This window comes from Ammodytes marinus, assembly GCF_949987685.1.
Source record: "Ammodytes marinus genome assembly, chromosome: 13".
In the NCBI taxonomy this organism is placed as follows: Eukaryota; Metazoa; Chordata; class Actinopteri; order Uranoscopiformes; family Ammodytidae; genus Ammodytes; species Ammodytes marinus.
The window spans coordinates 13,571,322-13,643,410 of record NC_137217.1 but is presented as its reverse complement, the minus strand read 5'-3'; the positions used below and the strand labels follow the sequence as shown (position 1 = coordinate 13,643,410).

General features: G+C 40.3%; 2 protein-coding genes across 2 annotated transcripts; one reads left to right on the top strand and one right to left on the bottom strand.

The window, feature by feature from the left end:
* Positions 1-43,713: 43,713 nt before the first annotated feature.
* On the top strand, positions 43,714-45,779 carry nrsn1 (neurensin 1; the record flags this gene model as incomplete). The annotated part of the gene is made up of 5 exons (XM_080040049.1): positions 43,714-43,812; positions 44,246-44,338; positions 44,486-44,604; positions 45,043-45,230; positions 45,676-45,779. 5 exons carry the CDS (start codon positions 43,714-43,716, stop codon positions 45,777-45,779), a joined length of 603 nt encoding a protein of 200 aa, XP_079896175.1.
* Positions 45,780-50,599: 4,820 nt separating this feature from the next.
* Positions 50,600-71,741, bottom strand: LOC307259596 (uncharacterized protein; the record flags this gene model as incomplete). Its single annotated transcript, XM_080039538.1, has 10 exons — positions 50,600-51,277; positions 51,311-51,538; positions 52,108-52,178; positions 63,293-63,476; positions 64,195-64,249; positions 65,491-65,640; positions 66,054-66,188; positions 66,465-66,541; positions 70,467-70,521; positions 71,455-71,741. 10 exons carry the CDS (start codon positions 71,739-71,741, stop codon positions 50,600-50,602), a joined length of 1,920 nt encoding a protein of 639 aa, XP_079895664.1.
* Positions 71,742-72,089: the final 348 nt, after the last annotated feature.

Below are 72,089 nucleotides of genomic sequence, written 5' to 3'. Positions count from 1 at the left end.
TACAAAAGTAGCAAGAGTTATCCCTGGTCGCCTGCTTTCACAATTTAATTCGCTCCGGTTACCGCAATCTTTCTGAATAGGTCCGTGACAGCAATGCTGTTGTATGCTAACCATTAGCTCTAAACAAAACACAGACATGCTTGCGCGGTGACGTCGCATGACGTAGGCACGTCCTTTTGCGCATGCGCAGGAATTGATTTAAAATAAAAGAAATAAAAAAAGAAATCGAAATTTTCATTCCTTAACGATGGAGAAACAATGCAGTTACGTACTTAGACTTACGTGAACAAACTCTTCAAAATAGATAGAATTAACGAAAACATTGTATCTAGTAAAACGTATAAATGATACATTTAATAAAAAATATAATAATTGATTAAAAATATATAATTTCGTTTGTCTGAAAATCTTTAGGCCAGCAGGGAAGGCTTCGCTTTGACGGTCAGCCACTGTCCCCAACACATCAGTGTTGCCAACTTAGCGATTTTGTCGCTAGATTTAGCGACTTTTCAGACCCCTTTGGCGACTTTTTTTCAAAAAAGCGACAAGCGACAAATCTAGCTTCTTTTCTGGAGTTATTGGTGACTTTTTCGCCGAAGCAAATATCACTTTTAACGCTTCTCAACGAGCAGCGGGAGCCTCCCGGCCCGTCCCCCGTCACAGAGCATTGACAGACGGCCCGGTCCTTGCGCAGCAGCCCCTCCCAGACTGCGGTCAGAGCAGGAGATACACCTCTCCGCTCGTGTTCCGTTAGCATCACTATTAGCAGTTAGCAGCTTTTCCCACCTCTTCTACAGTCTACGAGTAGTGCAATTCAAAATGTTATGCAGTGCTTTTTTAAACCATGAGCATGTATGATTACTGCTAGACTTAACATTACCACGTTGGTTGTTTATGCGATTGTCACGTTCATAACACTAGAACCTCATCTATTCAAATATTACTGTATAAAACCCCTGTCTACAAATATGCAAATTAGGCGATGACGTCATCTACAAATATGCAAATTGGGTGATGACGTCATCTGGCGACTTCTAGCGACTTTTTGGACAGCCAATAGCTACTTTCCTTACTGAAGAGTTGGCAACACTGCAACACATTTGCATACAGAAATAAAAGCTAACATAAGGATTTAGATCTTTACTCAATTTTTTTTTTTTTTTTTTTTACACACACTACTTACTATTTTGAACACGACTGTAAATCAGAAACTGTGATTTAGGAGGTTCAAAATCGGAGAATCAGTCACTCCATGTGAACATTTCAAATGTCACTCAACGTGAACTTCTGAGTGAGAGCCTATTAGCTAGCAAATTAAGCAAGCTAGTTACAAAAGCATAACATACCTCAACACAGCAGAACCATGAGAACGTCTCATCCACGGTGTTTTCTGTAATGAAATAACATCAAGTAAATAGCTGCAAAGAAGTGCCATGCACACCATGGAATTGCAATAGTGAAGTAAGCTAACAAGCTAATTTTAGCTTTTCTCCCGCACTCACGTGTCCCGTCTCGCACAATACTTAACCCTAATGGCTCGATTCAAATCATGTCCGGAATAGTTTCTTATAAAATGCAAGAGCACTGCAGACTCACCAAATGTGTGACGACTTTAGAAATTAAATTCTTGTTTTTTGTGTCCGTGTTCTTCTCCTTATCACCATGCTTGTGACTCGGTATCAATATCCAAAATGTCTGCTCAACCGTAAACCCTCATTACTAATTTAAGTCATCACGTCAAAAAAAGTCTCCGTCAAATTAACCTGGGTTTTTTTCAAAATTAAGTCTAAAACGTAAATTTCTGAATTATTAAAAAAAAAAAATACTGACCAAAAGTTCAATCCAAAAACAAGACCAACCAGAATGTGTAATGGCGACCAGTTGTAGGTTATGGATATGGTCCGATAGCGATAGCTCCAGTTTGCATTAAGACTCGAGAAAATTCTGAGTGAGAGCCTATTAGCTAGCAAATTAAGCAAGCTAGTTACAAAAGCATAACATACCTCAACACAGCAGAACCATAAGAACGTCTCATCCACGGTGTTTTCTGTAATGAAATAACATCAAGTAAATAGCTGCAAAGAAGTGCCATGCACACCATGGAATTGCAATAGTGAAGTAAGCTAACAAGCTAATTTTAGCTTTTCTCCCGCACTCACGTGTCCCGTCTCGCACACTACTTAACCCTAATGGCTCGATTCAAATCATGTCCGGAATAGTTTCTTATAAAATGCAAGAGCATTGCAGACTCACCAAATGTGTGACGACTTTAGAAATTAAATTCTTGTTTTTTGTGTCCGTGTTCTTCTCCTTATCACCATGCTTGTGACTCGGTATCAATATCCAAAATGTCTGCTCAACCGTAAACCCTCATTACTAATTTACGTCATCACGTCAAAAAAAGTCACCGTCAAATTAACCTGGGTTTTTTTCAAAATTAAGTCTAAAACGTACATTTCTGAATTATAAAAAAAAAAAAATACTGACCAAAAGTTCAATCCAAAAACAAGACCAACCAGAATGTGTAATGGCGACCAGTTGTAGGTTATGGATATGGTCCGATAGCGATAGCTCCAGTTTGCATTAAGACTCGGTAGGCAATTTGTGGGATTCTCCCCATGGTACTTCATTACACATTGACCATATCAAACCAGGTCTCTACGGCACTATATCTATTAAGCATACATGCGTTCAGGAACATAGTCCGAGATTCCTGCCAGCACCAACTCCTTACAAAATTAAGAATATAAAACGGAGACTTCACTCGTTGGCAGCATAGCTACTCAAGCAGAGCGGAGAAGCACATGCGTTCTTCTTCATGTTCAACATTAGATTCCACAACAAACAAAGGGAGGCGCCACCTAGTGGCGCCTCCCTTTATTACAAAACTGACTGTTACAAATGTTTGTTTACTCTTTGTCAATGTGTCTCACATTGATACAATTTTCATTTATACCATTTGCTTTTATTAAATAGGCTTTATACCACGCATTTACGCTCTTTGATGTAAGGGGGGACTTACCTCAATTTCCAGCTGCTTTTGTAATGAATCGGAAGAGGACCCAAATGCAGTAGGAACAGGCAGATAGTTGGTAATGACTTTATTGTCACAAATTGAAGAAGACAGGTCAGGGACATACAGGGTCGAAAAACAGGTGATCAGTCCAGGGAAAATGCTTGAGAGCCTTGCATGGTATAGGCCTACTGCATGTGCCACAGCGACCACTGACATGCCATGGCATGTGCCCTCAGTATATAGTAGATGAATGAACATACTTATCAAAAGTGCAACATTTCTGTATTATAAATATTTGTTCTGATTGGCCTTATGGAATATTCAAATATTTTTAGATGCTGGATTTTGGATTTTCATGAGCTGTAAGCCAGAATCCTGAAAAGTTAAACAAAAAAATGTGTTAAATATATATCACTTTATGTCTAGTACCTTTCACTTTTTCAATTAAATTAGATTTAACAAAAGAGCTTTTCCATGATATTCTAATTTATTGAGTGTGGCGCCATCTACTGGTGATGATAATTTATATCGTTTTGGTAGCGGGTGTTCACGTGATGAATAAAAAGGCTGTCAGTTATTGCCCTGAATTGATTTAAATATTTGGTCTCATGGTTATTTTATTGTCCATTATATCGACTTCTAGATTTATTTAAAAAAAATGTATAAAAGGGACAGTGCACATTAATAAACATGAGCAGACAAGGAGCATACACATAGATCAGGATTATAAACACAACTAGTAAACACAAAGAACACCCTTTACCAATAGGCTAAATATAGCGGAAAAAGTTGCCAGTTGGCAATATGTTAAAGACTTGAGGACAGCGGGACACAGAGATGAGAGTATGTCACGTGATCTGCACAGTTGATTGTGTCACTTACTGATCACTCGTGGACAGTGTTGGGAGTAACGCGTTACAGGAAGTAATGCATTACTGTAATGCATTACGTTTTGCTGTAACGCGGTAATGTAAGGCATTACAGCAAACAAAATGGTAATATGTAACGCGGTACATAGCTCAGAAACGCTCGTTACAATGCATTGTAAACCCGAAATTGACTGGTTTGTTGTTTTTATACAAATTGGCCAACACCGCAAGTTTCGCAGAGGAGAAAAAAACCCACGCTAATGTTACTGCTAGAGGGGAAGAAAACTCGATTTGCTGCTACAATTGATTCCCTCGGAGGCGGTCAGTCTCGGAGCCGCCCCTCGGAGCGAGTCCCTGCCTGCTGTCAGAGCAGGTGACACACCTCCGCGTCCAGGCTGCAAATGAATCGCGCTGTTGTTAGGTGCGAAATCGGAGATAGTGTGCCACGAAGCTATTTATGCTGAAGATGAATATGTATTGCTGGATTTAGGAGTTATTTAGAGATATGGCAATCAAAAAGTTGACGAGTAGGGAGTTGGTGTTCACTCTTTCTACGGCCCCGGTCACGGTGCGTCCATGCGCAGCAGTGGCGCAGCCATGCGACGCAGCATTATATATATATTAATATTTTCATAATATAATGATAATAATGATGATAATAATAATAATGAAGAATAGAAGAAAAAAGGAAATAAAAATGGTGGTGGGTAAAAAAAAAATCATAAACGCCTACTGTTTATATGAGTTTTGTGGTGTAGTTCTAGTTCTAGTTTACAACTGTTGGCTTACAACAAAGTGGACATTATTACAAATGGATGGAGGGGTGAATCTGATTAAATAAGTTCAACTCTCTTTCAAAATATCAGGTATTTCATGGAAATTACATAATAGCCTACAACACGGCCGCCACCATATGACGTCACAATATGCTAATTAGATGGGAACATTTACTCCCCAGATAAACTTTAGGTCATTCTCAATTTGTCTCATTTACACTTTGTCTCTATCTCAATCCACTTTCAATCCAGAGCCTTCTGAAATTTAAGTGTCAAAATCTAGTATTTTTAAAAATAAAACCCGGCGCCTAAAGAGTTTGCTTTGATGCAAATTATGAAATCTTAACATAACGGCGGCAATGATGGTGCGTAAAGGACAGCGCAGTTGGCAAGCTCTCCTCAGCACTAAAAGTGCAGCAGCAAAAAAGTCACAATAAGAGTTGATCGCTTTGTCGATTCATGCCTCTGACACACACGTCGACTCCCAACATAATGAGTGGATGCTTTGAATTAGCAAAGGAGATATATATTTAGGCTACTATTGTTATTATAAAATGTCACGCAAGAGAGACGATAAACAAACATAATGGGCTGTTATCATTTAGATTAGATGGCAAGATGATAAGGCAGATTCTTTGGAACAACTAAAAAAGGCAAAAGTTGATGATGATGTGAACAACTTGTTTGTGCTTTTAAGTCGCCAGAACGCAAGAAACAAATCTTTGAGGCTCAATTTACTTTTTCAATCTACAATAGTAGGCTCTAGCTTTAATGATTTTAATATAGGCTAAATAAATACCTAAAGATACAGTATTTCTATTATAAAATGTATTGCACCATGAGCCATAACTGTGACCATTATATTATATAGCAAAGGCCTACTTGTGTTAGCCTTAAGCCTAGCTCAGTCATTATGCCATACCATGTCACCTCCTGCTGTGTAATGAGCTGCATTGAACACAAGAAGATCTATTGAGAACACCAAATCCATATTTCATGTTATTTTGGTGAAAGTAATGCAAAAGTAATGTAAAAGTAGTGTAATGCCTTACAATTCAAAGACAGTAATATTGTAATGTAACTAACTACTTTGAAATGCCAGTAATAAGTAATAAATACCGCATTACGCTTTTGAAGTAACTTGCCCAACACTGCTCGTGGACTGCTATATATTTAATCAATTACATGTGCGTACCTATTGTTGCGAATATAGGCTACTGTTGTCTATGGCATGCAGTAATGATGTAGGTTGATTTACTTATCAAGTAGGTCTATACATGTTTTGGTTATATTTTTACATGTAATCTTATAGTTCTACTCTATAATAATATCATATACAGTGTCGTGCGAAAGTTTGTGAACCCCTTGAGCCTTTTGGAATTGTATTTATTTTAACCATTATTAATTCATTTTTTTCAATACCAGTATTTTTTATATGAAATAACAGATTCAATTCAATTCATTTGAATCTCAGTTTATCTATTCAACATTTTTCTTTTCCAGAAATCAATTGTTAAAACAGATAAAACAAATTATTTGACAAATGTTGTATGTGCAAAAGTTTGTGAACCCTAAGCTGCATTGCTTAAATCGAGCAAGGTAAACAGGGTCAATCAGGTGGGCCAAATTGATTGAGGAAATAGACCAATGTAATGAGAGATCTTTAGGGAAGAAATTGGGCGCCACTAGATAAAACAAAGATAAAACCTGGTCATTTTAGGCCCACCAAACTGAACCCATACAGGTCAGAGATGCTAAAAGGGAAAGAAATCTCAGAAGATCTCAGGAATAGACTTGTGATGCTGCACATTTGTCTGGGGACAGCTATAAATTAATTAAAAAAAAGTTTGAGCTCCATCGGTCCACCGTGAGGCAAATCATCTACAAATGGAGAGCTTTACGAGTGACTAAACATCTGCCTAGAAGTGGACTTCCTTCAAAAATATCTTCTACGCTTATACGTGATATTTCATACAGTACAAAGTTGGGCAAAACAGTTTACCAAAGAAGACTATAACGACTGTACCAATCATGATATGTGATCAGCGCGCGTGTGTGTTTGTGTTTTAGTGGCAGTTACAGCGACGCATGACACGGGCTTTCTTCCTTCCCAGTCGCTTTCTTTGCGGCTGGTTGCCTCCCTTTTTTCCCCATGTCAGTCAAAATATCGTGCTTATTAAGAGCGTCATCATATTCAGGAGCTATTTAGCATTTGCCATGTATGGTAGAATGTGGGATGAAACTGGGAGGTGAAGTGGGATGACACGGGCGGAGATCGTCTGCGCACAATTCACCGCAGGTGGATAATTATAAACGGAAGATTGCTTGCAACAGTGCGCCGCACAGTTTTATAAATCAACTTTTTTTTTGTGCAGCACATTCTTGGCCTTGTGCGAACGCAATGTTTTGGGAAGGTTTCTACGCACACCTTTATAAATGAGGCCTCAGGACTGCTACACACATCCTTTCGAAGAACTATCATAGGACCTGTTACACTCATGTTGTAAGGGAACCACCAACAGTCAGTGCGGTTACATGGCACAACTAGATTGGATTATCACATATATCGAACAAGACACTCGAACGGACCGTGTCACTTGTCTGAGTATACATGGCCTTTCAGAAATCGGATAAATGTCCGATGCATGGCTGTCTCCACTATGCTAGGTGGCGCTGTAGCCCTTTCAACCATGCTTTCAACAAGTGGTTTTAGAGCCACGTCCGGTTCTCTTCCATCAATAACCCATGGTGTAGCCTATCACGCGCAGGCACACAAGCACAGAACGAGAAGTCCGATATGCGATATCCGATCCCTGTATACATGCAGAGAGAAAGCCGACAATGAACGAATTATCTAGGTGTTTTTATCCGACTTCGCTTGTCCGTTATTGTGCAGATTTGTGTCCGAAGTAGATCGGATAAAGGTGTTTACATGCAGTTTAAAAGTCCTGTTGAGGTCTTATTCGTTTAGTTATCCGATTATGAGTCTGCATGTAAACGGACTGAGTGACTAACACTGAAATCTATCACAAAACATACAACCTTTTAGCACTATTCGCAACAACAAAAACCTCAAGACAAATGTATTATATAGGGCTATTTTTTTTATAAATGTATTATAGCATATCTTTTATACCACCAGATTGTTAGCAAAAGTAATCATTACATGTTTGATTGCCCAATGAGACAGAATACTAAATGTTGCATATATCCATTACAGAAGCTTTTTCTACTCCATCTCTGTCAAAAAGGAGTACTATCCCTTGTCCTCAAACATGAAGGGCAAGAGGTGCTCTACAGATGTTTAGTTTTAAATTGTATTTGTCTAATATCTACATATATGTTACCGATCTCTTATCCTAGCAGAAGGCGTTCTATTCCTGTTGCTGTGGTAATAAGAAGTAGAGCCCTCCATCTCCCTGGAAGCTGCCTTCTAATCGGGTCCTGCTCCTCACGTGCACAGCCAAGCATTACCCATGATGCAGATGTTTTTTTCTATCAGTTATTCCTGAATAAAGTTTCTCTGACGCTTTACACCAATGTTGCTATACTGTGTGTGCTAGATGTTGGAAACTTTACTATATGGTCATTATGTTTACCATTTAGAAGAAAGTAATTCAGCCTAAATCAATTCTAATGTGTCTCATAATAAATGTACATTTGATTGCTGTGAGTTGTGAAGGCAGAATACTACCTTGTCCTACTGGATAACCATCGGCTGTTGCCATTGGGTAAAATGGAGGCGTAGCCGTACTTGCAATAAGTTGCAGTTTCAAGGGTTGTGAGAGGGGAAATGAGATATGGTGAAGTTAAGATTTGATACTGTAATGATCAAATATCTATCTTTCCTCTCAGACCATTAGAATATTAGTTACCTGTGAAAAGAGTAATTTGTCTTGGTGCTTGTGGTGAACAATACAGGACATTTTAAAAGCAAGCGAGTTAAAAAGGAAATAGTCCAAGGCAAATGTTTAACCCTCAGTCAAAAACTGGGACGGACAGATTATTATTCTATTCATCTATATTCTATTCAATATTATTAACTCTTGACATACCACTCTTAATATACCCCTCAAAAAAATCCAATTAAGACTTTTTGCTTTTAATTCATTGTTTGTTTGTTTTTCATATAAAAAAAAGTGACTTTATGTAAAGCAACTGGAGTTTAAAGGGTTAAACATCCTTAAAGTAAAGATGAATATGGTTTGTATGGTGAGGACGTAAGTTGAAAAAGAACCTGGTCTTCTCTGATTGGGCAGGTTCTAGGAAGAGGACAGTATGGGACAGAGGGCAGACGGGGGGGTAGGAGGGGGGGTCTTAAAGAAGTTATGAAAACATTGTGAAATTTGATTCTTTAACTGCTTTCTCGTAAACCAATGTTTAGAATTATGTAAAACTGAGGTGACATACTCTATTTTACTGTATGACCTTGTGAACTTCACTCTGTCCTTATAAACCATGGCTGGGACACACACACGCACACACAAACACACACACAAGTCTTTGTACTGAGTAATTGCTTCTCACTGTCTTACTGTTGTCCCTGTATGCCAAACACCGGTCTTACAAACCATGATCATGCAAACACAAAAAACACAAAAGCCAAACTGAATCTAAGTCTTATACAAAAGCAGTAAGTTAGCATTGTTTCCAGTCTGTTTAAAGCATTTTGTGTTTGAATCTACACTGCCACTTTGCACTGCCAAACCTATTTGAGCAAGACTGTCGGCTGCTGAACCTAACCACAATTGAGTGTGTACGCTGTTACATACACACAGCTGGACTGATCCTTTCTGTTAAAGACCTACTTTACCAGTGGAAATATGAAGGTGTATTGAACTCTGAGATCCTATGTAGTATAAATGTGCAAACATTTTAGAAATCGGTTCATCCTAGCCTGAAAAGGGCAAAAACAGTGTTTTATGGTCTCACTGTCTAATCCTATATTTTACCAAGTGTGACATCACACTTGGTAAACTGTAGTGTTAGGATTAACAGGAAAGCTGGGCCAAGGGAAGAAAAACCTCATTCAATAGAATAGCGATTTTATAATGATACAATTTATAATGATAGAACGACGGTTCTGTATGGGTGAATTATTCCTCTAAAGATTTTAGTGGAGGGTTTTTGCTACTATTTGATAGTGAGTTCGCAGAGCTTATGATTTTCACAGTCTTTCATCGTAATTAATAACTTCACCTTTTATTTTATTACGCTTGTTTTCATTAACTGTTATTTATTTTTCTATAGGAAGAGGTGTGTTTGCACTGGAGCCAATTAAAAAAGGGTCCTTCATTTTGCAATACCAAGGACAATTTAAAAATTCAACATCAAATGAGTACACATACTTCTTCCAAAATAAAGGAACTCATTATTGGTGAGTAACCTGAATTGCAGAATGTTATTCTTGATCAAAAGCCAAACCACACATGACCAGTGTTTCCACTATGGGGTCGACCAGTGCCACAGCGATGACGCAGACATCAAAACTACCACCGATGGACCCATCTCTGGCCCCATACTGCAGTGGAGATACTCTAGTAAAGAGGACCTAGTGAGAGGAAATTCTTTAGGAGTTCCTGTCCCCCTCCCCGCCTTGCGTTCTACGTTTGTTACAAAACACATTTTTTTTTAGACAAATAAGGTGTTTAGTCACCAGACGCGCATCTTCTAGAAGCAAAATATGAAAATATTGTACTCCATTCATCATACCTGCATGATGGATGTGAAAAAAACTTGATTTTTGAAATAAATACAATTGTGCCTTGTCAGCCTATATGGCTCATGCCTTTACTCGCAACACAAGGTTTCATCTTCGCTTCAGGTCATGTGCACGATGGTGAAACAGAGGCACTGACTATATGGACTTATTATTGGGTTATAAATCTGGCGCACCAAAAAAGAGACTCATGAGGGGATGTATGTCTTCACACTCGCAGATATCTGCTCTCCCTCGCGCAAAAAGCAGCTTCCGCTCACGCAAAAAGCAGCTTCCACTCACTCGTGGAGTGCTTTCTGTGCGAGCGGGAAGTAATTCACACTTTGGGGGCGGAGGCACTGGACTTTGATTGAGAGCTCTTGGGGAGCCTGGGGTTGCGAGATTGGAGTTTTCATGTACTGTAGGGAAGACGAGACGCATGGACAGGCACATGATCAGCAAGCGGTTTGGGGAGTGATTGATTCGCAGCGGAGCACATGCTCAAAATATTGCACATTCATGTAACTGTCATCAAGGGAAGCCAATATCGTCATCATGATAAAAAAAAATTCGATAAATTGTGAAGCCCTAACTCCTAGGCCCGGTCGACCCTGTAGTGGAAACAGTCCTATGCAGACATTTTTGGGTGATAGAAATGCTTGGCAATCATGTTCTTCCTTCTGAACCACAATATTGTAAACCATTTTAATAATTGATTATTGTAACCCTCATAGCATTGATGCTTCAAGGGAAGATGGGACACTTGGCAGACTTGTCAATGATGCTGAAAAGCCGAATGGGAGGATGAAAATAATAGAGGTGGATGGTGTACCGAGTCTGTGTTTGTTCGCAATTGTGGACATTGAGGAAGGGCAAGAAATAACATATGACTACGGAGGAGAAAACCTGCCATGGCGTTGCCAAAGTCATCAAATATTAAAGGTAGAGTACATTTAACCAATTTAATTGTATTTAAAAAAAGTATTTAAGTAGAAGACTGTACTGTAGTCTTGCACAAGATATTTCTCTTTGTCTCCTCTCTGTCTTCTCTCTGTGTTCTCTCTGTCTCCGCTCTCTGATAGGGATATAATATCTTCTTGCGGGCCGGATATAATTGAAACGCTCGCCAGAAGTTTGATATGTCAGCCCAATGTCAAATTATGTAGTTCAGCAGCATATGTTCTACATTGTAATAACTCCTATGTCTCCCACTTTCATTCTCCTCTTGTTCTCCCTTTTGCCTCTCCATCAGCCATTGCCTCCAACTACAGTGGAGAAACCAGTGCTCCACTCACCAGTCCTCTCTCCTAAAGAGCACACACAAGACGTCTCCACAGTGCTCCCTGAAGAGGTTCGTCAGTACATGTGTTGGTGTAGCTTTAAATGCAGGAAGTGTTTTAACATGACCTGAAACCATGCCCACTTTCTGCTTTTGTATATGACTTGTATGGTTTCACAACCCTTGTTGTGTGTTTTGTATGCTTATTCATTGTGTTTGGGCTAATTTGCCACAGTAGCATTAGACCTAAAATGACTGTAGATGTCATAGGTACTGGAGATGTTATTGTTCGAGACCTGATGGGTTTTGCTTTCCTCTTCTCTATGGCTACCTTTAATCTACTCTTATGACTGATGTTTAGGTTTTTACTGTGTGATCTTTGGGTGTTTAATTGTGCTTTATTTTTCCACATGGAAATATGGTTGGATCACAGCAGCAAACCAAGGGGCCAGGCAGTTGCAAAAATGGTAAGACATCTTTATTTAAAACATAATAGAGGAAGGATATAACAGGCAAAACCTTATCATAAGTAGGGATGTAGGGATATAATTCAAGTTGATGTGTGTGTATCCTTCATTTACTAAATCCAGTTGTTTTCATGTTCATTAAAATCTATTTAAGCTTTAGAAGAAAAGAGAGGAAGGAAGAGAAGAAAGAAAGAAAATTCAGGAGGAATGAGGAGAGATAGGGGTAAGAAAGCCATTGTTGCTCACTGTTAATTTGGCGTTAGATGTGGAATGTACAATGAATGTAGGAGTTATAAAGGATTTTGTGGTTTATGGCGCGACATCGAAATTTGCTGAATTGTCACAACAACCAGGAATAAAGGAGGAAAAAGCTTTTGATAACTTTTCATCACCAATGTCTTAAGATGATTGTAGGCAAATTATAAATTGATTTGATAAAATCTCTAGGGCTAGTTAGTTCAATCATGTGTGAAAATGGCACAAAATCAGCAATTTTAATCGAAATGGCTGACTTCCTGTTGGTTTTAGGGTATCTGTCCTTGAGACTTTTTGTTTGTGTGTTGACACGATACTTATGTGCATCAAATTTTTATTTCTCCTTTAATGTGGGGCGAGGGGCTCAATTGTTTTAATTGGAGGGGCGCTATTGAGCCATTTTGTGACTGCCAATGACTAACACCATAAAATATAAAAAACTTTTGCCAGACATGGCTTGCGTTAGCCTGGAAATCCAGACCTGCCGCTAGGCGCTGGCAAATTAAATTTGCTGCGCCTGTTGGTCTGGGCACTCTCCATTGACATGTCAAGAAATCCTTAGCTACCAATCAAATTGTTCTTTCTGATATGGGCGGGCCATAGCCCAATGTATGGTGCTCTGGGGCGGACGTAACCGGATGACGACAATGCTGTGCATGTGGCGTCGAAGCCGTGATAGTAAAGGCCTTTGCACACCGGGCGCGACGCGAATAAACGCAATGTAAAAGCGAATGTTTTGAAATGTGAATTTTGTCGCGTCTCACTTTAGAAGCGGCGTCCCAGAAAAATCTAACTAAAATTAAAAACGCAAATTCGCGATGCGAAATGACGGCGCTGGTGTGGAAGCTTGTATTGACTCTGTATACGTTCGTTAATTAACGGATTAATCGCACGAATAAAACACGCCCGGTGTGCAAAGGCCTTAAACATCAAAGATGGCTGCGGATATGTTGTTTGAGTTTGAGACGGATTTGGCCTCGACCCTTAACTATTTGAAAGACGGCACTCACATCATTCATTAGCAAGTAAGAGGAATGTTCCGTTTTGCCGACCAACCACGGCAAAAGTTTACTTTAACAGTTAATGCCGCTGTTCGCTAAACGAACGGGCTTAATACGTCACCTTGTTCATTGCTCTGATTGGTTGTAGTGCTATCGAATTGCGTGCAGTGGCATTTGAAATGCACGAGTAGGAGCCGCCCCTTGAGTTGGGAATTACTATTGATCGTGGCCAGACCCTCTATCATTCTTGATATGGGTCTGGATTTCCAGGCTAGGCTTGCGTGCAAAATTTAGTGACTTTTTGGGCACGTTTAGGGGGTCAAAAAGGCCAAAGAACATGTAGAGCGAGAATAATATCAAAAAAAGAATCCTCACAGATAAAATAGGGATATCTTAAGGTAAAACCAGATGTGAGTTTGCAGGATTTGCGCTGGCATTGGAACGCTAGGTTTCAGCCCCCTAGAGGAAGTTGTCCAAGTAATAAATTCAAATCTATATTCCCATGATACATTCCAATATGTGTGTTTTTCCTTAGATTGCAAAACACACCGTGTTGTGAAAAAGGTGTTTGGCTCATTTGATAAATGCTCCGTTTGCCGTGGGCCATTTTCGTCATTGAAGTGGTGGGGGTTAAGATGTCAAGGTTTGTATAAAATTCTAAGAGCGACATTAAGCATTACACAATCATTTTTGGAATATTCTGCAAAGCACCTTTTAAGTAAAATTAAAACATCATTTTGTAAAGCATTACAACATTAATGCTAACATTAGTATTATGTTGTTTTAACAGTTTGCACCACTGTATGGCATACATACTGCTTCCACAAAGGAAAAACACAGAAGACTTTGGTAAGTAATTATTCTGGTAACCCTTTACTGGAGGCAGTATCCATAAGGTTCATACCACCTACCTATACCCACATAAGCACTAAGAACTGAAGCATATTTAGCACACAGACTTGCATGTGTTTGTTTGTGTTACGACTGTTTGATAAATCGATTTCACATAGAAATTACATATTTTATTTAGGATGATGTTGAATAAACAAACATAGCTAAATCAGGATTTCCTCTTCCACTACTTTAGATACCGCTTACATACTTCAGCGACTGACCCCCGTTAACGCATCTACCGGCTTGTTTGCACTTGACTTCAATTCATTGTTATTAAATTGAACATCAGCGTACTTTTACTTGTGTACCGCTGTTAAACACGAGGTGAACAACAAGCCCCCATCTGCTCCTCTAACATCTCCCCCTTTCTACTCATAGTTGTAATATGTACAAAGCTCCGTCCACACACAACTATACTATACAATTAAAATGATGTAAACCTCTCCACCGATGCAGCATAATGTTCTGTAGCTGTGTCGCCTGGGTTCATCTGAGTTTATAATATCTAAAATAACAGGAGAGGTGTGGAGTTTGACACTCTCTGACATGTTACAACAGGTTTGTACAACCATAAAACAGTGTCTTCCTGTCTGGAAACAAAATTCCAAAATAAAAGTCAGCGAACAAATAGAACAGAAATTAAAGTAAACCAGCAGAGTCTGACCATAAGTTGTAAGCCATGTACTACTAACCAGTTACAATTGCTGCTTTTGTCCACACTGGCATTTCTACAAGATAATTTGTTGCCAGACTGCTGCCACTTCCACTCCTAATATGTTGTCCACTTTAAACAACTTATTTGAAATAATTCCTTTGTTTTTGTTGATAAAATGAACAGCCGTAGTTTGTGTGTGTGGGCGCTCAGTAGTGGTCTATAAAAGCACAATGAGAAGAATATGAGGTTCAGTTACTGGTTGATTGTCATGTATTGCTTATTCAGGCGTTATATATGCCTCATGTTTTCTTTTCCTTGTATTTTAAATCAGAATGAAACTGACTTCAGCGAGGAGGAGGCGAATGGAGTTTACGATCCGGAATACGTTCCAGACAGCACGGACGAGGACTCGGATGAGGAAACATTTCAGGCCACTGACGATACCAGCCTCAAGCTCCCTGAAGAGGTTTGTCAATACATTAGTCCTTGTAGCTTCAAACACAGGAAGTGTTTTAAAATGGCCTGAAACTATGCCTATTTTTTGCTTCTGTATATGACTTAAGATTTAGTATGGTTCCGTAAGCCTTGTTGTGTGTTTTTATGTATGCCTGCTCATAGTGTTTTTGGCCATTGTTTGATATGAGGACAGCAGTGAGAAGCAGATTTTAGCACACATACTTGCATGTGTGTTTGTTTGGTTCAAGGCCCAATAGTTTCCCAAGAGGGCAAATTGGTTCACAGCGAGGAGAGGCTAAAAGCACACAACAGTACAATACAACAGCTGACACAAAACGTCGCAACATGTACACAGGCCTAGGCACAGAGTGCAACAAGCAGGGAAAAAACCAACACAACAAAGTCAATGTGCCAATGCAGTCACAGGTCTTAACAGTCATACAATCATAACGTAAAATCAAAGAATCATAAAATGCCAAGATATAAAGTGCTATGTGCCGTTAGCAGCAATGCCAACAACAACAACATCAAGATCAACAACACAGCACCAGAATCACTATCAGCAGCATCAAAATTCAAAATCAACAATAGCAACATTTACCTGCTGCTGGCAGCATTGGTTGCTTGAATTGAGGCAGCGGCAAAGGAACACTTATATCTATTTTTGGTGGTCTTAGGGACACACAAGCGAAGGCCAGATGGCAACACTGTGTATTCTGAATTAAGAGGGTGGGCACTGTCTTGTCTCTTGCCGTGTGGACCTAGATTTTTTGAGCAACTGTTTACTATATACCACCTACCTATACCCACATAAGCACTAAGAACTGGCATAAACAGACATTTATTTAGATGTTTTTCCAATAGGTATAAAAATGTTTGTACAAATAGTATATTGTGTGTCATGGGTAATAGTTTCGGTGTTAACAGTGTAGGTAACAAAATTCATTCTTAAATTGATGTCACCAAAATAATTCTTGGACTACGGTCATGGTCAAAGTTAATATCTGTTGCCTATACGTTAATTAAGGACTCTAACAGATGCTCATAGCGATACCTCTATTTTGATTCTAAAACAAAACACAAATTAAAATTTGAAATCAAACAAACTTTAACAGATCAGAAAAGAGAAAAATCCGAGCAGTCCACTTCATCAAAGATGTAATGGCAGCATCAGCACTGACTTGTCATTATGTGTTAAGCACAATGAAATAACTGCTATGTCTCCCTCTTTCATTCTCCCTTTTGCCTCTCCATCAGCCTATGCCTCCAACAACAGTGGAGATACCTGTTCTCCACTCACCAGTCCTCTCCCTTTCAAGAGACCACACACTGGTCGGCTCCACAGTGCTCCCTGAAGAGGTTTGTCAATACATTAGTCCTTGTAGCTTCAAACACAGGAAGTGTTTTAAAATGGCCTGAAACTATTCCTATTTTTTGCTTCTGTATATGACTTAAGATTTAGTATGGTTCCGTAAACCTTGTTGTGTGTTTTTATGTATGCCTGCTCATAACGTAAATTCATAGAATCATAAAATGCCAAGATATTAAGTGCTATGTGCCATTAGCAGCAATGCCAACAACAACAACATCAAGATCAACAACACAGCACCAGAATCACTATCAGCAGCATCAAAAATCAAAATCAAGATCAACAATAGCAAAATTTACCTGCTGCTGGCAATTAGTTGTAATATGTACAAAGCTCCGTCCACACACAACTATAACTATACAATTAAAATTATGTAAACCTCTCCACCGATGCAGCATAATGTTCTGTAGCTGGTTCATCTGAGTTTATAATATCTAAAATAACAGGAGAGGAGAGGTGTGGAGTTTGACACTCTCTGACCAGTGAGTGAGGGAGCCGCCGCGCGCGGAAGAACTCTGTGGTTTGAGGCTCAAATAATAACCGGGGGTATATTCTCCCCGTTAGCGATATCGATGGGAAAGGCTTCCCTGTTTGTATGCGATCTGATTGTATGTCTCGAGCCTTAAAACACAAAGCCATGTCGGCAAACTGACTGCGCGACTCAAGGGACTGTACAGTGAGGATTCCCTCTGTTAGTTTCTGTTTTCAGCCGACACAATTAAAATCACCTCTAAGCACGGACAGCGTTTAAATAAAGCATCTCATTTGTATTACCATTGGGGCTTTGATGCAAATACTGTAACATTACGGCGGCAGCTCTGCTGCTTAAAGGAAAAGCGCAGTTTTCACTTTATTTTCAGCACCTCAACCTCTGCTGTGGGAAGAAGAAAAGGCCTATTTCCTCGCGGAGCGGATCGCGCCGTAGTTCAGTTCGACTAGAAAGGCAAAAAGAAACTGTGGGACAGTGCAGCGCTCTGGCATCATGTTTAAGACGAATGTAGCCTATTAAATATGCAAATTCGATCGGCCCTGACTGGAAAGTATTACCCGACACAGTGGCGGGTGAAGTGACATAATTTACACGCCAGCACGCAAATCTACCCGCATTTGGCGTGTGGCGGGTGTTAATTTCCATCCCTGCCACACTGGCATTTCTACAAGATTCTTTGTTGCCAGACTGCTGCCACTTTCGCTCCTAATATGTTGTCCACTTTAAAACAACTTATGTGAAATAATTCCTTTGTTTTTTGTTGATAAAATGAACTGCCCTAGTTTGTATGTGTGGGCGCTCAGTAGTGGTCTATAAAAGCAGAATGAGAAGAATATGAGGTTCAGTTACTGGTTGATTGTCATGTATTGCTTATTCAGGCGTTATATATGCCTCATGTTTTCTTTTCCTTGTATTTTAATCAGAATGAAAGTCACTTCAGCGAGGAGGAGGCGAATGGAGTTTACGATCCGGAATACGTTCCAGACAGCACGGACGAGGACTCGGATGAGGAAACATTTCAGGCCACTGACGATACCAGCCTCAAGCTCCCTGAAGAGGTTTGTCAATACATTAGTCCTTGTAGCTTCAAACACAGGAAGTGTTTTAAAATGGCCTGAAACTATGCCTATTTTTTGCTTCTGTATATGACTTAAGATTTAGTATGGTTCCGTAAGCCTTGTTGTGTGTTTTTATGTATGCCTGCTCATAGTGTTTTTGGCCATTGTTTGATATGAGGACAGCAGTGAGAAGCAGATTTTAGCACACATACTTGCATGTGTGTTTGTTTGGTTCAAGGCCCAATAGTTTCCCAAGAGGGCAAATTGGTTCACAGCGAGGAGAGGCTAAAAGCACACAACAGTACAATACAACAGCTGACACAAAACGTCGCAACATGTACACAGGCCTAGGCACAGAGTGCAACAAGCAGGGAAAAAACCAACACAACAAAGTCAATGTGCCAATGCAGTCACAGGTCTTAACAGTCATACAATCATAACGTAAAATCAAAGAATCATAAAATGCCAAGATATAAAGTGCTATGTGCCGTTAGCAGCAATGCCAACAACAACAACATCAAGATCAACAACACAGCACCAGAATCACTATCAGCAGCATCAAAATTCAAAATCAACAATAGCAACATTTACCTGCTGCTGGCAGCATTGGTTGCTTGAATTGAGGCAGCGGCAAAGGAACACTTATATCTATTTTTGGTGGTCTTAGGGACACACAAGCGAAGGCCAGATGGCAACACTGTGTATTCTGAATTAAGAGGGTGGGCACTGTCTTGTCTCTTGCCGTGTGGACCTAGATTTTTTGAGCAACTGTTTACTATATACCACCTACCTATACCCACATAAGCACTAAGAACTGGCATAAACAGACATTTATTTAGATGTTTTTCCAATAGGTATAAAAATGTTTGTACAAATAGTATATTGTGTGTCATGGGTAATAGTTTCGGTGTTAACAGTGTAGGTAACAAAATTCATTCTTAAATTGATGTCACCAAAATAATTCTTGGACTACGGTCATGGTCAAAGTTAATATCTGTTGCCTATACGTTAATTAAGGACTCTAACAGATGCTCATAGCGATACCTCTATTTTGATTCTAAAACAAAACACAAATTAAAATTTGAAATCAAACAAACTTTAACAGATCAGAAAAGAGAAAAATCCGAGCAGTCCACTTCATCAAAGATGTAATGGCAGCATCAGCACTGACTTGTCATTATGTGTTAAGCACAATGAAATAACTGCTATGTCTCCCTCTTTCATTCTCCCTTTTGCCTCTCCATCAGCCTATGCCTCCAACAACAGTGGAGATACCTGTTCTCCACTCACCAGTCCTCTCCCTTTCAAGAGACCACACACTGGTCGGCTCCACAGTGCTCCCTGAAGAGGTTTGTCAATACATTAGTCCTTGTAGCTTCAAACACAGGAAGTGTTTTAAAATGGCCTGAAACTATTCCTATTTTTTGCTTCTGTATATGACTTAAGATTTAGTATGGTTCCGTAAACCTTGTTGTGTGTTTTTATGTATGCCTGCTCATAACGTAAATTCATAGAATCATAAAATGCCAAGATATTAAGTGCTATGTGCCATTAGCAGCAATGCCAACAACAACAACATCAAGATCAACAACACAGCACCAGAATCACTATCAGCAGCATCAAAAATCAAAATCAAGATCAACAATAGCAAAATTTACCTGCTGCTGGCAATTAGTTGTAATATGTACAAAGCTCCGTCCACACACAACTATAACTATACAATTAAAATTATGTAAACCTCTCCACCGATGCAGCATAATGTTCTGTAGCTGGTTCATCTGAGTTTATAATATCTAAAATAACAGGAGAGGAGAGGTGTGGAGTTTGACACTCTCTGACCAGTGAGTGAGGGAGCCGCCGCGCGCGGAAGAACTCTGTGGTTTGAGGCTCAAATAATAACCGGGGGTATATTCTCCCCGTTAGCGATATCGATGGGAAAGGCTTCCCTGTTTGTATGCGATCTGATTGTATGTCTCGAGCCTTAAAACACAAAGCCATGTCGGCAAACTGACTGCGCGACTCAAGGGACTGTACAGTGAGGATTCCCTCTGTTAGTTTCTGTTTTCAGCCGACACAATTAAAATCACCTCTAAGCACGGACAGCGTTTAAATAAAGCATCTCATTTGTATTACCATTGGGGCTTTGATGCAAATACTGTAACATTACGGCGGCAGCTCTGCTGCTTAAAGGAAAAGCGCAGTTTTCACTTTATTTTCAGCACCTCAACCTCTGCTGTGGGAAGAAGAAAAGGCCTATTTCCTCGCGGAGCGGATCGCGCCGTAGTTCAGTTCGACTAGAAAGGCAAAAAGAAACTGTGGGACAGTGCAGCGCTCTGGCATCATGTTTAAGACGAATGTAGCCTATTAAATATGCAAATTCGATCGGCCCTGACTGGAAAGTATTACCCGACACAGTGGCGGGTGAAGTGACATAATTTACACGCCAGCACGCAAATCTACCCGCATTTGGCGTGTGGCGGGTGTTAATTTCCATCCCTGCCACACTGGCATTTCTACAAGATTCTTTGTTGCCAGACTGCTGCCACTTTCGCTCCTAATATGTTGTCCACTTTAAAACAACTTATGTGAAATAATTCCTTTGTTTTTTGTTGATAAAATGAACTGCCCTAGTTTGTATGTGTGGGCGCTCAGTAGTGGTCTATAAAAGCAGAATGAGAAGAATATGAGGTTCAGTTACTGGTTGATTGTCATGTATTGCTTATTCAGGCGTTATATATGCCTCATGTTTTCTTTTCCTTGTATTTTAATCAGAATGAAAGTCACTTCAGCGAGGAGGAGGCGAATGGAGTTTACGATCCGGAATACGTTCCAGACAGCACGGACGAGGACTCGGATGAGGAAACATTTCAGGCCACTGACGATACCAGCCTATCATCCTCAGAAGCACCCGCACATTTAACATTTCAAGCCACTGAAGAAGCACCTTCATGCAGTGTGAAAGCAGGCCAAAATTACTGCTTCTTTTGTAAGAGCTTCCATTACAAAATAGCGAGACACTTTCAAATACATGCAAAACAAGATTCTGATATTGCCTTTGCGCTCAGCCTCCCAGCAGGCTCTCTAAAAAGAAAACAACTCCTTGAAGGTCTGCGAAACAGGGGAAACTTCCTTTATAATAAAGATGCCATCGCAAAAGGAAGTGGAAACCTAAAAGTGAGGCGCAGTTCGAAGAAGGCCACAAAAAAATACGAATGCTGCTTGCATTGCAAGGGCATGTTTATTCGAACTGAACTCTGGAGACACATGCGGAGGTGCTCTGCAAGACAACAAGAAGAAGATGTAGAAAAAAAAACAAAGGTGCTTGACATAGCAAATGCTATTGCGTGCACAAGCAGTGTCAACGCTGAGGGGGTGCACAAAATGTTAAGCAGGATGCACGAAGATGAGGTTGCCAGAGTTATCCGGAACGACTTCTGTCTCCTCCGCTTTGCTGACACATTATTTAGGAAACATGGACACGACCAAACAAAACATGATTATATTAGACAAAACATACGCCAGCTGGCAAGATTTTTACAATCAATCCAAAAAATGTCAGCAATTAAAACTCTGGAGGATGCAATGCTACCTGTGAACTTCCTCAAAGTCATAGAAGCAGTCAAGGAAACGGCAGGTTATAACAACAAAACAAACTCCTACAAAACACCGAGTCTCGCACTCAAAATTGGCCACTCACTTTTGAAAGTGAGCGATATCATACACTGCCATGGCCTCATGACTGGGGACGAGAGCGCAATAAAAAAAGCTAAAGCGTTCCAAAAATTGTACCACGCAAAGTGGGCCGAGTACGTCTCACACTGTGCCTTAAGCACAATTGGTCAATCTAAATACAATCAGAAATCAAAACAACCACTCACAGAAGACATTACCAAATTAAATACCCACCTCGATAATACAATTGAATCTGCCACTGCAGCACTTACAAAAACCAAAACTGCCCAAAACTATTCGACCCTGGCAAAGGCCACATTGACAAAAATTGTGCTGTTTAATAGGAGACGTGTTGGGGAGGTCTCCAAGATGCATATTAGAAATTTTGAGGACAGGAATAAGAAAAGTGACAGCCTTGAGGGTTTAGGGTTGTCCGACAACGAAAGGAAACTCTGCGGCTACTTCCAAAGGGTGGAATTAAAAGGAAAGAGGGGGAGAAAGGTGGCCGTGCTCCTCACCCCCAAAATGACCATCGCACTGCAAACAATTATCAACAGCAGGCAGGAATGCGGCGTGCCAGTTGATAATTGTTATTTATTCGCCGTCCCAAGATGTTCCACTTTTTACAGAGGACATCAGTGTCTGAAAACCCACGCAGATGAATGCGGTGCCAAGAGGCCGGAACACCTAAGGTCGACTCAACTCCGAAAACATATCGCAACGACATCGCAGATATTAGCCCTAAAAAATAATGAATTGGACCAGCTGGCCGACTTCATGGGGCACGACCTCTCCATCCACCGGGAGTTCTACCGCTTATCCGAGCCAACCATCCAGTGTGGAAAAATCTCCAAGTTACTTTTGGCCCTTGAAAAGGGGAAGATAGGGGACTTAAGAGGAAAATCGCTGGATGAGATTGGAGGTATTTAAATGATTATGTTATTTAAGTAAAAGGTAGACAGAAAGGGGTTATACACTACTGGTCAAAAGTTTTTGAATTTTCCGATTTTACATAGTATCATATCACCTTTGACCAGGTGTATTGAGATTGATCAATACAGAAGTACAACATGAAATTCTTGTCTAAAAAGAAAAAGAAAGTATGTTATACAAATTACTTTGAACAACAGTCTATAACAGGGGTCTTCAACTAAAATTGAAACGGGTCCAGTAACCAAAATTTTCTTGCAGCAAAGGTCCGAACCTCATAATGTCTGAATCCAATTGCGACCCCTTATCTATCAAACATGATCAAAACAGACACTTAATGCCCATTAAGCATGTAAAATAAAACAGGCTAATGATCTGTGATATGGCAAAAATATTATATCACCTTTATTTTAGGCCAGGATCACAATCTTGTTTTTTCATACTGGTTAAGACTATTCAACAAGTTTTAGTCAATTCAGGGGCAACAGTTTTGTTGATAATCATATGGTAGTATTATGTTTAGTTCGAGGTTCCTCAAAATTATTTTGTACAGATTTATGAATGATTAAATTCTAAGAATGACATGTAGCCTCGGCCTGTAATAGGCCAAACTTAGTTAAATAAACACCTCAAAAACAGACCATTCAGGAAAAAGAAGGCCTACCTTTTTAAACCAGATTTAATCTGTTTGCACAATTTAACCAACTGGACATTAAACAGTGTTGACATGGTTTATTGTCAGACTCTTTCAAACTAACTTTTTGTCAAACTTAAAATACATATCATTTGCCAGGTAAAACATTACTGCATTTACCTCTCTCCAGAGCTTGCTTGTCTTTTCATATGGAGTGGCTAGCCTTTCTCAAACGTCTTAGTTGGTTTATTTTTGTCTGGTGTTGGTACGTGCTCCACTGCTGCTGGCTGTAACCTACTGTGTGGATCCTCATCCTTAAGGCCGTATCTTACTGGGCTGCGATTGTTTGCGACAAGTTGGAGACACAAAATTGCGAGAAAATATGCGAATTAGCGACAATTTTCATTTGCAGTCTAATTGAGTTGGTACTTACGACACGTTTGCGAATGTCCTGGCCAAAACTTGTCGGGAGGTCGCATTTATGTCTTGCGAAAGTCGGGCGAGCATCGCACGAACGGAATGTCAGTCTAATTTTTGTCTCAAATCAGTTGCAATTTAGTTTCATATGTCGCCAAACCCTCGCAAAGTTGTCTCACACTTCTTGCACTTTCTGACCTCTGACTCGCGGAGACTAAATTGAGAAAGGTTTGCGACATGTAGACCATGTTTTCGTGGTCAACTAATTTTCGAGCAAGCCATTAGCCTCGTTCGAGCTGTCGCTGCGCAATTATGACGCTCGTCTTGCTGAGCTGATAAGCGGAAGAATTTCGAGGCATGGGACCTCTCGGCCGAAAAAAAAATGAATGGGTCGATGGAAAGTAATCTATTATTTTCTAGTCCCAGCCATTAAATGCCTTGGATTACACATATGTTTTGTATGGGTCTAAATGATCGTTTTTCATGTGAAGAGTTTGACGGTATGTTGTATGATTATTCGGCTAACGGCTTTTGAAAAAATGTAACGAGAACAACTACAAGTCGTGTCGCCTCTGTGACGTCAACTCAACACATTCCCTACTGACAGTGCTAATGCTAATGCTAATGGGTAGCGTGAACAACGCCGACAATGAATCTCCCCACTCGAGAAATTGAAACTCTCCACATGTCCATTGTTGTACTTTTGCAGTGGTTTTCGCCACGCTGAAGACTTTTGTCTTGTCCTTGAAAGAAGGCGGTAAAGTGCATGTTTCTGAGCTAAGCGGGTGCGAGTGGTGGTGATGTATATCATAAGTGTCAAGAGCTGTAGTCCACAAAAGCGCTCTGCACAAAACCTGACCGTATCCAGCTTCTACTCGCTAAATTGTTCCATTCTTTGCACGAAAAAAATTTAAATTTAACTCCCAATTAGCGCTCAGCTCTGCCTGTCAGCAAAACGTTTCCCATCAAACCTTTCGCTCCCGCATCCCGTGGGGAGCAACTGCGGCGACTTGCTCCAGCGTCCGTGTCCGTCTTGGTCCCGCGGGACTTCAAAGTCTCAAGCAGCCCAGCCGCGGGTGCAACTCGGACAAAAAGGTTGCGTTCCGAATCGCATACTTTCTACTATATAGTAGGCAATGTAGAAAAAAGATTTAGGATGTCCCGATTCTTGTGGCCAGATTTAGGATGGTTAGAAGCATAGACATTATACAGGTCCTTCTCATATAATTAGCATATTGTGATAAAGTTCAATATTTTCTGTAATGTACTGATAAACATTAGACTTTCATATATTTTAGATTCATTACACACAACTGAAGTAGTTCAAGCCTTTTATTGTTTTAATATTGATGATTTTGGCAAAAAAGTAAAGAAAAACCAAAAATCCCTATCTCAAAAAATTAGCATATTTCATCCGACCAATAAAAGAAAAGTGTTTTTAATACAAAAAAGTCAACCTTCAAATAATTATGTTCAGTTATGCACTCAATACTTGGTCGGGAATCCTTTCGCAGAAATGACTGCTTCAATGCGGCGTGGCATGGAGGCAATCAGCCTGTGGCACTGCTGAGGTGTTATGGAGGCCCAGGATGCTTCGATAGCGGCCTTAAACTCATCCACAGTGTTGGGTCTGGCGTCTCTCAACTTCCTCTTCGCAATATCCCACAGATTCTCTATGGGGTTCAGGTCAGGAGAGTTGGCAGGCCAATTGAGCACAGTAATACCATGGTCGAAACTTGTGCCCTGTATCTTAGCTACATGTATGATCTTTGCAGCAAAGAAAACCGCGTGAAAATCAGTTTGGTATTTAATGAGATATGATTAATTACATGCGCTGACAGTTCATTCCACCTGCCAAACAGACTACACTGAGTGGAACGTGTGACCGGTCCAAGATGGCGCCCGCATTTCTCGTGCTCAACGGCCAATGGGGCGTCTACCCTTTATAATGTCTATGGTTAGAAGTACCCGGATGGTCTACTTCATGCGGCCAAGATTGTTAGTGTTGAAAAATGCATCATATTTGGGCGATTCTGACCCACAATCCAGTGCGCGTGAAGAGACGTTCCATCGACGAAGCCTCCATATGAAAACAAACGGGGATGCGACGGATATAAAAGCAAGAGGCAAGATCGAGGCGCAATGTTATGATGAAATAAGATAGTAAAGTATGTCCCAATTGTACGCCTACTGCATCCTAAATAGATTATTTTTATCGTCGGATGTAGTATGTAGAATAGAAAAAAGAAAGAGTATGCGATTCGGAACGCAACCCAAATCTTACGCTCTTCCGGTAAACAAAAAAAAAAACATAAGCTCGTTCGACCTAAATTGTGACTCGTCTGGAAAGTAGACGAGAGTAGCCGAGTGCAGTCGGGGGAGTGACGAAAAAGCCTAACTGAAGCCGGACAGCTCCGAGTCGGCTCGACCGTCGGAAGTAGCGTCCTTGTTGCGGATGCAGTTCGTTTTCTAGTTAGGGGGCCAAGCCCGAGCAGGAGCTGGGACCGCGTATGCAGAGCAACGCGGTTCCCAAGCCCTGCTGGGCAGGGAACCCTATTGTAATTGTAAGGATTATTTTTATATTTTTTATTTTTATTAGCGGTCATGTAAAACTGTGTCCACAGCCCAAATCGTAAAGGGTGCAGACATGCCAATTGCATGACTAGATCCAGGTCCGTGCCGGGTACGCAGACAAAAAAATTAGACATGCTGGCCACTAGGTGGCGCTACAGCGAAGGAAAACGCGTTTTGGGCCATAACTCCCACACCGAAAGTCCGACAGTCAAAAACTGTATATCCACAGATACACTGGAGTCAGCTGCATCTTTTGGCATAGGCCCCGCCCATTTGCGTATATATAGATTTTTCGCAAAATATATATATATATATACACTCACCGGCCACTTTATTAGGTACACCTGTTCAATGGCTTATAAAAAACAAAAAGCTTATCAGCCAATCATATGACAGAAATTTCATGCATTTAGGCATTTAGACGTCGTCAAGACAATGTACTGAAGTCAAACCGAGCATCAGAATGGGGAAGAAAGGGTGTTTAGGTGACTTTGAACACCGCATGGTTGATGGTGCATGGCAGGATGGAGCCATACTTTCATGTTATTTACGCTATCTATCTATCTATCTATCTATCTATCTATCTATCTATCTATCTATCTATCTATCTATCTAGATAGATAGATAGATAGATAGATAGATAGATAGATAGATAGATAGATAGATAGATAGATAGATAGATAGATAGATAGATAGATAGATAGATAGATAGATAGATAGATATGATTAAAAATAATCAGAGAGAAATAAAAACATCTGTTAAGCCCTGAATATGCTTTTAGATTGACTCCACTCCAAAATACACAAAGTTATTCAGAGAGGAATGGCACCAAGAGTCCATATTTGACCTTTTCTTCTTCTAATACATCTTTTTGGGAGTTTGTGGATAATGATATCGCGAGAATTTCATGTTACAGTCCTGTATTGATCAATCTTATTGCACCTGGTCAAAGGATTACTGAAATGTATGAATAGAAAATAAAAAGAGTATTAGAAACTGGAAAAAAAATTGGGTGTTGTAAAACTTTTGACTGGTACTGTATAGAATTCTTGGTTTTACAGTATCTTAATTGATAATATTTTAGAGGGCTCCATCAATGGAGTTTTATAGACCGTGTCTTTTGTGAATCTTTTAGTTTCATAGTCAATTATTAACCTATTGACTGCCTTTGACTTGAGTAAATACTTAATGCCGGTATCATTAGTAAATTGGATGCAAACCACCTAACATCTGGAAAAAAAAAATCAATGTTCATTTTCAATCTACACCCAGTTCCTCACAAGGGCTTCCAAACCCAGAAATGTAGGATTTTTTTGCAAATGAATTTAAATAGGGAAACTGAAATATCACATAAGCATATCTATTCAGACCCTTTACTGTCACACTTGTGTAAGTTATTCAGGTATCGTCCATTTTAATTGTTCAGCTTTGAGATGGTTATACAGCAGTCCAGCTGTGTCGAATCAATTGGTTTGGACATGATTTTGAAGTGATGAAATGGTGATGTATTTCTAAAAAGCGTGTAGCCTACAATGAAAACTGACTCGATCCAGAAACGGATATCCCTTTAATTCTGAGTCAGTTATCAAAGTAATACTGACATAACGCTCTGACATTCCGATATTACACGTGGAGCTCAAATCAAAATCTAGTCGTCGTCTGTTGATATAACACTGGGACACTGATGTATAATATTATGTTTATTATTTGTTTTATAAACAAATTGAATTACTTTCCAATTATTTGTCCAGAGTGCACAGATGACGATGATGATGATGATGATGATGATGATGATGAAGAAGATAAAGATGATGATGAAGATGAGAGTGAGGAGAAACAAACCGTTCATGATATCATAGCAGCGGTAGATTGTCCTCGTGAACTGAACGGTATGTATTTTGAATGAGATCTAGCATGTTGGTACACATAGTCTATACTAGGGCTGCACAGTACGACGGTATCATACTGTTGACGGTAGAAATGCGTCTACCGGGAGAGATTTGTATCACCCACCTCTTAAATCTTACTGTAACCAACTGTTACTGTAACTTTAACATTACAACCTGCTATCACACAAACCTCTTTCACCATCTTCCTCTTTACATCTGGCCTGCAAGGCATGGCGCAGTGGGCGATGCGTGGCAGAGCTTGCGGCCAATAGTATCCAGAAAAATGTGTACAGCAAGAAAAACATAATTTTCATCTGAGTGGGTCTTTAATCATCGTATAAATCACACATAGACTAACAAGCGCAGCCTCACAGACAAGGGGTACATACAGTTAAAGTGGAATCGCATTTGCCAGACCCCTGTTTAGCATGGGTCTGGTGTACATGTGGGCCTGATTATACCTATAGAGTAGCTACCTGGGGTAGTGCTCTAACCACCCTATGAGACCATCAGCCGAGCCAGAGCACAATGAATTTACTTAAAAAAAAACATCTGGGATGATGACAGTTCTCATAGCTCACCTGGTAAATCGCATATCTGAGTTTTAACTAGGGATGCACCAAAATAGAAGATTCTTGGACGAAACCGAAAGAGGCTTTTGCAGCTTTTTAATTTAATTTGCCAATTATTTCAACATTGCATAAATTAAACTCCCAAATGTGCTCCTCAAACATAGCCTACAATTCAATAGCAACCCTAAATAAATAAACAGTAAAACCTTCGAATCTAAGGGTAAAATTAAGATTTTACTAGAATTGTGATAGTAAACCCCTCATTGACTTGTACATTGACGTTTAAGAGGTATGAATCTACAAAAAGATTGACTTATTGCCTTTTTATTAAATTAAAAAAAAACAATTGCACTGCTGTTTGCTGGAAAAGAATTTGCACCACAGCTGCCACGGTAATGTTCAGACTTCAGAATTTGCATCAAAGCCCTAATGATCATAGAAAATAGAGGCTTTATTTAAACGATGTCCATGCGGTGGTGGTCATTGTAACTTTTTCGGCTGTAGACTGAAACTAACGGAGGAGGGTAGCTCACTGGACATATTCTCTAGTCACGCAGTCAGTTTGCCAACATGGTACTCGAGAAATGCAATCAGATTGTGGAAGCCTTTCCCCTCAGCAATGCTAATGGACAGGATATCCCCAGTTATAATTTTAGCCGTCAAACCAGTCACTGTGACTGTTACCCACCGTCAGAGTTTCAACCTAGGTTTCACCAGATGAATCGCTGCTTCGCTTCGTTTGAAAAAAAACTCCCTCACTGGACTGAAATTGTCATGCACCTTACAGAACTGCACCTGCAGCACGCTCACGAACAGACGTGAACTCACATACACAGTTACGTCTCTTTACTGCCATTTACTTGTTTACAAGCACGCAACTCTTTTAATTGTCATTTCATATTACATTTTTCAGTAACTTATTTTCGGCCAAAACCGAAAATTATTTATTAAGCCATTTTCGGTGGCTGAAATTCTGGTGCATCCCTAGTTTTAACTGTTGGCAATGTAGTATTAATTTCCCTGACGGTGCTGAATCTCTGAGCGTTTGGTTAAAGGGTTTCAAGGTTCAGGTCAATCTTACATTTCCTTCTTTGTGAAAGATCTTTTTAAACTAAAACCCAACACGGCCAACACCTAGAAGTTTCGAGGCAGAATCATATACAACCTATATGTTAATGGCTCGATATAAGTGTGATCTGATCAGAGAATCAGATTGATTCAGACAGAGAATGATTAGAGTTCAATGTAAAATGTACAGTTTAATCAAAAAAATTGTTTTGCAAGGTTTCTTGTTGTCAATAATGTATTAACATATGTACAGTGAAAAAAAAATAACAAACGGTAAATAATGTTCTCAATATATTGCATCTACCATTACAACAGATACTTTTTAATAATATGCATCTTTGCTGTTCCATATTTTTCAGACGTAAACATGGAAGCAGACGGACTCCTTCCTGTTCATAATGGTATGATCAATTTAGATTTTAAAACGTATCAAGTTTATAATATTCAGTGTATAACCTTTGGGAGTTTCAAGGCCGATAGAGAAGTTCTTCATCAGATCAACATGTAAGGACAAACAAAGAGAGATTTTGGGTTTGCAGGTTCAATTTGCACATGAAAAAAATTAATCGTAAACGCTCGAAATATCGCTAAAAGGTTCAAGCGTGGGAGTAGGTTGAAAAGTCAAAATATTGACAAACGAAACATACAACCTTTTGCAGTGGAAACAGTTTTACGGAATAACAGCTAACTCGTACAGGAAGTACGTCATAATTTTGACTCTTACTCTGTGAGTGACAAACAAAACTCCCATTAACTCTCATGTTTAGTCTTTGATTTGATTTGTCAGCCATACTAAAAATTATGTAATTATTTTTTGTTTTTCAGGACACAAAAGCACGAACAAGCAAAGGACACCATGGACGAAGTTCGAAAATAAGGCTGTCCTTAGACATTTCAAAGGCCATATAAGTAAAGGACATTTGGCTTCCAAGAGAGAGTGTTTACTCTGTAAAGAATCCGAGCCAGCACTTAAAAACCGATCCTACCAGAATATCAGGGACTACGTAAGGAACAAGGGGCTTACTTTTAAGAGGCAAACTTTCTCTGATCTTTAATGTGTCTACTTATAGGGACTGGATGTCACCGTGGGTCCTTATGGGTTTTAAATTAGATCAGATTAGTTATGGTTTGACCGGGAGCCCCGAGTGAAAATAAGTTTCCCAGTGTGAAACCCTATGTATAGTTATAAAAGTTTGTTATGTTTGAGTGTAGTTTGGGTTTGCAACCCATTAGGGTTGCAAAATTCCGGGAATTTTCAAAGTTGGAAACTTTCCATGGGAATTAACAGGAATTCATGGGAATTAACGGGAATAAATAGGAATTTACTAAATTTAAAGCAACCCAATACACCCAATGTTTTCTGCTTTTGCGTCCAATGTCCAGCTGGGTGAAAATAGTAGTCAGCCGAGATCCTGACCCTCCTAGAGGGGTCCGGAGATATGCCCCCCCGGGAGATTTTTTTTAAGTTTTTAAAATGAAATGCATGAATCTGGTGCACTTGGAGAGGGAAATGAAGAGGCTTAATCTGAAGAATTTTGTAAGAAAAAAAATGGTGACACTGTCAGATGAATTAGAAGCTATTGGAGAAGGACACATGGATTTTCCATGATAATATTAATTTAAAATAAAATATTATGCAGGGTCCTCTGGGATGGGCTTGGTGCTCTTTTTCTTTTATGGGACATATTTCTCTGTAATAGAATGAGTGCATTTAAATTATTTAAAAATTAAAAGGGCCATATTACATTATATTTTTTAAATGTGCCACGGGCCAATCAATCAGTTTGACACCTCTGCACTTGTGGATTAACTAAGAAATGCAAAAAAAATATATATATATATATATATATATAATATATATAACTAAGTTTTAAAATATTCATGAACATTTCATTTTTAATCAGATTTTTTTAAAGTTTATTGAGACACCCAATTTGATATCATATATTGATTTTTACTAGACCAGGTTTACAGAGGCTTAAACTGTGATTTTAAATATATTTGGGGACAATATATATATATATATTTTTTAAGGGCCATATTACATTATATTTTTAAAATCGGCTGCGGGCCAATAAAAAGCTTGGACAAATAAATCTGTTCAAATGTAATGTTTTTTAATTGTATTATTTTGCATGGATGTCTGCCTATGACAACATAGTGTTTAAATGTTTAGATTTATGTTTGGATATGAAATTACCACCATTTAGTTAATTCCTATAATTTCCAATTTTGAATATCCCGAGCGAAAGTTTCAACTTTCCACCCCTTTGCAATCCTAGTTAAGTATTAGAGTTTTATCACAACGTTCTTAAAATGTTTGATTAACCTGTTTGTTGTTTTAGTAAACAGGCCTTGTAAGGTCTCAGTCCTCCTATAACATGACCTGGTTTGTGTTTGTGTGTTATTTGTAAACAGGCCTTGTAAGGTCTATCAGTCCTCCTATACCATGTCCTGGGGCCTATTGCATAAAAGTGGAATTAAGATATCCAGGATGATTGATAAAGCCAGCCTTGACAAAGTCTAGTCTGGGCACTTTGGATTAGTCAGTTGAATAAACACCAATCCAGGATGAAAAGGAGCCACTTTGTCAAGCCAGGTGTAAGTAATTCTGTTAAGTGCCAGCCCACAGCTTTCAGAAGTAGACCCAGAGATCGAACACAAATTTACTGATGTAAAAATGGAAAAGACGGTCGATTTTCCCACAATGCCTTGCTAGTTTAAACCGTAAGTCAAGGGGCAGTTCATTTCATACAGCAGATGTATTTTCTGCCAACTGACCTTGATATAGTTATAAGTACAACGTTAATTTATTTGACACACATTTGCAACGTCATCTGCCATCATCATAATCAATTGTATAAATATAGCCTGCAATATGAACAGATTATCACATAAATTATTATAATTTATATCATTTCATCTTAATCTAATTATAATTAAGTTAATTATAAATGGTTTAGGTTAAATGAATAAAAAATAACTATTTAACTAAATGACAATGCAGTCTTTTATGTGGTACCTTAAAACAGGCTCATAAAATAAAGCATTACACAGAAGAATAACTGGAATAACTGTTAAACACCTTGATTTCAGATCGGAGTGACAGCTGACTGAGCCAATCAGGCAACAGAATAAGTTTATCCTTTACATTTAGCCTGGTCAAAGAGATACATATATGGCCAGAATCTTCGCTCCAAATTGGTTTCAGTGTTAATTTATATTTGTTGGATTTGTATGTAAAAGCAACTGTTTGCCCAGTTTAATATGAACATTTTCAAACCTGATTAAATGTAGGTGCAGTTTTACATATTTCTATTCATAAAAGTGGCCCGCTATTGTGGCTTAACGAGATTTCACGGGTTGCTTGTGCATAGTTAGTCTATGGCCTCATGTTGAGCATGATGACAGCTTTAACCGGCCTTGTAATGTTTATCGGTCCTCCTAAACCATGACCAGGTTTGTGTGTGTGTGTGTTGTGTGTAAACCGGTCTCTTAAACCATATTGGTCTCACAAACCATGACCAGGTTTGTGTGTGTGTTACATGTAAACCGGTCTCATAAACCATGTTGGTCTCACAAACCATGACCAGGTTTGTGTGTGTGTTACATGTAAACCGGTCTCTTAAACCATATTGGTCTCACAAACCATGACCAGGTTTGTGTGTGTGTGTTACATGTAAACCGGTCTCTTAAACCATATTGGTCTCACAAACCATGACCAGGTTTGTGTGTGTGTGTTACATGTAAACCGGTCTCTTAAACCATATTGGTCTCACAAACCATGACCAGGTTTGTGTGTGTGTGTGTTGTGTGTAAACCGGTCTCTTAAACCATATTGGTCTCACAAACCATGACCAGGTTTGTGTGTGTGTGTGTTACATGTAAACCGGTCTCTTAAACCACATTGGTCTCACAAACCATGACCAGGTTTGTGTGTGTGTTACATGTAAACCGGTCTCTTAAACCATATTGGTCTCACATAGGGCTGGGCGATATGGGCAAAAATCAATGTCTCGATATTTTTTTACTATATCTCGATACACGATATATATCTCGATATATTTCAAATCTCCTCTAGAGCACATCCTAAATGCTCAATTTAATTAATTTTTTGCATAACATCACACCAGTAATATGATTTAAATAGTCCCTGCAAAATGTGTCTGCATTAGGCTACATGAAACATGTTTATATTCTTTAGTGCTTTCTATTGGAACAATTTGAAACTTGCACATGGCAAAGAGTTTGCACATTGTATTGATTATTCCACATCCTTCCACTCCCATACAATGGATCCAGCATTATCTTATTTGGACACAGTTTTTTCCATCTTCTGTTAATCTGTAAACTGAGAACACTAATTATGACTCATTACAACCACTTACTAATTGTTTATCACCACTAACCCCCTGAAGATAGCAGCCACACTTTAAATGCAGAACAGGTTTTGCTCCATAATAGTAGTCTATGTGTATAAAAGGCTCTGACATGTATAATGGTTACTGTCGCTTTAAGAGCAGTTGCTCCCAGTCTATAGTGTAAGTTAAGTTTCGTTTTCTGCCAGTTAGTCCGAGAGAGAGATTCATGCAAGCGCAAACAGCAGGTGGCTCATCGTCCCTCTGTTACCTGCCTTATTGTTTAATTCTCCTGTATTTAGTTAATGAAAATAAAACTGGAAGACAATCAGAGGATTTAAATAAATATGGCTGAGAATAATAGCCTATAGTCTAAAGAAAGCAAAGTCTCATCATCATCATTCCTTGCATTCTAACCGATGCACCATTCCTGGATGCTATTCATACCTATTGATCTAGCCCTCCTGCATTATCAATAAAACACTGTTTTATTTTATAAAAAATACTCGCAAATGTAGCCTACTTTACATAGACTTTTAGTTAATACACGGTGTGCACCTCCCTTGGTGCTGACATGGACCTATTATAAGAGGCTGCCCGTAATAAATGGGATGCCGTGGTTGTGTGACGTTGGACCAAAAACTCCCCCGGCGCTCGTTCGCCTTCCTCTCATAAGGACCAGGCTCTGTACAGCGGCCGCTTATGCTGTCAAGCGCCCGTCTACAAAAAAGGTCCATGCTATGAACGACGGCCACCATCGCCGTCTTTCGCGCCCCCTCCACCCGCTCGTTCGGCTGTCATAAGAGCACGAGAGCCCTCGTCTTTTTTTCTCCCCCTCTCGTCGTTGTTTTCACATGGCGATTAAAGTAAACACTCAAAAGGCACAGACTACGTCACAGGTGCGCGCCCAGGAGACTCTGGTTGGGAGGGGGGAGTGAGTGAGTTGCCAATGCATGTAGGTTGCGTTCCGAATCGCATACTTTCTACTATATAGTATGTAGAAAAAAGATTTAGGATGTCCCGATTCTTGTGGCCAGATTTAGGATGGTTAGAATACCCGGATGGTCTACTTCATGCGGCCAAGATTGTTAGTGTTGAAAAGTGCATCCTATTTGGGCGATTCTGACCCACAATCCAGTGCGCACGTGAAGTGACGTAACATCGACGAAGCCTATAGGTCCATGTTATGAAAACAAACGGGGATGCGACGGATAAAAAAGCAAGAGGCAAGATCAAGGCGCAATGTTATGATGAAATAAGAGAGAAAAGTATGTCCCAATAGTATGTCTACTGCATCCTAACTAGATTCTTTTTATCGTCGGATGTAGTATGTAGAATAGAAAAAAGAAAGAGTATGTGATTCGGAACGCAACCGTAGTCTGAGGCAGAGAGCCACAGGAAAGAGCGAGAGAAGCAAACACCAGCGAGCTTGCCGGTGGCGGCGGCGGCTAAAAAAAACACATTACGTGCCAATTTGTATTCGATGGTCGCGATAGGGTCATTTTATACATCCCCTGGAGCACATCTCGCGATACATCGAATATATTCGATATATCGCCCAGCCCTAGTCTCACAAACCATGACCAGGTTTGTGTGTGTGTGTTACATGTAAACCGGTCTCATAAACCATGTTGGTCTCACAAACCATGACCAGGTTTGTGTGTGTGTTACATGTAAACCGGTCTCTTAAACCATATTGGTCTCACAAACCATGACCAGGTTTGTGTGTGTGTGTTACATGTAAACCGGTCTCTTAAACCATATTGGTCTCACAAACCATGACCAGGTTTGTGTGTGTGTGTTACATGTAAACCGGTCTCTTAAACCATATTGGTCTCACAAACCATGACCAGGTTTGTGTGTGTGTGTGTTGTGTGTAAACCGGTCTCTTAAACCATATTGGTCTCACAAACCATGACCAGGTTTGTGTGTGTGTGTGTTACATGTAAACCGGTCTCTTAAACCACATTGGTCTCACAAACCATGACCAGGTTTGTGTGTGTGTTACATGTAAACCGGTCTCTTAAACCATATTGGTCTCACAAACCATGACCAGGTTTGTGTGTGTGTGTTACATGTAAACCGGTCTCATAAACCATGTTGGTCTCACAAACCACCACTGAGTCTGTCCCCGTAAGCCTGTGAAAAGTCACATATTTTTCTAAAGGAGAAATGATTATTTTGAAGTCAGATTAGTGTTCTGCAGGTCAAATGAAAATTTTTGATATATTTTTTATGTTCCCCAGATGCTCCCCGGATGCTTAGTTAGGTGTGGTTCCGTAAACCACCACCACGTCTGAAAAAAAAAATCGGTCTCGTAAACCGTATTCATGTATGTGTGTGTGTGTGTGTGTGTGTGTGTGTGTGTGTGTGTGTGTGTGTGTGTGTGTGCGTGTGTGTGTGTGTGTGTGTGTGTGTGTGTGTGTGTGCAGTAGGGATGTAACGGTATACCGCAAAACGGTTTTTCTTGAAATAGGCTACCATGTCCCGGTTGGTTGAGCGGCCTGCTTGAATGGTAGCCTAAATGCATTCGGGCATAGTCACATGGTCATAGCGGCAAGTCTGGTGGGCAACGTTGACATAACACTCAACTTAACACTGTATGCCCACACCAACATTGAAAACCAAACAAAACAATACAACATTGACACAACACTGAAATTTGACATCTAACTTGAAAATTGACAGTCACGTCTCACGTGGTGGGCCAAAATACTAACCAGCGCAGCGCAGCTTCACAACATTAAGTCACGCATCAGCAAAGAAGAAGCGAGAAAAAGAGAAAATTGAGAGATAGAGAAAATGTATCCACAGAGTAGCTTACCAGAAGGAGTTGAAAGTCGTCCGCGGGTCAGAAGGCCTAATATCATTATGAATCCAGGCATAGGCCTACGTGAGGAAACGAGATGAAAAAAAAGCATCCACCAAGAACGTGCATTTAATCCCCGGTGAAGTTGGCGAACTTCCGTGACAGGCAGTTGAAGGAAATATCTGTCCATAGATCCATAATATGTTCATCACAACTTTACGTGAACTCAGCTAGTCTACCGACATGTTGCGCAATACTATGGAATCACTGCTAGGTCAAACTTAGGTGAAGTTGCCTTAATGCGAAAGTGAGAGGAATGGAGGGGGAGAGGAGTGCACTGCAAAAACATGGATTTTTAAACTGCCATTATGTAGGCCTATTAAGGTAAAAATATGACTTGTAAAAATAGTGTTAAATAAAAATAGAGTTGATCAGCAAATAAAACAGCAGGGGTTGTAGCCGATTCAGTGGTCTGTACACAATTCAGTGGACTGTGGCTCTGCTGTGTGCCGTCACCACCAGGGGGCGCTGGAACTAGTGGTACGGACCAGTCATCGACCACATAGGCTACAATTGGTCATTACCACTAGGGACCACTGGTCATTAGGCTACCACTGGGGGCGCTCTCCTTAATCTGTCCCACTTTTTCTTCATCTCTGAACATGGCTGTAATGGCAACGCTTTTAACCTATCAATTCTGCATTTATTGTTTAGTGTAGCACTCTCTGATCTGTTTATAGCCTAACAGGGGAAAGGAGTTGTTTCAACAAAAAACGAGGAACACGTGTTCATTTTAAAATGTTTGATCAACTTCATTCATTAAACTCCAGACATGGAGAATGCCTGCCATTGCTGACATAAATAAAATATACTTTGACATTTGATCATAGTCTACGATCAATTTATGAGCATAGGTTTTATTTTATTTTCCTCATTAAAAACAAAGAGTCTCATGCAAAACCGAAGGAGAGAGAAAGGAAAAGGGGAGATAAAACAGAGGTGTTCGGAGGATAAGAACCAGAGCAACACTTCCGGACCACGTCAAGGACCACCGTGGTCTGTGTTTAAGTCCATGGTTGCTGTCTGGTCTGTACCACTAGCTTTAGCGCCCCTAGTGGTAATGACCAGTGGTCTCTAGTGGTAATGACCAGTAGCCCCTAGTGGTAATGACTAGTAGTCCCTAGTGGTAATGACCAGTAGTCGCTGTGTTAGGGACCATGCTAATTGGTCCGTACCAGGCCCCCAGGATGCTGCCTTCTCCGAGCAGCCAGCATGGACATGTGGCCAACCCATTGGTATTGCATGGTAAGGGGTGGAGCTTATTTTCATGCGGCCCGTAGGCAGATGTCCCTGTCCACACAGTACAAGCAGCGAACAAGATTGTGTCTCTGCAAATTTTTTCTGGATATCAATCATAGGCTCAGACTTATCTATAAACCATATACTATTGTTTTCTCATTTCAAAACGCCACCTCAAGCGTTTTATTAGCCCAACGGCTTTTAACGGCTTTCAGTTTGTTTTCGCCAGGCTAGATGCTACAGAACGAGACACCCGCCTCCAGTCCGCTACGCTTGCCGCCCTCTTTCTTGATAGGTCCATAATGCCGCTACGTCCATGCTACGTAATGCTTTGGGCCGCATGGAATTTCCGGATTATACTTCCTTGTTGCTTCTCTGCACCTATGAGCAGCTTTCATAGGAATGAATGGGCGCCATGTTTCAATACAGTGTCCATTTCTTTATATGTCCATGGTCCGTACCACTAGCTTTAGCACTCTTAAGGCCAGGACACACCGGCCCGATAATCGCCGTCGTAGAGTCGGGAGGGGGCGGGGACATGAATCTGTTTGGTGTGTGCCATGAAATCGGTCGTCGTAGATGTCGTCGGGCTTCTTTCTTTTAACATGTTCAATCGGCGGCGGGCAGTCTTTCAGTTGGAGCAATTTGATTTGTGGAGGGCTAGCGAATCAGTGAAGCCCGGAAGTGAGGCGGGTAGCACAAACAGCTAACAACAGTTAGCCATCGTTTTAATGTGTTTGTTTGTTTCTTTCAGCGAGTACTCACATGCATCAACCCTTGTTGACTGCTCGACACCATGCTCGACACTCTCTGCTAAAAATGGTGCTCTTTATGGTCCATAAATATAAATACGTATTTCTATCTATGTTTATGGTCTAGAGAGCCGTCCCATCATTTCCGGCTTCCGTATTTTTTCGGGCCACAATACAGATTAGCGCCACCTGCTGTTATGGAGACATTACGTCCCGCGCAAGCGCAGAGCGTACGGAAAGTCAGCAGTCGGTTTGGTGTGTTCTTTGCACTTTTTCGGCCGCAACGGGAAGACTGGAGCTCCCTGAATCGGCAGTCTCCATTTTCGGGTAGTCGGACTGGTGTGTCCTGGCCTTTAGTGTGGTTGGTCTGACCTCTGACCACAGTGGACAGACCGCTGACGGATACCTTATTCACAGAATGTTAAAGTAGGCAACATTACGTGGCTGGATCACAGGGCTTGCTGTGTTTTAGATATAGGACTACCTGTTACCTGGTAACTGTATTATTTTACAGGTTAACTAGCTTTAGCGCCCCTAGTGGTAAGGACCATTGGTCAGCTTTACATTTGGGGCACCAATTGTTACAAACATTTCCTCTCTTGAAACAGCCATTGGAAGTCTAACACAAATGTTAAATGCTTGTGCTAGACCTCCAACAAAAGGCATACATATTTAATGTTAGTTCAGTAAGGCACACATGGACAGTGCCAGGAGGTCACAGTTAATCTGTCATAAAACTTGAGAACATGTTAAGTTTTTCCTTGTTGTGATGTGCTTACTCTGAATGAATAAACCATGAGAATGAGTTAAACTGAACAGCAGATGCACTTTCATTCTTTATTCCATAGGAATTACGCATTTGAGTTGTGGTGCGTCCAATCCTTTCCCTTAAACTGCGATGGTGACTAACACTTCCTTCAATTGTGTACGTCACTGTTCTAAAAATAGACTGCCCTGGAATGTGCCTGGACTTCTTGTCTGTGTGTGTGAATGTGTGTTTTGCATTATTGTGTACCTGCTGAGGGGTTTTTTTATGCATGGCTCAAGTGCCTTTCTTCAAACCTTGGTATTGTTTCTCCTCTCATGTTGCTCACAGTATGCCTTCATATGTGTGTCTGTGACTGGCATGACATAATTTGAACCGGCCTCTAAGGGTAATTTACTGTTTTGAGCCAGCAAGTGTGTTGTTTTGTTCTCAAGTGTACCTGTGCATTGGCTTATTTCCACTGACTTTGTTATTACCAGTTCCCCCGAGAAACAATATGTATGTTCCATATCCTCATAGTCTTTCCATCCATCCATCCATCCATCCATCCATCCATCCATATATTTATTAATCCATTTATCCATACAGTAATGCATTCTTTCAATAATCCATATAATGCTGAATTTTGAATGAATGTCTCTCTGTGCAGCTATCCTTACCAACAGCCCTCCTCCCTGGTTATTTATATCCGCCATTGAAACATATATTGTCATGGATGTGAGGCATGCGCAGTCTGCAACGTGAAACTCTGAATCATCGACGGAAAGAGAGAGAGAGAGAGAGGGAGAGAGAGAGAGGGAAAGAGAGAGAGAGAGAGGTGACCGTAGAGTGATGGGACCCGGCTGAGGTAGCAGCAGCGAGCGATCACTCTCCGAGCTGGTAATGACAGGTAAATGACAATTTGAATGATTTTAAAGAATATTTCTTGGGGATACAGATGATCAGCTTGATGCATAATTTGTAAATCCCATATCGGGTAAACATAGCTGACGTGCTGCATAGATTTCTTGCGACGGTGTCATACATGCACACGATATCATCTGACTATTGCACATCTGGAAGTAGCCTTCACGTGTTTATAGAAAATGTTCGAAATCAGGCGTTTTTCTATCAGACTTCGTGCTGTCACCCTGCCCAGGATTCGTCGGTTTTATAGATATGAGCGTGTTGCCCGATGGTATCCTTATCAGATGAGATAAAACTTCAATTCCACGCGTGCTTGTACATGCAGATTTTAAAAGATAGCATTTGCTCAGGTGGTTAGGCGTCGGACATAATTTGGCCCAAATTATTTTAGCAAAGTCCTCCGTTTATAAGTTGAGTTGGGGGGGGGGGCGTGCTGTGTGTCTATTTTCGTTCCATGGGGGGTTGGGAGGTCTGTTTTGGAGACTGGTGGCGTCACATATTACGTCTCTGTGTGTGTGTGTGTGTGTGTGTGTGTGTGTGTGTGTGTGTGTGTGTGTGTGTGTGTGTGTGTGTGTGTGTGTGTTTTCCTGCTTGGCTGAGACGAGCTGCATGGGAAAAATGGCGTTCAGCACCACGGCCAGCTCCCGGTTCAACGGCTGAAAGGACATGTTGAAGGCAGGGTTTACTACCCGGCCGTCAGTCACGTCTTTCTTTTCCGTATTCCGATTTTATTTACTTAACCTTGTAGGATTTAGGTCGCGATAGTTTGAGATGTATAACTGTTGCTTGTATTATTTGTTTTAGGCGATTAAAAGGGTCAAAATACGAAAGGACCCATCTGGATAAGAAGGAACACGACCTTACAAAGTCACACCAAATGGGCCTACATCGGCGAGCTGTTCGCTCATATGATCAATAATTTGAATATTTCTACTGCTGGTTTTGATAGTATTTCAGTCAACGTTTTAATTGAAATATAGTTAATCTACTGTCTAACATGTAGTTAATGTATAAAGTCAGTCAAATAAACATCCCTGTAGGCCTAAGTCTTCTTTTTGTCTGTTGCGTTTTGCTTGGATGTTGTCTGGGACCACATCATGTCAAGGTCATTGATAACAAGCACTGAGGCAACTTGTATGGCACAAATGAACATATGATGCATTAAAAGTGCCACTTTTAAATATACAAACATATACGTGTCCTCCTCAAGTTTATAGCGTTTGAATGGAGCTTCTATAAAATGAAATGAAACTGCAGCTTAATCTCAGCAATATTACATATTGGTAACATGGTTTACTATTTGGTTGGATGATGCATTTTTAGACTTTCTGGAATATATGCAACCACATATGGACAGAGAAACGTCACAGCATCTGGGCAGAGTCAGATGTTAATGAGTCCTCAGCAGGTCCAAATGAAACCAATAATAGGATTAGCATGCGGTACCAAGGAACAGCATGTGCCTCATATTAATGCAGCATTTCACTCAGCACGCTCATATCATGTCATGGGTGAATTCATGTCCAGTGCAAGTGTATATGCACAAGAGACCAATTATCTCCAGTACACATTCCATCCATATCCTCCACGACAACTATAAGGAAGTTCAGATATCAAACACAGTTGCTGTAGAATATAATGCCAACATATTAGCTATTTCCTATTTGAATTACACCGAAACAATGTTTACGTTTTACATCTACTAAGAACATTTCTTCGAGACATCTTTATTTTACTTTTTAAAGATCTACCACTGCTATATACAGTCTCTAAGGTGGCATCACCAACTAGAGCTATAGTTGATTTTCATATCAAAGAACTTGAAAAAATAGTTATGTGTGTGTTTGCATATAGCCACTCTAAACTCTAGTGAAATACTTCTGGATCTCAAATGGAAACTGAGGGAATTAAAAGTGTGTGTAGAATATCATTCCCTGGAGCGGATGTTTTATTGTCTTAGATGTGACCTTTCTCAGTGTTGTTGATAGCAGCAAAACAAAGAAATGGCTTTACAGCTGTAACACAATAGCGGGTTTTATTCACTGACTAAGCCATCTGGAAGATATTGTCAGTTTGGACAAACCACTTTCTACTATGTTTCTGATTCATTACAAAGCAGTGTTATGATTACATAACCTATAAACTATTTGATGGGACATATAAAATCCCATGCATTTTGAGATACTGTATAATCTTTTATTTGGAAAATAAATATATATTGTGTTACATTAAAAAGACAAACATTCGGATACATTCTTTTTTAAGATGACGAATACACATAAATGTATCGCTTTAAGTTTCAGAGGAATAAAATGGGGTTTCATGTCATGATTTACCATACGCATAAAACACAATAGTAGGAGGAAAAAATGATGTGCATGTCAGCACTCTCAGCCAACACAATAATGAATCTAGCGAGAACAACTGATGTCATATTTCATGCCTTATTTCATAACTGCAGACATGGTGAACGCATTATTAATCTCAATGTATCGAGGCGCCCATGCCTTCGGTGCAATGTTACATAACCTCCTGGAACTGTGCGTGAGGGGACATGATTGTCTGTATGAATGTATAAATGTACCGCTTACAGTTATGCATGGGAAAATGCTGAAGGGAGTTGGTCCACGAACTGTGTGGGTGGTTTCAATTGTGCAGTCATGCATTCATGCAGGCGTGTGTATGTGTTTGTGTGTGTGTGTGTGTGTGTGTGTGTGTGTGTGTTTGTGTGTGTGTGTGTGTGTGTGTGTGTGTGTGGTCAAGCAGGTAGACAGATGTAAAGGATGACTTCTTGCCCAGAGATCTGTGGGTCGGAGTACAGTGAGCAAGCTCAAACCGGCGGGAATTGCCAGCAGTATGGAGTCCGCTCCTACCTACACCAGGTAGAACGCGTGGCTCACACACACACACACACACACACACACACACACACACACACACACACACACACACACACACACACACACACACACACACACACACACACACACACACACACACACACACACACACACACACACACACACACACACACACACACACACACACACACACACACACACACACACACACACACACACACACACACACACACACACACACACACACACACACACACACACACACACACACACACACACACACACACACACACACACACACACACACGGCCCCCTACTACACATATCAACCATTCTCTTCTATGACAAACCCAACACCTTCACAGCATCATTTCATCTCTTGTAAGTTTCAGATTCCATATCTGAAATGTCAAAAAAAGAAAGTAAAAACTATTCTCTGTGATCCCTTCTCCAGTTCTATGAGGAGTGCACGGCTTCTATCTGGGAACGTGATGAAGATTTTCAGATTCAGAGATCGCCTAGCAGGTGGAGCTCTTTACTCTGGAAGGTGAGGGTCAGCCAGCAGCTTGCTCAAACTCAGCCACATTAATCTTGCTGTTGTTTTGAATATCATAATGTATGTGCAGAAAGATAGAGAATTAGATTTGTCCTACATATAGAAAACAAGCTTCTCCCTCGCCCCCCCCTTTGCCAGGTCTGTCTCGCGTTCGGCTCCCTAATCTTGTTTGCAGGCCTCATTGTGGTTTTGGTGGGTTATGGCACTCCAACTAGGATTGAAGCATTCGGCGAGGATGATCTCCTTTTTGTTGACAGGTAAGGGGAACATTATAGTTTATTAATCGGAGGGAGTTGATGTGATCTTTAATATTGTCTGTGTATATAATGTTAAGAGTTATATTTTTTCTTCCAACACAAAATGGAGAGCTCATTGTTTTTGTGGAATGAACATTCCATAGATTGTATATAGAAGTAGCCCCTGTAAAAGCCGTTGGTATAACTAAATCCAATTGGCAAAGTAATTGAACTAAATTATACACCTCAACTGAAGGCTCAGTTTTGTTTTTTGGCCCTATCTAGTTTATACTTTGAGAACATTTGGAAATAGTGGAAAAGAAAGGTTGAAGAAAAAGGTTCTCCACCAAGCAACTATAGCCTTTGCCTTTTTCATGGTCACAGCCATTTTTTTTCAAACATATCGATGTCATACTTCCAAATCAATGCTTTAATCCGATTGTCTTTTGCTTCGAGCAGCCACGCTGTCAGTTTCAACCGCGCACTGGATGTCTGCAAGCTGACTGGTGCCGTGCTGTTCTGTGTGGGAGGCACCTCCGTGGCTGTGGGTCTCCTGCTGTCTGCCTTTGCAAAGAGCTACTCCAAAGAAGAACTGTATCTGCAGCAGAAGTTTAAGGAGAGGTTGGCAGATCTGCACACAGCAGTTGGTAAGCAGGGTTCACTCTCTATCTGCTGTGTTGAGTTATCTTAATGAGTTCATTTACACGAGGCACATTGAAATTCGTCTTTTCGCATCTTCCCCCCAACATTTTGAAGGGGTTCAGAGCGCAGGGTCAGCCATAGTACAGCACCTCTTGAGCAGTTTGGGGTTGAGTGCCTTGCTCAAGGACACAATGGTAGAGATGGTGGGCACTGTAGATGCAATACCAGCCACCACTAGAATTACAAGTAACTATCTCTTATCCGGTGCCGGGGATCGAACCAGCGACCTCATGGTTGCCTCTAGGCCATCCTACCACCCCACGTTTATTATGACATGCTCTGGAATGAAGGTTAAATGTTTGCCAGACAGTAGGTAGTAATGTCTGTTATATTGTACGCATGCTGTTTTGTATTGATATCCCATCAAGCATGAACTGCTTTTTGTCACAGGTACCCCCATAATGAGAGCGCCAACACCCGGAGAGGGAAAGGTGCCAGTCACACTTTCCAAAGTCCAGAACATCCAGCCAGCGAACACCAAGTCAGACACCTGACAGAAAAGTCCGGATGAAGTGAAGTGAAGAAGTGTGCGCGCAGGATTGAACGGTGTGCAGACTGTGTGTTAGTCGGAAAACGTGTGTGTGTGTGTGAGTGTGTATGTGAGTGTGTATGTGTGGATCTTTATGATGATCATTTTCTCTTTTGAAAGGTCGGCTTACATGACTGATAGTATTGGTTCTTCATTTTTTTATTAGCCGTGTTTGACATTTAAGCTTGATTCTAAGGTTATATGGGTGCATAGTTACTACAGCTGAGCAAAGTTTAGGTCTTCTTATTCGTTTGAGTCAGTCATCATCAGTAGTATGAAATTCTTAGTAGTCTGATAAAAAAAAGCACACTCCAGTCTGGAAGCCCTATCCAGGAAAAACAAAACCACACAAACGAATCAATAGAACCCAGCCGCCGAACAACAACATTGTACTGTCCGCCAAGGATTTTCTTTTTCAAGGGGATTCACATTCATTTTGTGATAGAGGATTGTGTTACCGCTGGAGGGTGGAGAGCAACAGATGCAGTGTTTGAAGTTAGAGGTGATTGGATTTTATTCCCTGAAATGATCAAAAGTAGCCTAGAACACAACAACCATTCTCTGATGCCTAGTGTCTAAACAGACATCAGAGATTGTGTTTCTAAGAACTGACTACATGTGTGTGTGTGTGTGTGTGTGTGTACTGTGTGGAATTCCATTACTGAACTCACAATGAGAGCTGTTAATCAAATCTGCACAGCATTGTTTTGCTGAAGCATACTTCTTTTAGCACTGTTTGGAAACAACAATATGCTTAGAGAAGCGTCTTAATTGATTATTTTCTCAAAGTTCACACACATCAGAACCGATTAGAGATGAACAGGAATTAGAACAGACCTCAAGGGGTTGATATCACACTGACATTTTCCCTCTGCCTTATTAGGCTTCTCTGACCTTGTCTCCTTCAGTGAATCTTCAGACAGGAATCAATAGACCGGGGCTAGACAGATTGAATGGAAGGTACATTCATCCAGACATAACATGCAGAACAACATCGAGTGTCACTTAATCAAACAGATTGCTTTCTAGATAATACAAATAAGGCATCCATCATGCCTTCTTCTCTCTTTGAAAATATATATTTTTTATATTTTTTACTAACAACCTTCACTTCCCCTTCTCCCCTCCCTGTGACAAACACAGGCATGTTTCCAGTCAGTCTGTATCCACACCACTTTAGAGACAATTAAACATGTCCTGTGCTCACAAAAACGACATGTTGACCGAGGCTGAATAGTAAGCAGTATGCGTTACACTGTGGAGTTTGTGCAATATTTAAACATCAAATCTTTTAAAAATGGTAACACACTAACTTGCTTACTATATGTGCAACTGAAGAGGCATCATGGATTTTATTTTATTGTTTCCCTACTCAACAGGCTTTGCAGCTGCTAATGCTCTACTGTATTTTTTTAAACTTTTTGTTTGTATGAATAATTTACATAAATGTTTTAGATATTGTGAACATGCCACTTTATTATGTGGTTTGTTTATCTTTAGAATTCATTGCACACATATACAACATTCAACGCCTTTTTTCTTTCTTTTTTGGTTCGAAATATTACAGTGATCAGACTCTGACTGTGCATCAATACTTCAGATCCCTCCAAACTGTTTGTTCTAATGCAGCAACAAGTTCAAATACTCACTGTATAAAACAATTCATTGATATTCTGGCTACCTATGTTCATGTACGTTGACCTTTCAATATGAGTCCCACGACCTCCACTCCTCTGTCTTTCAACCTTTACTTCGAGAAATGATTTGATGCCCTTAGAAAACATTGGATCTCAGAAATGCAAGCACGTAGCCGTAACTATGAGGAACAATATGTTAAAGCGGCTACGAGTAACATTTAAATATCTTTTAAACAGCCTCATGTTCCCTCTGATAATCATAAATTACCTTTAACAGCAAACGAGACCATCAGTGCAAAGAAAGACGTTTTTATATAGTTTTTATTGCTGCTTTTGGTCTGGTCGCACACCCAGTCCGATTTTCGGTTCACTCGTGCAGGCTCTATGGTCACATATCCGTAATGGTCGCAGATTTCAGTGTGGCGCAGCAACGTGATTTGAGAAGCCTATCCCTCCAGGTGAGGGAAGGGGAGCGGGAGCCTTGTTTGAGACAGTTGTTTGTCGTCATAATGACCGATAACGGGGCTGAACCATCAAAGAAAAAAAGATAATGCAATGAAGAAAAGCTAAAAGGGAGACGGGACGAGGGCGCTGCCAAGTAACGTGTATACAATTTCACGAGAGCGAAACTAGACTGCAGTGTTTACTCCTAAAGTAATGAGCGGTTGGTACTAACACAAAGTTTGCTTTGCTTCACCATCATCAGATAACCATACTAACTGCCGTCTCTCGTTCATTCGCTTTCTGTGAGGACATGTAATATTTCAGCTCCGTGAGAGAGAGTAGTTAGGTGACGCTGCTGCATCAACTCATTGCAATCAGGTGTGTGTAGCACTGACTGGCATTAGTTGATGCAGTGTCAAAACCACTCTCACGGAGCCGAAAAGAGTCCTCACACTTTCAACACACGGACATGCACTATATTGCGCCCTTCTCAGTTCACACTCGCACGCCTGGCACAAGCTAGAAAACAGCTTTGCGACAGCGGGCGTCGTAAAAATACTACCGCTTTTGTCCAAAGGGGACGCCAACGTGCCATGTTACTCGTAGTGGCTTTAATGTTTGAGACATTTTAAAGGAACTTACTCAACCACTGTTAAGATGCAAACCGGTGGCAAAAGGAACAACTATGCTTGTTAGCTGTAATAAACAAATCCTCCAGTGTGGTCAGAGTGATAAGTGATCGATCAATGTGCTGACTTGTATAGTTCCATGCTGTCAATTGTGGGTTCCACGATTTTCTGCTCTAAATCTGGACTTTGAAAAGATTGTCTCCCAGTTTAAGTGTCTCCTGATGTAACAGTGGATTCCCCAGTAAATGAAAAAATAAAAAACTGTACTTATTGGAAGTTGGATTGGATATAAATATATGTATATATATAGTATGTATACGTATATATATATATATATATATATATATATATTCTATATCATGTTGATGAACAGTATGTATATTTTTTAAAGAACACAATAAAATTTAAACATGTGCGGCTCAAAATGAGTGAAGTTTGTATTCATTTTTAATTAAAAAAAAATCATTAAACTATCAAATGTAAATTAAAGGGTAAATGATAGCCCGATACATTTGTATACACATAGAATTCCCTGACATACAGTATAATAGCTAACACCGATACACTGTACACAGTTATCACATGAGCCATTCAGCACGTTAGTATTTTTAAAGAGAACATTTCTCAGATTTGTCATGGAAATGTGTATTGCCTTTTCAACTATTTTTTTCTTTGGGAAAATACTTGAAATTCAGGGTGAGTTCAATACTGCATATGTTTGAGTAAGGTACCTATTTGTTTTCTTTAAAGATAAAGTGTGTCCTCTTCACTTTGTGGAGAAACACTGAGAAAGCGTGAACGATAATAGGATTTGGTTTACATTAATAAAAGGCTCCAAACTGTCAGTGGCGTTCCAACACAATAAGCCTTTGTGAGGCTGAGAGCTCTTACCGTAACCAATAAGGAGATTGTTTACATCTCACACACACAAACACACACACACAGAAAAGGTGCAAGGGCAGAGAGAGAATTGATGGGAGCGCCAGAAATAGCACCTTAAGGATCATCACCTCGACCAGTCAGGCCTTATGACTCACACACCCGCCCCCTGCCTCCTCTGCATCTCCTTCTGCCTCACCCTATCTCTCCCTCCCTCTCTCTCTCTATCTCCCTAGTGTCTCTCATGGGATGGTGACTCACAAACACATTGGCTGCATGAATCCCAACATGAACAGCTGCAGGGATGAGAGGCCATCGTAGACACTGAATCAGAACATGTTTCACACTATGTTCCCCATAGCACTTTTATATTAAGATATAGGCCCACATTACTTACCTTTCATCCATTTCACACGTTTTCTAATTCAACAAACACCAAAGGAAATGTACCGAGCATATCCACGGCATAAGCCATCAGCATCACACTTTAAGTATTATTTTTTATATTTTATTATGTTTGACCGATATGGGTAGCTTTATAATGCAGTTACATGGATTCATAAATAAACACAGGACAAAGTGAATACATAGTGAAAGATTATGATTTGGAATAACTCAACAAAGAAAACTTTCAAACTATATTTTTTAACATAACATTTAGCTAAACAGTCAGACACATACAGTACATATATTATATCACAGAACAATGCACTCATATAAAGTATAAAGTATAAATAACATACACAAATCATATTCAAGAACAAGCCACTAGTGCAATCGGACCAGTTAAAAAATAAATATATATATTTAAACATTTAGCGCATGACTAACTATATTTCATTTTCCCAGCTGCACTCACAGTGCTAACAGACAGTGTATTGTGAAAGAATAAAGCAGCCAGAGTAATCAGCACATCGTAATGAAAGATAATATACAACTTATAGCTTGTTTTTATTTGTTCGGTCTATTTGAGACAAGATGATTATGAATAAGGTTTTAATAAATAGCTTTTGAATACATACCTGACCAGTGTGACAGCCATTCAAAGCATGATTACTTGCTTGACATAGGGACACTGCTATCTTATCAGTGCAGTTTCTAAAAGGCCTTTTCGTGTAGCATGTCTGTATATATATATATATTATATTGCAAAGCACTGCTAACTTTTCTTCTTTTACTTCAGTTGACATTTCCTCTCATTTTCTTTCCTCATCCTTCTCTTTCCTTCTTTTATTTTGATAGTCTTGACCATTCTCTTCCCCTTTCTCTCCGTTTGCCGTGGCCTCTTTGCCACTCGCTGAATGTCTGTCCTCCACCATGTCCAGCTCTGCTTCACTCTCCACCTCGTCTCCCTCTCCTCCGCTGACCTCTCCATTCATCCCCCTCTCCTCCTCTTTTCCTGACTCTCTGGTAGGGGCTCGCTCTCTCACATCCGCTTCCTGGTTACTGTTGCTACCCCTGGTGCTGCTTCTTCTTCTGTCCTTATCATTATCGTTGTCATTTGTCTCGTTATCTGATTGAGTCTTCCCCGGTTGGTCGTTGCTGCTTGCTGCCTCTTTCTTTTCCTCCCCTGTGTCTACATCATTAGCCTCCCCCTTTCCACTCTCTTTATCTGGCCTCTCTTCTTCTTCTTCTACTGTATCTTTGTCTGGCTCGTCCTTTTCACCCTCGGAAGAGCTATGGCTTCCAACCTCTTTCTCTCCACTGTCCGGGGCATTATCGCTGTTGCTAGCGGTAGCGCTGGACCCCTGCTCATCACTCTTAACCTCCTCCTTACACTCATCCGTGACCTCTTCCTTCACCTCCTCCTCTACCACTTCCCCCTTCACTTCTTCCTCTACCTCCTCCTCTCCCTCTTTCACTTCTTCCTCTACCTCCTCCTCTCCCTCTTTCACTTCTTCCTCTACCTCCTCCTTTCCCTCTTTCTCCTCCCTTGGTTCATCTATTCCCTCCTTCTCTTCCTTTTCCTCTCCCTCTTTCGCACCCCAAGTCTCCTGGCTTTCATCATGCTCTGGTTGGACAGCCGCAGTGTCCGCAGCAGCCTCCTTCTCCTTCTCCTCCTCCTTCTCTTTCTCTCCTCCTACCACTTCATCTTTCTCCTCTGTGGTAGCTTTGCTATCTTCATCGGCAGGTTTCTGTAATGCAATAAAAGCCACAGAAGTCATTCAGATAGCTCTAAATATTTGAACAGGCGTTCAAGTGTAATTGGATTGTTTTACAGTAATTCTCCCTGCTGCGACCGACCTACACACTTTGACTGAGAGAGACTGACACGGCACTATTGAGTCGAGAGCACTTATGAATCAAGTGGTTGTTGTTGGGTGTTTTATGTATTGTTTTTATGGCATGCCAATCAATGTGAAACAAGTAGTGGATAAACTGGGTATTTGGGCTTCTAATGCCTTAAGTATAATTATAATACAATATTATGTATATATTATCACATAATAATCATTATAAATAATTGAACTACATTAGTGAGGAGCTATGAATCAAACACATTTGTCATATAACATCTAGTGAACATTACTTTGAGTTTATCATAAGGATTCATGAGTTAGATCAGTTGAAATATACAGAATCCACAACATTATATCAGGATATCTGCCTGCTCTGTGCCTTCATAGGAGGATGCATCAAACAGAATGGTAACCTATACGTAGTCCCTGTTATAGTGCAATATTGTACACTACAGTATGTTTACCTCTTCGGCTGTCTGCTCCAGAGGTGTTTTGTCCTCAGTGTTTCCATTGTCAGGCTTTGATTCCAGGTCATCTGGGGGAAAAAAATTTAACAAAGTGTTTTTAAATGAGCATAGCAAATAAGCAAGCATCAGAGAAGTGTGAGCTGAAAAGGTGCCAGTTTCAGCGTCACATTAAAACATATAGCAATGCATGTGTTTCATCTGAATGTGTTTTGTGTCATGAATGGGCTTGTTATAGGGGCCACACAAGATGAAAGTGTGTGTGATGGGTGTCATCCTGGTGTAAAGGTGACCTTCAGTGCTATGAAAGGCGCCCTCAAATAAAATGAATTATTATTATTATTATTAAATATTATTTCAAAATGTATTCCGTCGCACCCAGGCTTTAACAGACTTGTACAGGCCAGATCAGACACAATAGATAGAGACAGAGAGGGAATAGCATGTTAAGAATAGCATCAAAGGCATGAATACAATTTTAAATCTTGATAATGTTCAGAAGTGGCTACGCAAGACTAAATGAGGAAGAATACAGAGTAACTCTGCATATTACAGCACTGTACAACTTCCCTTTAACGCAAAACAATCCCTAATTGGCTTTATGCAGGGTTAAATCAGATTAATTTAATGCCACTCTTGCTCTGTAAAATCCTCTCGCCATCTGTTTTTCCATTCTCTAATGTAATTTCACATGTCAAAAATTCCTGTATGTGCTGACTGCTTTGCGAGACCCTAAACCGTGAATTCCTCAGTCAGAACCCATTACATCATTTCAGAAATCCATAAAACCTCCCATATAAATAAGGGAGCTTTTATTCATCCTCCAGTAAGTGACTTGTTGAAATTGTACATGTTTTTTTTTAACACACACGCTTGGACAAACACAGCACAAGAGTGACACCTGGTGGTGAAGAGGAAACACACCCTGGTAATATTGCAGGAAAGTAAACAACTTCCTCACACAATGGCCTTGTGCGAGAGAGAGAGAGAGAGAGAGAGAGAGAAAACGTTTTACAAGCTGGGGTGTAAGGGGCAACCTTGACTTACCTTGTGTAAATACATGCTGGTCAGGTTATTCAAGCAAATTTCAATCTTCTAATTTTATTTTGGTGGTGCGGTACAGGAAAAAAAATAAGTGAAAGACATGACATTATGTGGGGGAGATGACATTTAAGACAGCACAAACATGACATACAAAGGGACACGACAGAGACGAGCAGTGAAGTCATGGTACACTGTCATACAATTATGTTGAGGGTGGTGAAAGGTACTGCCGGACTGGTATTACTCATGTTATGGGGAAACTTTTCTTTTAAACAGTGATATTGGGGTATGTGGGGACATACCTTCCTTTTGGGGACACAATAGAAGTCCCCATAACGTAATTATGACATTTTAGGGTGAAGACTTGCTTTAAGGTGAAGGTAGAATTAGGTTAGGGTTAGGGTTTGGAAAGTAGTGGTTATGGTAAGGGAAAGTTTCCAGGAAATGAATGTAAGTCTATGTCATGTCCTCACAATTGATGAAAACACAACCTGTGTGTGTGTGTGTGTGTGTGTGTGTTGTGTTGTGTGGTGTGTGTCTAATTTTTTTTCTTCAATGTGTTAATGAAGTTGTAAACTGCTGTCAAGAGTATTCTACCCAAGACACAATGTGTTAGAACTAATAAATCACATAAGGGTAGCAGATTGGTTGCAAGTAAAAAGAAAAGGAAACACAATTGCCGTAATAATAATCTTGCAAGGCGACAAGAAGATATCTTAGCACTGTCCCCCAGAGAAAACACCTGTCACCATTCACCATCTGAACTACTGCATAGTGATAGCGTGCAACTTGATGTTATTGCCGCCACTCAAATGCCAGCGCCACACACTCATTTCTACTGAGGCAATCAGCTCAGCAGGGCACGTTTGGTTGGAGTGCAAAATTAATACAGGGTTTTTCAGTTTATAGTGAGCCTGTGCATCAAAAGCCTCCGAGTAATTAACCCAAAGCATCATAAGAGGAACACAGCTATACGCTCCGATAAACAACATAATTACACACTTGTTTTGAAACACTGGAGGAGACTTCAATTTCCAATCAGAAATGAGCGGCAAAAGAGTGGGGAGAGAGAGAAACAAAGGACAGAACGGTGTAATTAATGTCTTTAATATTAGTTTCCCCTCTCCACACACACACACACATAGCAGTTAAAGAAGAAAAATGACTCTGGGTAGAGATTAGAAAGAGTTTATGGAGACATTTAATGCATTTCAAATGTAAAACTGATTGAAGTTTAGCTATGGTGGGGAGATGAAACGTTATGGTAATAATAACAGACCTCTTTAAGAATATTTTATGGAAATCGTCTCGCATTCATTAACAAACGAGGGCCGAGCGTCTGAGCAGTAAGCAGTGGATGAGCCGCCGCGACTCTAAACATCTTAACGTGATTTGAGGATGAGGCACAGGCTCGTTAAAATGCTAAATCAAATTAAACACAATATTTAGAATCCCCCCCCCCTCCCAGCTCTTCATTAAATCCCCTAGATTTAGGCCATGGCATTGCAAACGGCTAGACGGGTTTGTGAATATTTGTCAAAGTGTGGGTCCTTCTGTCTCTCTTTTTTTTCTTCTCCTTTCATAATCAAGAAAAAAACACATTTCCTTCTATCAATGATGCACAACAACTGGCACACCGAGCACATTCACATTTCAGAAGCGATGCTGCCTCTCATCCGTCAGCGTGAGGCAAAACAAGGATGCAATCGTGAGCAGTTATAATTACTCATACAAATGGCTCTCTCGCTGCCATTCTCATGAGAGGTAAAGATACAAATGACTGTTGTTCCGGGGAAATGTAATAAAGCTCGACTGATGATGAAGTGATATAAGGTAGTAAACTACAATAACTAACAAGCAAACTCTATTTATTTCTTCACAAAGTCACACAACACACATTTTCCGGCCCCACTGCGGCACACAGTTAACTTCATGTGACTGGTTTGTGAAACAAAACAACTGGACTTTTGTGATCTCCATCCATACATAAGCCTCAGATACTATACAGTAACAGTGTGCGGCATCCCTTTGATCTGTGTTTCCATTTGATGTGCTAATCCAATTGTAGTAACCCTAGCACACTGGGGGAATCTAGTGTGTGGTTTACACCAGGTAACACCATGTACATACTATTCCATGAAATATATATATGGATTCTATTCAATCAGCTAAATTAATAAAACAACAATGTGTAGCACAGCAGAAACAACCCCCCCCCCCCCCTGCTGTTCCATTATGTGCTCAGATGAACCCTGGCCTGAACCCAAACAACTTCATTCAAAAACAAGTACCAGCACATTGTAAGCAAACAGGTGCGTCTTGTCATTTATTCTACAACATAAGGCATGGCCGCCAGTCTTATTTCTATTATTTGCAGAAGTTGTAGCAATGGGTTTAAACTCAGCGGGGTGTTATTTAATAAGAATTGATTGATTTTGGAATAAAATAGCTGCACAGTATTTTTCATGGGTGCATCTTTTCCATGAAAAACCTGTTATTCTTATACAACAAAAAGGAGGCAACCATGTCTGACAGAGACATACATCGTCTATGGATGTTTGAGAGCTTTTATTTCTAAAGCCCATCCAGTGCTATTCTGCTGCAGACCACCACATGAATTAATATATTACAGTGCAAATACACAAAGATATATTTGCACTGTGGCCGAGGGGAAACATGTCATAATTTACTGTCGAGCTATACCATGGAATCTTTGTGTTACCGCCACTCAATGCCAGCAGCACACTCATTTCTATTCAGCAGCTGCTCAGCAGGGCAGGTTTGCTGGAGTGTCAAATTAACACAGGGTTTCATAGTGAGCATGTGAATCAAGGGCCTTTGAGTAATTAACCCAATGCATCATAAGATCTTTTTTTTTCCAGTGCAAATGGAACCACATGTTGCTTGTAACTGCCATGAAATCACTATGCTGGAGAATCCATGCTGGTTTGAAGGTTTTCCTGATCATTCATTCTATTTTCTCTGGAAGCCTTTGTGTCATTCGCTTTCTGGGAAAACCTACTGATCTGAAAACAGCTTTTCTTCACTCCTACAAAACTATATTGGTGAAGCTTTTTCAACACAGAAAATTTACCTAAAAATGTTAAAAACTAAAACATGAAAGATATTTATATTAAAAAAACAATCTGTCTTTGCCACTTTTGTATTTGATCCACTTGGTGTGCTGCTTAAATATCTGTATCCTGAATTTACTTCGGGGGACTTGTATTGACCACTTAACATCAGACCTTGCAGTCCTTGAAAAGAAAGACATTCTGAACAAAATTCATCAGCCTCTATCAGCACAACTTAATGGAATAAGTATTTTCTTTTATTGCATCCTTTCTATTGCTGATGTGCACCTTCTGACACCTGGGCATAATGAACACCCCTGCAATGCTGACATCTGCCCTACAAGCATAGTTATTGGAAATGATTTGGATGCCATGTAGTAACTACAGTGTAAGGTTGGATTTGTTTTCCTTTCTTTTTCTTTTTGCAAGAGAGAGCAAATTCTCAAAAATTAAAATCAATTGCTAAAAAGTAAAGGTCGTAATTCTGAATACATACAAATCACCTGTTTAATAGGCAGAGTATTTTTGCTCATAAACCAAAGCATTGAAAAACTGTTGACATGGTCTCCACAAACCAATTCCACTCTCAGTGGATTAGCTCCCGCAGTGTTAAATAAACACTCAGGTCTTGACGCACTGCTTAATGCACCTAAGTCACTCCGCACAACACTCTCTGTATATCACTATAAAGTACAGTACATTGCTTATTTACACCCAGTTGATATAACCCACTCAGCACATGGCTGAGTTATGGTAGGGTGTAAAACAACATTGGCTAGTAACTCTGAATGGTAATTATGAAATGTTGCCACTCAGCAAGTGTGCTCCAGTCACTGACCAGGGCCCTGTTAAAACATTTAATGACTGCATGGCTGGCCAACATGGGAGGGGGACAGTTCATAGGAAGGTTTATAGTGATGGGACACACAGAAAAAAAAACAATCCAGCTGCTTGGTGTAGAACCTGATGATTGGACAGTGTGATTTTTCTCTCTCTCTCTCTAATTGCCAAATGAATTTAAAATGTGCACTGTGTTGATATAGACTAAAGTTTAGTCTATATCAACACAGTGCAAACCTGAAATATTAAGATTAAAATTGATACATTACATAGATGTACAATATCCGCATAAATATTTGTGCCACTGCATTTTATTTGACAGTGATGACCACACAATTGACTTTTAACTCTAGCAACGCAGCAACTTCAGATGCCCTGCTAAGCCTCAGCTCCAATACTTGGTGTTACATTTAAGATCTCCACAAATGTCAGATATTTACTCTTGCCATTTGGGTTGAATGTCAAAGCTGTTTCAGAGTCTCAGGCCTGACAGAAACCCTGCAAAAGGATGACGTTTCTAATCTCAAGTACTTTAGATGTGTGTGTGTGTGTGTGTGTGTGTGTGTGTGTGTGTGTGTGTGTGTGTGTGTGTGTGTGTGTATGTGTGCGTGTGTGTGTGCTCCAGCTCAAGAAAGTAAAAAAACATGCAAAGTGAGGCTAGATGCCAAGTGACTGAAATTAAGAAAATCAGTGTCATTGAAGGTGTCACGCGTTGGGCCTAAACCTATGCTTTACATGTCACAGCCGGAGCTGTTGTATGTCACAGCTGAAACACTTGTTAGCAGATTAATGTGGCAGATTAGTACCAGCTACCCTGCTCTTTAATCCAGTAATCCTGCATCAAAGGGTCACAACGAACCTTTTTCTGCTCTTGTGAAAAGGGAGAGATGAAAGAAGAAAAAAGAAGAAGAATGAAGAATGATTGGTAAAGATGGCCGCGTAGTCTGAAATGTGACATTACAGCGTGTGTGCAAACGCATATGAAAACAGGCACGCCCGTAACTCGCGCATACATATTTTAAACACAGTTTCTAAGAACTTGGCAAGGGGGGGAAAAAAACTTCCTTTAAACGTTGCCATCTTTCATCCTTCTCTGCTGAGCCTCGTTTTTTTTTTGACACGGGCACACGATTTAAGACACACAGCCTCTTTGTGTACTTGTCTACCGCCTCCCAACACTGTTTTGAACCCTATTTCGCGCTGACAGGAATTATAGATACGTATGCTAACAGGGCTAATTCCCCAAGGCAGCATCACATTTTATGACACCAGAGGCAGAAGGTTGATCGGGCTGGATGGCTTGTGAAAAAAAGCATGCATCAACACAAGCACACACGCTCGAGCACAGTCACACACACAGACACACACACACACACACACACACACACACACACACACACACACACACACACACACACACACACACACACACACACACACACACACACACACACACACACACACATACACAAAGGCTGGAGTCCTCTTCTCTCTCACATTTCAATAGCAAAGAATACCGAGAATGTTTCCATTTTGATTTCTTTCTGAAAAATGCCTCTACTTACAAACGTCAAGAACTTCAAATTAAAGTCCCTTTGAGGAAAACATGGAGGAATGGACATGTTGTGGTTCATCATGTTGCATGAATTGAATTGGCTCCGGGTTACAATAAAAGATTGTGCCCGATACAGAACAATGAGGCAGCAGGCTACTCCGAACATAAGGGTTAGTGTAAGGTGGATGTCCTTGAGGTTTCAATGCTCAACTGAATCGTTTTGAACACACCCTCTCCTGATTTGATGTGAAACATAACACAAGATGAACCTTATTGAAATACTGAGATGGCACAATCGAAATACAAAAACATAGGTTGTGTGTTTGTAAAATGTCTTGCTCTTGTAGAATATACTGATCTGTAAATGCTTTATATATTTAAAAAAATATATACTTTTACAGTTTTTTTTCGATCGCTAAACCAGACTGGGCACAACTGGAGCGACATGTGCAAAACTGTAACTATGCACAGCAGCAGTTCATGTGGACCAAACTCTAGCTTGTCTTTCATTGCTTAAACACAATTTTCCAAACCTGTAAACACGTATCTCATGGCTTATACCACAACCTGCACAACACTGTGGATTTACAGCACTTTGTTCAAATGCTAACACAATGCTGTCAAAACAAGAATTTCACTCTTTCCTCAAAGAAAATATTACGTCAATTGTGTGAAGTGACTAAAATTATTCAAACTGTAAAGATAAAAAGTTTGGAATTTGTGTATTGGGGTTTGATGCTAGTGTTTATACTCTGAGCATATTCTGGCTGACAGTGTGTGTTATCTCAATGAGGATTGTTCATAGTGTTTGCTAAACTGAGCCTGTTTTGCAGGTGAAGTGAACTGTTCAGCTCCAGTGACTGTTGGTAGTGCAGACTGTAGTTAGAGTTTTCCACATTGAGCTCCAGTTGTGCCCACTGTGGTTTAGCGATCGAAAAAAACTATAATAAACAGTCCAGAAAGTATGTTGCATTTAATCTGTAGACAAGTCAGCTCTGAAACCTTTACAATTAACAACAATAAGCTTAAAAGGTATTGATGGCATTGTGCCTTTGATAGTAGCAGGGACCATTGATCAATGCATGCATTTCCACAATGCTATCTGGGCCAAAACCCATCGGCTGGGTTAGGAGTGTAGTACCTGTGTGTCATATTTTAACACTGTAGTTCTTGGTCGAATCCTCACAATTGTTCAAATGGAGACAGTTTGCTTATGTTGACGGAAGCCACTCATGTTCAAAATAGACCTGACAAGGACACACATTATTTTTTCAAATCAGAAATCCTGCAACAGCGTGGCCCCTCATTGAGGAGGCAAATGCTAGGCATGTAAGGTAATCAGTAGATACACTTCTCCCTCTCTCTCCCCTCCTGTTGTGCTTCCCCACTCTCTTTGCCTTTCCTATCTCTCTCTCTTTCTCTCTCCTCTTGTCCATACCTTTCCGTGCGTCCTTGAAGTACCGGGCTCTTTTGTTGATTCTTTTTTAGAGCAGCAATTTGGCCCCCGGCAAAACGGGCAGAGGCAAGTAAAATTCTGCTTTGATGACTCTAAATGGAGAGATTATCCAAATGAAAGGCAATTATCCAAACTCCACCCATCCTTCTACCCTTCAATATCTCTGGGTCCATTTTCTTTTTTTAACCCACCCACCCAATACTCACTCTCCTCCATCAGAGTCTTTTCATTAAATCCACTATTTGATTCCACCTGTATTCTTTCATTCTCCTCTTCCCGTACCAATCATGTTCTCCCTCCCTTCATCATGGGAACCTTTTAGTCCCTTGTTCTTTAACCTTCCCCTTTTCTTTACATGTCATGCCGTGCTGTCTTTTAGTCCATCTCCCTCTTCTGTACCTCTCCTCGCCTCTCTTCTCAAGGGAGCCATTAACGGAGTTGGTCACAAAGGCCCTGATAGAGAACATCCGATTTCTATTTTGAGGTTAGCAACAACTGCTAATTGGTCTTATACAACAAGCCAAACATGAATGTGTTTTGAGAGCAAAAGCGAAACCCTGACCAAATACAACCTAACGTTCAAACAGAGTCAGCGATTGTGTGGAGAACGCTTGTTGTCAAAATAACTTATTTTTTTTCAAAATCAGTAAACATCTCTTCATGATCCACTACTTGTCCTCACAGTATGTGTGCTGCAAACATAATCAGTGTTAATACACAGCCAAGGCTATGTAAACTAGCATGTCGCTAGCACCGGTGGGCCATCTTCGTTAAGATATCACTTTACAGAGGCTGGGTATAAACACCAGATATGTTTCGGTGCACACACACACAGTACGGACAGGTAGCAGATTGTGAGGAGATATTCACTGATCTTCACCATTAGTGATTTTAACAAAAAGCATTCTCCAAAATTGCTGACTCCACCTTTAAAGGAGCTTCAATCAAACATAACAAGGTTGGGTTGAGGCTAGTGACAGCCAATGTGTCTGGTTGGTAAGATCTTTTTTTTAAGCCAGGAATCATTGTTATAGCGAGTTCAAATTCATTCCATGACCTTTACTGCATGAGTTGTAGCACTGCCTCGCCCCTTGTCTTTGCTGTCACTGTGTGCAATTTAATGAAGCAGAAAAGTCAGAGGCTTAACAATACACCACATAGAAACATGCTGGCGTTATCCTCAGTCTGGCTCCCAGCAGCACGCACACACACACACACACACACACACACACACACACACACACACACACACACACACACACACACACACACAAAGCATCTCAAGTTACGGGGTCTCATTTGTTTCTTTTCTCTCACTGGCTCTATCGTGTGCTGTTCATCCCAGTAGCATTCAATCGGTACATCTCTCTACCAATCCCCCCCTTCCCCCCTCTCCCTCACACATAAGTTCATACATGACACCTGTATTATAACCTTTTGTTTTCACTACAACAGTGCAGCACACCAGAGAGACTGAAGTGTGGGTTTCAATGCTGTGTTCTTTCCACAGCCGCTGCCAGTCTCGGCCAACTATTTGGCTGTGTTCCTTTTTGGCAGCGCGGTTTGGATGTGTTTACCTCATAACCAGCCAGGGCAGGATTTCCCCAATGGGACAATAACAACCAAAAGCACCTGTGCATCTGTGCTGAATCTAAGAAGGGCATATACAACAATGTGTTCCTAGTGTAAAGTTTAACTGGGGGAAAAATACAGTTCCACAACACTTAACTTAGCTGGTAATGGCTGGTTAAAAACACAGCTTATTTGGTTTTGGGCGAGCCAATAGGCAAGCTATGATGATCCTGCCCTTGTTTGCTTTCTGCAGCAGCTGAATGCACAAATAACTTCTGAGCATTGATTTGCTTAGGAGAGATGATGAACAGAAAAGAGTAAATATTATTTTCTGGAAACCTCGCCCCTACTGTTTCCACCCAAAAAGTCACTTCAGCACCACGGACAGAGACATATTCTAACTGCCATAAGACCCTGTCTTAGAGTTTCTATACACCATATCTAGCCACTAATCCAAACACATGAGGACAACATATACATTGTTGTAAACACGACTGCACTTGAGAGAGACTTTATAGGTCAAAAAAATGTGATATGCTCTCTCTAAGCCATTGAAAACGATCTTGTCTAATGTCCAATCTTGTTTTCCAAGCTGTATGTCTGTTAATTTAATCTTTGGTCAATGTCACCCAGGGGGACCAATGATTCAATATGTATTTTTTTTCCTTCTTGCCTGTAATGCGACATGCCACACGCAATCTGATTTTTGAGGGGCGACGTTACAGATTTTCAAAAATGCCGAAGAGCACACACACAATCACGTACAAAGAAGACAAGCGTTCACACACGTTCCTCATGCCTCTCTTTTTCATGCTAAAATGTCAGCTCCCCTGAACCACAGACAGACACAATTCTCCACGCTCCTTTGGGCTTCTGCTGACAAGTCTCCTGCCCGAGGAAACAGGCAACATCTATCATGTGCCACGAGGTGACGTAATGGTGTTCATGCTGCAGTAGGTGTTACAATGAGGTCAGAAGCAGTCCAAAGGAAATGTCCCCTTCCCTCTAAAACTTAAAAAACAAAAATGCTGTCGGTTCCCTGTCCCATTGTTATATACAATGCATATACCATTCATGGAAAACATCTGATATGGTCGAAGAGCAAAAAAAAAAACATCTTAATTTCAAAAGAGTGCAAGCAGCCAATGAGCACCTAAGTTAAGACATAGGCAGAGTTTCTTCGGGAACTTCAAACATAACTCATCATAAGACCGGAAGAGGATGACGTAATGTGTTTCTTGTAATAATGTTTAACGTCCTCATGCTAGATCTACTTTCAGTAAGTCCAGCTATATTTTTTTTGTTTTGCAGAGCAACAGTGCCACTGTGTGGGCATTTGGGAATGCAGCAGGTTACATAAGTTTTCAAAGGACATGCATTACATCATATATCTGTATATACCTAACTCTAACAAAGAACATCTTACGAGCAAAGGCACTCATTCTAGAAACACATATGCATATGCCCACGTTGATATTAATTTTAACATTGCTTTTCAAACTGCAGCACACACACACACACACACACACACAAACACACCCTCTCTCCAACTTTCAATAGTGCAGGTAGACAGATTTTAACAAAAAAACAGCGGATAATACATGTTTAGGAGAATACAACTGGTTGTTTCAAATCAGAATTTACCATTGTCAGAGACGGTGAGGGTCATGCTTTGTCGACTGCGCTTCTTCCTGAGGGAGAGGAGCCTGGCCTGGGAGATCTCTCTGACGATGGAGGATAGGTGCTCCTTGTTGCTGCCGGTGTGGCTCGGAGGAGAAGCCTTAGAGTCTCCACCTTCACTATCACTGCATCGCACAATAGACTTACTCTGCAGGAAATACAAGTGTAGTTCATTTCATTAGAATCGTGTGGAAAAGATAAAAAGTTTAAAAAAGTACAGGATTATACAGTAAATGTACACAACAGTTTGGGCCCTAAATGATCTGCTTCTTTTCAGTTCAAGTTCATCTTGCATTTTGAATTAATGCTCACTTTGAAAATGAAGATCAAATGTTGTAAGGTCCGGAGAAATGAGAAATGTGTTGACTATATACTGTAGTTGGGATGAAGAACAGTTGAATATGGACAGCTACTCTAGTTTTCTCATCTATCTAATCCTCCCTTGTGACATTTTTTTTTTTTTTTTTAACCTTTATTTATACAGGTAAATCCCATTGAGACCGAAGACTCTTTTGCAAGGGAGACTTGTTTTCCTTTCCCACGTTACCATTCACACACACATTCATACACTGATAGCAGGCTAACTATCGACATTCACACGAGGCAAGGTGGGTGAAGTGTCTTGCCCAAGGACACAACAACTATGACACAGGTGGCAGGGCAGGGATCGAACCTCCAACCCTTTGATCATCAGCCGACCCGCTCTACCAACTGAGCCACTGTCGCCCCATTAACTCAAAGCAACTTAATGATACATAAAATGAAATAGTTGCCTCTGTTTCATGCAAGTGTGTATATGGATGCTGAATTGTGGTGCTACAACAAAACTAAATAATCTAAACCATTTGTGCGCCGGCAATTCTTACATTCCCGTTTTGCTTGGAGAATCTGTAAATAGGAGGGAGAGAGTACGCTTTCATTCTGGAAAGGAAACAGACACACATGACTATATCAACAAGAATACATGATGTGAAATGATTTTCTAACAAAGCTGTTTCATGAACACAGGCATCTGAAAATTGCCATGTCATTTTGTAAACCAAATAGAGCTAGACACCGTGTGAAAATAAAGAAAATAAAAAGGTATGGACAGTGTACTGTTTGATATTTGGTTAATCAGCAATCTTCCAATCTACCAAATAATAAATTAAAAAGCTTATCAAAATATGTTGGTTTAAAATCTAATAAACTAGCTCTGTAAATGCACATGTGAAATGGTAAATATTACCGGTTTAGTTTATTTCGATAGAAGTGTTTAATGATTTACACACTGTAGTTAGAAAGCAACACTAATTTATGTGCAGCAAATGATCCATCTGTATTTGGAGCAGAGGGATGACAGAGGTTTCAGGAGCATTTAGAAAGCAGAACATTAGCCCTGGAGGAATAATTAGTTTCTTGGCGCACATACAAAACACAAACTGAATGGCCTCCGAGATCCAACCCCCAGTAGCCATGGCATTCCAATTATTTCATTTCCACAACTTTTCATGAGGGACTTTGATCTACGTACTGTTGGATACTCTTTGTTAGATGAATAGCTTAAATACCTTGCTCAATACAAAGTCATTGTTTACGGAGTTTAGTGACTAGATATGAAGACATAATCACAATATACAGCTCTGCTAGATTGTACTATAGGGTCTACTTACATGCATATTTCAAACTTGAGAACATGATTGTGTAAAAGTACAGATAAGCGAGAACATAGGGATACATGAAACATAAAAGCAAATAGCAATGGAATAGTTTGCTTTGCTTGGTTGAACTCAAAGATCTGGTGAAACTGAGCGTAAGGTTTTTATTTGACATTTCTACAAAGTCAAATGAGATATAATATTTATCTATATGTAGTCTGCTTTTATTTTCTATGTATTTTTATTTTTATTTTCTCTTCTATGTATTACTTCTAATGATTGTTTTTGCGTGTATGAATATATCGGGGTGTGTCGTGGGAGGGGGGTTGTTTTAAGCACTTTGTGTTACATTTACTTGTGTGAAAAGTGCTCTATAAATACAGTTTGATTGATTGATTGATTGATAAGTGCAGATTTGTGTTGGATAAAATAACTAACTTTTAGCTCACATTTTGTATAAGGTTGTCTGTCATGATTTGAACAGGTTACAGTAGGTTATTATACAGTATATAATCCAGTACTTACCCGTTGACCCTTCTTGTCCCTCTGGGTTTGGTGAATAGAAGGTCACTGTAGGGCAGCTTCTTAAACTTCTCCCGTCCCACAGCCACATACAGCTGACCACTTTCTAGCTGATTCCCATCAGTCATCTGGTGGCCTTCATAGGTGTAGAGACTACAACACAGACACATAGGGTAAGCCAGACAGTTCCCAAAATGTGTTGGTACCAGCATTTCAAAACAAGACACAATAGGTTGCAGCATATCCTCATAAGATAGTTAAAACATTGACAAGCACGTACTGTTTTAATATGCCAACATAATGTGTATTTCTATTCATATACCACAAGAGCAAAATATATTCAACATTTGTTACCGATAGAAACATGAAGCAGTTTGAAGATAATCGGTTTCTTTTTTTTTAATTTATATCCCAAAATAATGCACCACAATGCTAAGCAATCTGAGATCATGATCTGCCATAACGGAAGAAAATGTGATGTCAGCCATTGCTCTTTAAGTTATTTTGTTAACAAGCAAACACAGAAATCACACCACGATGTAGTGCATGCTGTATTCAAGCTGTACCTTCGGACACCCCCCAGCACTCTCAAACCCATCTTCTCTGTGATCATCTCGAGTATTCTCTCAAACTGGCCAAGCATCCTCTGGTGGATCAACAGCCTCATTGCAGGGTTCAAGACCTCGCCATTTGCTACAACACTAAGTAAAGAAAATACACGTGGTCAAGCAAACACTGGAAGAACACTGGCAAATATTTGCTTGTCTAATATATTATGTCCCTCTGAGCTCAGTGAAGCCAACGGTATCCCTTCACGTTCAAGTGCATAGGAATCTAGTATCCAATGTCAGGGTTTAGGGTTGCATACACATCGTACTTTCATAAAGAGATTAACAAAGATATATTAATAAATCGGAAAACGCTGTGTGCATAATCATGAATAGGTTGTGATTGTGGAAGAGAACAATAGAACTTACAATATTGTACATGGCTCCTTGATGGGTTTCAGGAATCGAGCTGACACAATGATTCGGTTCGGTGGCAGTGGTTTGGCCTATACAAAAAGAGGTAAAAATGCATATTTAAAGCCTACAGCTTCCAAAAGATCATACCATATCATCAGCCACACAAACAGATCTGGCAGTCTATGTAATGTATTTATTCATTGGTGCTGATAAAAGGAAATGTATCACTACTTCGAAAGTGTGTTGGTATATCAGCTTGTTCAGTTGGGACTTAAGGTCCGCTCTTGTTTCCATGCAGGGGAGACCCACAACAACAGATATGTACACACTTTAGGGACTTTCACTTTGGGGACCGATGTTAACATTGGAATTTAGTTGGTAAGGACAACATTTTAGCTCTTACATTGCTAAATATAGGTGGCCATGTCAGAACAGAGACTGAACTGGAGAATTTAAGCCACAAACAATGGCAGCAGTTTGATGTGGTGTGTGTTTATTGTAGACACTTACATGTTTAATTCAGTTTAAAAATACTTCCACTCTTATCCTGTTTTTTTTTAATGAGAGATTCCAGTGAAAGGTAAAGGAAAACCAGATTGTGTTACATCAAAAGCTATTATCCCTGAAGGAAAAAAGAGAAAGAGCTATTGTGCGCACTAAACAAATCTGTCTGTCATCTCTGTGGAAGCGAAAGAATGAGCCCCAGGTAATCCTTTGATGGGTTGTAAGGTTGCAAAGAGCGAGCACGGCAGGTCCTGTCTCATAACACCTGGTAACCCACTGTGACTCTAAGACTAAGATTTGGATCAGAGAGAGAGAGAGAGAGAGAGAGAGAGAGAGAGAGAGAGAGAGAGAGAGAGAGAGAGAGAGAGAGAGAGAGAGAGAGAGAGTCTGCGAGTGCACCCTGGCAACAAAGCTGTGAGTGCCACAAATGGAGTTCAAAAACATACTTAATAAAACATGGTGCGGGAGATATTCACGTGATAGATATATCGGTAACGAGGCATAAAGGTAGGACAAAGATAGAGGTTTTGGCAACACAGAAGACCGTTGTACTTACTGTACATTAAAACATTGAAATACATTTTAATTCTCAAAATTGGTGAAATAATCGAATTTCACAAAACTGCTGATAGAATTCCAATTGCACTTCGATTTGAACCATTGCTCTTTCATATGTGCTACAAACCATGGGTACACCACCTAGCTAACAAACCACTGCACGCTAGTTAAACAACAGAAACAAGCAATGCGGGGCATGGATCAGTCTCTACAAATATACTAGGAGTATAGTCACGAGCCCTCAAATCCTTTCAGCATCCTAGTAAACATTATGCTTGGCAAACAGAATCACTTTGCTAGAGCACCAACGGTGTGTGTACCTTTGACAGAAAATATAATTCAATTACATAAATAATGGGTTAATTAGAATAGATTTATAAGCAACATCAGTGCTAATGCATGCGGTAAGAGGTGTGTGTGTGTAATAATGCACCAAATATTGACTAGTGGTTGAAAGTACACAGAGACCAATTTTAATCTCACTTAAACAGTCCATTGAAGCACTTTGAGCATTGCACATTTCAAAGTTAAAGGAGATGCATCATTGTTTTCTTCTTAAAAGCAGCATATTTTCAGAATGTCAACAGCACAGAAACGTCCACCTGAGGCAGTAACTGTCCTATTATTATTCCTTCTTAAAATGCTTCAAAATCAACAAGGACAAGGAGAAAACTTCCCAACCATCAAGCCAGCTGAGAGTTCTTTTCATTAATTGAGGCAGGTTAAGTGGGGCAGTAAGGAGGGAGGCAGGGTCCTTGTGAACCAGATTGGCTCTATTTATGCTTGCAAAGTAATCACTGCATCAAAAACAGGCCCTTGAGGTTATCCGTTATGAATAGGGTTCTTGCTAGAGGGTGATAAGACAAAATCAGAAAAGAACACAGAGCAATTCCTGATTCTCTATATATAATGATCATGTACAGGGCAGAGAAGAAGTCTGCCCCAGGGCAGCTGTGGCTACTATCGTAGTTTAACACCACCGGTATGACTGTGTGTGAATGAATGGAACCTGGAACCCTGTAAGCGCTTTGAGTCCTAAGGGAATAAAGCGCTATATAAATCCTATCCATTATTATTATATCCATTATTATTAAGGGCAAAAAAAAATTGTTAAAAAATACTGACTAAGACTTTGTGTGACACATTGTTTTCACTGTCTAAATTCATCAGGTAAACATCTACACGTGGTCATTTTCACATATTAGATAATACACCATAATACGGTTATGTATCATTGGGGGCTAGTTCATATCTGACTAAAATGTACTTCAAAATGAAGAACTCATTTTGAAATAGGACCTGCGGTTGACCTTCAAAGTAATCAAGCCTGTGGGCTACGTGACTTTAAGCTGCTCTTGTTTTGTCTGTGACTTTATAGCTGGTGATTAGATGCATCGGAGGGAGGGGTGATTATGATCCATAAATCAATAATGCATGGCCACCGAGACAACAACAAAGTGATTCTTCATGGTGAACAATGGAGATGAATGCTAAACATAACACCTTGATTGCATTATCTTTCTGAAACCTTGTCACTGGTGAGGACAGGAGTGCAAAAGGTGATGTTCCCAAATCCTCATGTATCTTGCATTCAGTGCAAGTTTCAAATGTTAAAAGGCTGGCTTGAGAAAGGATATTGTAACGGAAACCTTGTCTGGAAATTAAAGCCTGTGAAGGGTTCCATCAATCTCTCAAGCACAATATTAAATTGTGGAATAAAATGAAAGCAATACATAATATATCAATGATTAGAGTAATCCTTGTCATGTGGCCACTACACCTTAAAGCTACAGGGCGTAACCCTTTCATATGAATGTCGTTTACATTCAAGCCATCGCCAAATGAGTTGACAAAAAGTTGTTTAAGCCTATCAACTCCACAAAACTGTATTTCTCAGTATGGCAGCGTATACAAACTGGTGTCGCCCCCTGACACTGGCACAGCAGCTCAAAAAGCCGCCACAAAAGGTTTCAGTTGTTGATTCTACTGCAGAGAGAAAAAAAACCTGGACGTAGGCCTACAGCAGAAGGTATAAAATCCATGCGCGATCACCAAAGGCTTACCTCATGTAGATGTGCCGACAATGTTGTTGTAATTACTCAGAAGTCCTCATGGGGGCGACAGAAGTTACGCACTATAGCCCTACCCACTGCGCCACGGGCGCCCCACTTATCTCACTATTAAGATGATGGTAGCACACACAGATAGACTAATGGTAAATTCCCATTACATCAAGTGAGGCTGCTACTGCTTTGTACCACAACTTAAAGAGTAGAAGGTGGAGTTGAACCTGAGGATCTTCACTGGCGAGGGCATGAGAGGATGCCCCACCCACCAGGACTGTCTGGATGATTGACAGGAAACAAACTACTACTTTATGAAGCCAAGTCAACACACAGGGGCCCAGCACACTGCTATTCACTATGCTGAACCAACACAGCTACTGCACTACTCTACTTTAGGCGTTCAACAGGAACTTACCTTTCTTGGCTGACTTGACAAAATACATCTCTTTTTCCCTTAAAGGTGCAGTGTGTAATATGACATCATCAAGAAACTTCTAGAAAATTCTAGAAAGTTCTAGAATGCAACGCTCCCTGGGTAACCCCACCCCTTTTGAATGATAACAGAAGCTACAGTGGCCTTCAAGGACAAGAACAATTCTAAATTATAAACAATGCACCTGATGACATTCCAACTATGACACTTCCAACATGGCGGCGCCAAGGCCTTGGTCCAAGGTATGGAGAAATATGGACATATATGAGACCCTTTCTAAGGGAAAACATAATCATTCTAAAAAAAATTCAGCTATTATGCACTAAATTAAACGTACTTATGGATATTAAAATTATTTTCTACAAAGTCTGCTAGGAAATAAAACCCAAAATTCTACACACTGCAGGTTTAATAAAAGCAGGTTTGCTAACTTAATCAGCTAGTTTGCCTTACCTGCATCGGAAGAGTCTGCATCATCCTCTTCCTTCTGGAGCCGATCTGTAGGTAACTGCAGACAAATCATAAGCAAAATAGTCATACAAATCTGATTTTAACAGAGGTATTATGGTATTATTATATATGTTTAATCAAGTAGTAATTTGAATGTGCCTTTGTTTATAGTAAGATATCCATAATCTTGGGCTTTTCATTGTTGCAAGCTGTGCTACTATAACACATTTACAAGTAATACCAACCTCATATTGAAGCAAAAGTGAGTTAGAGCAAAATTCAAAGTTTGTAATAAGTGCAAACATATTCCATTTACTACAAGTATGATGAGTTAGAGAATTATTTATGTATTTTTCGTCAACGCATTCAGTCAGATTTTTCATAAAATGGTATGCCGTGAAAAGTTGATGCCTATGGACGACTGGACGTGCATGAAATACTTGTCCGTTCAAATTGGTTCACCTCAGGTTGCTCTACTCTCATTTGTCAATGGTAATTGTACTACCCACTCAACTACAACACCATGCTACGAATAACTTTCTGCACAAATCTAATTATCTGCAGTATAAATCCACTTATTGTTAGGGCCAGGTCAGAGCACACTCCCCTGCAGAGCTGACCTCATGTGCCTCATGCTGCCACTCCGTAGTGGGGCGACAATGTTTAGTCAAATTAACTTTAAATAAACTTCATGACCATGACCCAGATCATCTGTTCTGATGCTTAACAGGATACTTAAGTTTATGCATGTTGACTTTTATACAACATTGACTAGACTTGATTGACTAATACCCAGGTAGTGTGTCAACTGTGCAGCATATTTCAACTGTGATTACAAATGCTATTATTACCAACAATCACACTTGGCCTTGCCTTTCTGCAGGCAATACAAAAGCCAACAGTCTATTAGTGTGGGGAAAAATAACACAAAAACATATGAATTAACTCAATTAACTTTCAGTTATATTGTCAAACAAGAGTTTAGACTTACTCTAGCCTTTTGAATTTCTCCCTCCCAGCAGCGACGTACTGCTCCCCGCTCTGCAGGCTCTCCAAGCAGTCCACCTTGTGGCCTCCCCTCGGTGTGTAGATGCTTCTCACCGCTCCAAACGGGGCTTGTATCCCGCCAGTCACCTCTCTCAGCAGAGTCTCAAAGCTGGACACCCTCTTTTCATTTATCACAAGCCGGCGAGCTTGGTAGTACGGGTCACCGTTTCGGAACATGAAAATGTTCTTAACGACGGGCTGTGACAGAAAGTTTGGCTTCTCCGAGCTCATTGTTGTTGTGGTGGTGCGTAAAATCATGTGCTGGTTTGCGCGCGCGACGGAGAGAGAGACCGTTGTTATAATACACGTGCAACAGGTAGATGATCCAAATAGTGAGTCAAAAGCTTCAATGCCATCACAGCAGCTGGTCCATCCCGGCCAAACGTTTAGGGGTTGAGTGGAAGTGAACGCGCGCAGGCAGGCAGTTATGTTTGGACACAAAGGCGTTCAGGGCAAAAACTCACAGTTTAAGGAGGAGATAAGAGAATAAAAATGTGATCATATGCATGACGTGTCCCAGCGTAATAGATGACAACTTTCCATACGTGTTGCCGCCGGCCACCAATCCGCTAACAGAGG